The sequence below is a fragment of the Rhipicephalus sanguineus genome, chromosome 5 (assembly GCF_013339695.2).
Source record: "Rhipicephalus sanguineus isolate Rsan-2018 chromosome 5, BIME_Rsan_1.4, whole genome shotgun sequence".
NCBI classification, from domain to species: domain Eukaryota; kingdom Metazoa; phylum Arthropoda; class Arachnida; order Ixodida; family Ixodidae; genus Rhipicephalus; species Rhipicephalus sanguineus.
The window spans coordinates 142517406-142586769 of NC_051180.1; the positions used below are offsets into that span (position 1 = coordinate 142517406).

At 48.3% G+C, this 69364-nt stretch overlaps 1 protein-coding gene across 1 annotated transcript; it reads left to right on the forward strand.

Annotated features, from left to right (window-relative positions):
- Nucleotides 1–28963: 28963 nt before the first annotated feature.
- Nucleotides 28964–59516, forward strand: LOC119394290 (uncharacterized). The gene is made up of 3 exons (XM_049416054.1): nucleotides 28964–29663; nucleotides 49301–49673; nucleotides 59039–59516. Exons 1-3 carry the CDS (start codon nucleotides 28964–28966, stop codon nucleotides 59430–59432), a joined length of 1467 nt encoding a protein of 488 aa, XP_049272011.1. The 3' UTR covers nucleotides 59433–59516.
- Nucleotides 59517–69364: the final 9848 nt, after the last annotated feature.

Genomic DNA, 69364 nt, shown 5'->3' on the forward strand with positions numbered 1-69364 from the left:
GAATTCTTCTTAACGCTCTCGCATTTAAATGACCAATGTTGGTTCTCGACGTTCCTGGGTAGATAGAAACTGTCAATCATCTGTGGCGCATACCCGTACACCGCGGCCCGTTCCCATGCCAATTTTGGTCTACACCAAGTTAAGGAGGCGATCATGAGGGCACCCAGACGTAGGCGGATGGATAGATAGATAGATAGATAGATAGATAGATAGATAGATAGATAGATAGATAGATAGATAGATAGATAGATAGATAGATAGATAGATAGATAGATAGATAGATAGATAGATAGATAGATAGATAGATAGATAGATAGATAGATAGATAGATAGATAGATAGATAGATAGATAGATAGATAGATAGATAGATAGATAGATAGATAGATAGATAGATAGAAACGCTCAAATAAAACACTTCAATTCGGCCTCAGTATTAGGAGGTAGACAAACATAAGGATTTTACCATCATGCACTGTCAACTCACCTGTAGATAGAAACGCTCAAAGTGCCAAAGGTTCGCTGAGAAATGCTTCGCATTTAATACATCAGAAAGTGTGCCGCAGGCTTTCGCCTTCAAGTGTTTCGAAGATAACTTGCATGCATTTTTCCAGTCCGTTAACAAGTGGCTAGTTTTCTCCGGCTCCCCGAGGTGGCGGTAGTCGTCTACGCTGTAGCACGATGAAACGAAACCAGCAGCTGGCGCGTTCGCGCTCTACCAGGACAAGCGTGCCTAGGGGCAAGAGCAAAAACAGTAATTAAAATTAAAAAAAAAGTCCTCGGGCTTCATGTTTTGATATAAGACGACATTTCCCTCTGACAAAATGTCTTCCCAGCAACGCATTCGTGTCTAGAAGTCAGGCCCACTTTAAGGAGATCGATGTAAACTTGGTTTGTGTAAGCTGGCTTTCCCACACTGTGTGTTGCAATGAAGCTTACTCGTAAAGAAAAGTCGTCCACGCTAGAACACGATGAAATAAATGAAACCAGCGGCTGCCGAGCAGCACATTCTATTTATGCTGTGCAGTAGTTATGGTATGCCCATGTATAGTTAGGACTCGAGAAGAGCCACGTTACGAAAAAAAGACGAAGGGAACAGCAACGGGAAGCACCAATAAAGATCGGGCACGAAATGCCAAGCGTATGCAGCAAGCCAGATACTGAAATTAGCCCAGCAGAACTTAAAAACCAAGGGACAAAAGGGGACGCCCTTGTGTGTCCTTAGTCCCTTGTTTATAGAGTTCCGCTGGTCGGATTCCTATCACGTTTCTCAAGATGCATTCAATAAATGCTAAAGTAACGTGGTCAGAAAATAGTTGGACGCAATCGCAGATTTCTTCACATCAGCACTTTTCATGGGCGTCCGGAAGGGGGCGCAAGGGGGGGAGGGGCTGCTCCCCACCGCCGGAATTTCGGATAATATTTTTTATGCATTTGCAATAAGCTATACAGCTCGACTAGCGCACTCAGGTCCCACATATCCTTGTGAAACGGCCTTCAGGTGACTTTGCACGTTACGCACTATTGACTAATCTTGCCGGTCATCGCACAGCCGTGAAAGAAAGAGTGCCTGCGCTAGATACACCCCTCGCCCCCCCCCCCCCTCCCCCGGCTGAAACCCCTCTGCAAACACTTCTGCGCACGCCTTTGGCACTTTTCTCCCCTGACTTGTTCCGCACTGCCAAAGTGGGGAGAGATGTACTCTCGCAACGGCTGAATCATGAAAATGATTGTAGGCGCAGGAGCCAAATCCGAGCGTGAACATGTGCTGGCTTGGTTGGTTTATAGGTTTTAACGTTCCAGTACGACCCAGGCCATAAGACGTGGAAGGCTCCGTATGATTTCCGACACCTGGGTTTCTCTACCGTGCTCTGAGATTGTACAATACACGCACTTCTAGCATTTCGCCTCGATCGAAATGTGATCCGCTGCGGCCGGTATCGAACCCGCGTCCTTTCGGGTCCAGCACCCAATATAGACGCGGACGCGCTAAAAGCCCGCCGCGGCAACGACATCGCGACTGGCGCCGCAACAACCGAGCGCGTTGCGTTGGACCTCTCTTAAAGGCGTCGGTGCGTCTGCATTCCTTACGTGTCGTGTGTATAAGCACTCACTACCGTGCAGGGGCGTAGACAAGGGGGGAGGGGGTTCAACCCACCCCCCCCCCGAAATTTTTCAGTTTTGCTTGCGTATATTACACGCACACATACAAACGCACGCACGAACATACATAAAGTATGGTTGAAACCCCCCCGAAAAAAAATTTCTGGCTACGCCCCTGCTACCGTGCTGTCGCATGAGTTCAGGTGTCATTTATGACATGAGGGCTCGGTGACACCTGGAGAGGGGGAAAAATGAAGAGAAAGGCTCCCTCAGAGGTTGAGTCAAACCACCCCCATCCACCTAAAAAAATAAAAAAAGGAAAAAGAAAGAAAACAAAGAAAAAGAGAACGAAAAGAAAATACCACAAAAGGCATTGTGACCGAGCCCCACGAAGAGTCACGCACCTCACCCCACGAAGTTCCCGGTCTTGGAGGCGAGACCCCAACCAGCAGAAAGAGTCGAAAGTCGGTAATGCGCTTAAGCGGCATGCTCGTTACATGGCGCCAGTGTCCTGTCGCCGTCGCTGCGCGCAGCGTTGCTCCGTGTGTGGTGCTTATGATGGTGCCATGCTCGAGTTTGGTTCTTTTACTCATGGTGATATATTGTTTATGTAAGCATAGGACGGTGGCGCTACAGGCTCTCTGCTCCTAGAGTTACTGTATACGCTACTCTTAGGTAGCAGAGTTGCGCATAGGTCTGGCTAGCAACCACAGCAGGCCCGTAGCCGGGGGGAGGGGGGGGGTAGCCCCCCCCCGCCCCCAAATTTTGGTGAAGTAGGTGTTTTACAGCGAAACCTGCTATGAGATCATTTCACCGGCCGTTTTTGGCGCCGTAGTTGTCCGCCGCCGCCGCCGGTGTCCGTAACCAGTATCGCTCGAAATAAGAAAAAAAAACGAAATAAGAAAAAAATTCCAGGATGGAACGAGGTTCGAACCTGGGCCATCTGCGTGGGAGCCCAGTATTCAACCTCTAAGCGATGCCGGTGCTTGAAACTGCTTTGCAAAAAGGTCCTATACAGGCTTCATGTCGGGAAGGAACCATATTAGCAAATGCAATATAGCGTGGTAGAAGAGTAAAATAAGCACCAAGCGTCGCACAACGCGAATTCTGTAACCAGGCGTCACACAATGAGAATTGCCCAACGAGTAGGTTGTTGAATGCTTCCAACCCATTACAAAGGGATCTGCCATAATTCTTCATCGTCATCAGGCACAGCATCAATAAAGTGCGCATAATGCCTTACATGCGTTTAGCAGGTACCAACGCTCTCCGTAGAATGACGAAAAATGGCACAGTGCCTGCTGCCCTACTTCTCAAAAATTACAATGATTTATAGTGTAGTGGGTTCCTCGCAAGTGCACTTGTATTGGTTGCCAAGGAAGCCCATAAGCGCATGATCCATTTCCTCGGGGTCTCAGTAAAGTTCTTCACCCCCCCCCCCCCCCGTCTCTCTTCACGTCAACGTATGTTATACAGCATGACGAGAGAGGGAAATAGCGACTGGGCGTCACCCAATGCAAATTACATAACTGGTGGGCCGTTTAAAGCTTCCAACCCATTACAAAGAGCTGAGCCATAATTCTTCATCGTCATTAGTCGTCGCGTCAACAAAGTGCACATAATGCCTACAGACGTGTAGCTGGTGCCTCGCTTCTCCGCAGAATGACAAATAATGGCTTAGAAGGTGCTTCCCAACTTCACAAAAATTGTGATTTATGGCGTAGTGGGTACCTTTCTAGTGTACTTGTATTGTAGCCCCAAGAGAGCTTACAACGGGCTCTAGAAACGCCGCTCTTCCAGCTTTCGCTGTGACTGTGCAGCAGTTTCAGCGCAGGCCTGGCGTTTTTTACAAAAATAAATAATAAAAATAGGTATTTTTCTCAAATATAGTCGATGTTTCCAGCAAGTGGGCGCCACCCTCCCCCCCCCCCCCCAAAAAAAAAAAAAAATTCCCTGGCTACGGGTCTGAACCACAGCTGCGGTGAAGTCGCGCTCCATTTTTGCAGGCGACATGCCTACCGTGTCGACGATTAACATGGCTGGCGTGTCGAAGACCGGCGATAAACGTTGACTGTCGATGACTAATGTTAATTCAGTTCGCTGCAGCGGCGGTGTCGAGAAATACAAAAATTGGCCCGAGCGTCAGCTTCTCCGCAACGCATCGTTGCTAGCGGCCTTTGGAAGACAGACGCGCAACACTGCTACCTAAATATTAATGAGAACTAACGGACAATACTGCAGACATTATTGTCTGTTAATTCTCATTAATATTGTGTCCAACAAAGAAAAACGAGCCCTTAAAAGTCATCTTCTTTCCTTCTGTACCTAAAGCTCCAAGATCACCGTTGCATTCTCTTGGTTCGCTGCCTCTAGCGCTCAGATTGCGAGCTGCCTTCGCATCTGCCGACTCCGAGCCTTGGGATCGGAGCCACTAAAGCACGGATCGTGTAAAGACGTGGAGGAAATCGTGCAAAGAAAACGACCGCGAAAATACGTCCGTTCCATACCTTGCTCCACGATATAATTGGGAGGGGGGGGGGGTCATTTCTGTGTCACTAAAAGTGACACAGGAATTATTACAGATAATTTACACAGAATTATTATAGATAATTTAATTATTAATAATTTTAAAAAAAGTTGTTGATCACAAAAATTTTCCACGTTGCTGCAGAGCAGGGTTCGGCGATTTTTGGAGGCGGAGGGCCAAGTTGCATGAAGTCGACAGGGCGAGGACCGGACGGCAGGCAAATGGGAGGGGGGGGGGGGGGGGGGGTCTTTTCAGGCAATGAGAAAACATTCGGCGAATTGACAATAAACGTTAGCTATAATCAATAGATATATATAGTTATCAAAGCTACAGTTATCAAGAGATATATTATCAAGAGATTACAATAACAGTTATCTATAATCAGTAGAATAGGTGAATTATCAATAATCGTTCTAATTTACAATAATCGTAAGACTTTATCTGGCTAAGTGTGAAGATAGGGAACAATTTCAACTGGAAGCGATCTTTCTGTGTTCCTGTCTAACCATATTTTAGGTCAAACCTGCCATGTATAGGCCTTCAGATAGGAAGTAACAGGGGGAGGGCGGGGGGTGGTTCTGACGACTGGCCGGGGGCCGCATAATACTGCCCCGCGGGCCGCAGGTTGCCGACCCCTGCTGTAGAGCATTCCGACTTAGTTCGCTCCTGATTTGATAGTTATTAGCGACGGTGCAACAGGCGTACGAGGCACGGAGCCGATTGGCAGGGGTCTCGTCGACTGGTTTGACCTCTACCGGGAGCTGTTCAGCGTCCTTATTAAAATGAAAATTCCCGACTGTTTGAGGCCAGGTCAATGTGTCTGAGAACGCTAAGCTGTAGAAACTTTCTAACGAAGAGCATTCGTGCCTAATACGTGGGAAGATTCCAAAAACCATGGAAAATATTCTAGTCGAATGTCACAATATCCATCCAATAGCCAATAAGTTAATCTGCCCAATATATCAGGTTTAAAAGACAGTTTTGGGAACGTAAATGAACCTACGGTATACAGACCAGGACGAGCACGCTAGAAGATTGGTGGCCGAATCTTTATGAAAAACGCGGAATGAGAAGATTTTACAGTAACACTGAAAATTAGGAGGAAGAGGAAGAATATGTCTTTTCGAATACAGTGAAACCTCGGTGATACGAATCTCACAGGACTACCAAAAATATTCGTATCATCCGAAATTCGTATCACCAGAAAGTATGAAAAATTAGCATGCGACAAAAGAAAGCTGACGTCCATTTTCATTTATTGTTGTTCAGGACCGCAGCAACGTCAGGAAGAACCCTGAATGATTGTCGGTTAAGTTTTTAGGTGTCGGCAGCCGTACCAGCACTCGTAAGTATAGGGCCCGTATGCGCGTATTTCATTAGTGAACCAGGTGCGTTGTGACGCGCGAGAGCAGTAGCCCCTTGAAAATTTTAGTACGTTTTTTTGCATGACACCAGAGTACTGCAGCGAAAGGACCGAAAGAAGTTCTTTGACGCGATGGATAAAGGCCACAATATTACAGAACCACGATCCTGTGTTAGGATTTTGTTATCGCGGAGGTGTTCGGGATGTTTTTTTTTTCGGGGGGGGGGGGGGGGAGATTTACGGCCGTGCCCGCACAAGTGCGACCTCAACGGTCGCGTATGTTGACGTTGTGAGGCCTGACTACTTCGCCGAGACCGTCCTCGCCTTCTTTCGGTCCTCGTCCACCTTTCATAGGATGTCTGATGCACGAGGCAGGCACGTGTCAACACAGTACAACGACAGCAGCCAGCATCGACGCGTCAGAAAAAAAAAGCATGGCGCTAATGTCATCTGTAATCTAAACTCGAAGCACACCGAGGCACACAAAAGCCTCAAAGATTCGCGCACACAATATCGGAGGCCGTGACACGCCTCTGAAGGTTTATTCTGGCCGTAAGAAAGGTGTTTTTCTTACACCGTGATTCCGACGATTTGGCGGAATCACGGTGTAAGAACTTGTGTGCCCACGCTTGCGTTCCCGTGCTCGCACGTGCTTGGCGCGTCTTCCGCGACAGCGCGGACAGCACCTCTTCGTACCTGGGCGGGAGCGTACGTTCGTATCAAACGTCGCTGGGTGAAAATCGGTTCGCAACAACCGTACTCCATTGCACTGCAGGCCAATGGGCCTTGGTCGGGACCAACGAAAAATTCGTATCACCCCGAAATTCGTATGAGCTGTGATCGTATCACCGAGGTTTCACTGTAATAGTATTTTTATGCCTGTCTTTGAATCGAGTATTTCTTATTATGCTACATGCCCTGTAAAAAAGAATACCTTTAGTTACATTTTTGATACCCTATACATTATATAGGTTATTATATTTTATTTCTTACTGATCTTCATGTGAGGCACCCATAGAATGCTCATTTCGCTTCGGAAACGACCGCATACTTGAATTTTCGTATGACTCGGCCGTCGATCTTAGGTCAGAGAAGCCCCGTGAAAGAAGGAAAAACGAGAGGAGAAAGCGCACAGTTGCGGTATCTCCATTACGACTTCTGAATTTTTTTCTCAGAATACACAGTCGCGGAGGTGTGGAAGTGTCGTCTCGTACCACGAAACATGCCGAGGGTGTATAGTGTATAGCCAAGCTTCTTGCTGACCACACAGTGAGCACATGATTTCGTCGGCTGGTCCACTGAGCGAACTGCGCCCTGGCAATGGCAAACCGTGTTAACTGCGGTTAATACTGCAAACGACGGTTCAGCGTAACCGCAGCTAAAGCTGTCACCCCTGTCACAATGATTCTTAGCCGTTGTTTACACGATTAACCGCAATTAACGCGAACGCGGTTTCCCACAACTACACGGACTCAGTTAAACTTGAGCAAGCCGACGAATTCCCGTGCTGATCATGTAGTCAGCAACAAGTTTGGGCACGCCCTCGGCAATTTTCGTGGTATACGAAGCAGCACTTCCTCACTACAGTAGTACTCGGTTGGTGGCGCCATCGCTCTCCGAACGTGCAGTGCAAATGCGGTCAAGTGGAGCGTATTTTCTCTGTTCCCGACCGTCGGTGCGTTAACAATGGCAACGTGAAATGAGCCCCGCTTCCTGTTTTGCGGTTACGGATAAAAAACCCAGCGTGCAAGAATACTTCAGACAAAGTCGTTTGCTTCGCGGTGGTGAATTGTACGCCGCTAATCACGTTTATTGCGTGAAGAAAGAACTCCCCAGTGCCGTCAGTTCGTCGGAAATCTTCGGAATATGCGTTGCAGAAATGACGAGCGTGCAGTGCGACAAGCGTTTAGGGGCGAGTAGACTGTTTTCCTGGTTAGCATGCCGGTCATATAAGCTTACATTTAGAAAACTACATATACTTTGGCCAGCCTGGCATGTTCACTTGTCATATGATCGGCGCGCATTAGCAGAAAGGTGGGCTAGTTTGGGTTGATTTGACAATTACCAGCGTTAAAAAAAAAGGACGGCTGCACGAAGCACTCGTCCTGTATTATTAATGTTGCACATTTCGAACTATCCAAAAAGACATTCTCGCCCGTTGTGAACCGAAGCTCACTTATACTCGGGAACTGCTTGGCTGATTGAATTATTCGTGTGAAGCGTATATATATATATTGATGCAAGCCATGAAACATTCTTTAAACTACGCGCGCCCTCCGAGCACAGCCTCAAGCGTCGTTACCGGTGCAGCCAGCGATCTCGTATGCCGAGGTACTCAGAGGAACACTGGACGTACCTTCGTCACGGCAACTACACATCTACCCAGCACCTCCACCAGAATTGTAACGAACAATTCAGGTAGTCTTGTGAGAACTATTTATTGAGGGCTAACTTGTCAAAAACAAGAAGCGTTCTCCCTCTTGATCGAGCGGCTCCTCACTTCTTCTTTCTCTCTTTCCTGGTCACAATCTCACGCGATCCGATCACGTGCGGCGACTGGCGCCGTTGTACGCTCGGAGGACATGACAAGAACTTTATTGAAGTCCTGAGGAACTCGAATCTGGGGAGCCGGAGGCCCCCAGATCAAGTTGGTGGCTATATATATATAGGGCGTACTGATGGCATCTGTCAAGCGCTCTGCGGGTACATGATGCCTTACACGATGTGTGCCGGTGTCTCTTTGCGCCATGGCGTGTTTCCAGCAGGCGCTACAATCAGCCTTGCAGGTGCAATAAGCTTGGGATTTTTTTTTTTTCGTGCGCCAGTAAATATCAAGAAAAAACAAAGTCTGCTTATGCGCGCAGAGATGTAGGCGCTTTCAAACAGTCCGTATAGTTCAGAGCAAGCCGGCTCGAGTGCGTATACCTAGAATGGCGCAGAAGGCGAAAATTGTAAGAAAAGTTTGATACAGAATAATCGGCCACAGTATGGAGCGCTAGAAAACGGACGTGTCTATTCGTTCGTTATCGCAGCTTTTTTTTTTTTTATTCGCGTTAGTTTGCCCTGCGGCATCAATACACATTACACAAAATGGTGCAGCTGTGTTTCCTCTATGAAGTCCAGGAGGGACCTATGGTTCTTATCGCAGCTAACATGCCCTATATCAACATCCAAATGTGCAAATCCAACCTTTGGCAGCTTCCTGGCTGGGTTCTTGCAGCTATTGCATCGACACACTCAATATTTTGTAGGCGTAGACTTTTTTTCGCCGTGTACACACGTTCCTTTTACTGGCTAAACGCGGCGCGGATGTGAAGAGTAAATAGGGACTTTTCGCCGGCAGACCCCACCAGTCGCTGCAATGCATGGCGCCGCATGTCCGATTCGAAACAGTAGCCCACGAGGCCAGATAATTCCGAAGAACCGCTCCAGCTTCGACTGCATATTCAGTGTTTGCAGCTCCATGAGCTGGCTAGGCACGAACAATGCGAAAGGCAATCCCTTCAAGGAACGTGTAGCGAGAGGGTACCCCCTCGCTAACCCCGCCGAGGACAGAATAATCTTTGTTGTTGGCCGTTCCACGGCGAACCTCGTTGTCCACGAGTATTGCTCGACTATTGTTCGCCGAATGGAATCGCGTTCCGTGAAAATCCTCGACAACGCGAAGCTGCCGAGTTGTCCCTGGTTTACGGCTGGTGCACTCGCCACTTTCCCACTACCTTGTCAACTTATCGATTTTGTAGGGTAAACCGTGCTTGTGTACCGCGGTTTGCGAGGAGACTAACTGAGGTTACGTAATAATAATACCTGGGGTTTTCAGTGCCAAAACCACGATATATAAGGCATGCCGTATAGTGGAGGCCTCCGGCAATTTCGACCATCTGGTGTTCTTTGACGCGCACTGACATCGCACAGCACACGGGCTTTTAGCATTTTGCCTCCATGGAAATGCGACCGCCCCTGCCGGGATCGAACCCGCGACGTTCGGGTCAGCAGCCGAGCACCTTAGCCGCTTTGCCAGCGAGGCGGACTCTGCGGTTACGTCTGCCGTGTAGCTACCCGTAATCGGGTTGGGGGAGGGTTACTGGTAGCCGCCGAATTTTTTCTAGTTTTACATTTGTATATGTACACGTGCACATAAAACGTAAGCACGGACGTACATAAAGCATGGCTAAATCCTCCTACCCCGAAAAAAAATTCTGGCTACGCCACTGCCTGTGGTTATCCGTAACCTAGGTTTAGTACGCTGATCGATTTTGCTTTTATCTTTTATAAGGAAAACAGTACGACAAAGAAATATGACCGACACAAGCGGTTTCCCGGTTTCCACTTTGCACCATCGCGTTACTTAGGTTACCGGTACCTTCCATAATTTAACGTAAATCGAAGCAAGTGTACGGAAGTTAGAGAGTCACCAACAGCAGCAACTTCAATGTGAAGTATCGCTCTCTTCTCGATTGTTTATATATAGTGGTTTGGAAAAGATGGAAAAAGACAATATATTTCCTGCCTTCCGTTATGGGGGCGCGACTCGGCGCCTGATTGTTATCGAGGTTAATCACTGGCGTCTAGCGAAAGTCTAGACGAAAGCTATGGAGCCGCAGTATTGTCGTGGTCCCAGTCTATAGCTGCTGAGTCGAGGTTGCGGCTTGCCAGAGAGAGGTCACCCTCAACCCGATTTGGGAGAAAGTCTTGCCCCTATCCCAGAAGTGCGTTTGTGAGCAAGGGCGGCTTGTCCTTTGCCGACCGTGGGACCAGGTAACACAAAGGGTCAGAGTTTGTCACGGCTTGCTGAGGACAACGCGGCGGCGGTGATGCTTAATTTGTGACGGCTTACGAGTCTTCTTTTTACGTGTGCCGCCAGCGCGGCACCAACTGATGCTTCGGTGGTGGAGTGCCCGGTCTACGCGCGTCGGCCCTCCGTAGAACGGCGCCAGTGGGACTGGACGTTTCAGAGTATGCTCCCGAGGAAGCCAACGTGGGAAACGAAAAAGGCTGCGTCTCCCAGCGGTTATGGAGCTCTCTTCTAAGAAAGGAGGTACGCGTCGGTTGAGCATGCGAAAAAGTTGGCTTTCGAGGAAACCTCCTCACCCAGCCATACAGCAACGGTGTTAGAAAACTTGGTGGACAGGAAGAAAAGTGTTCAACGGGAGAGTTCGGCGCCTCTATGGCGGCACTGGGTGCCGCTTGTCGCTTAGCAAACATATACGAAAAAGAAAGGGAAAAAAAGGGGGGGGGGGAAGTACCAAAATACGACACACGGTAGTACACCAGATGTATAACAACAATATAAAGCGGCAGTAAGCGAAACAATTTTTTACGCGACTCCACATGAAATAAGCAAGCGTACGGTCGCACTTACAACAATAAAACTAGAACAACAAGGACACATTTGGATGTCTCATAGTGCATAAAAAACACAGAACACTGCCCGTTTCTGATATGAAAATCTTATTTTTTAGCGAGATCACTTGTCTTCTCACGTTAACACATTTTATTGTTGCCTTTCATTGTTTCGCGCATGAGCGTCGTTCTTGCCTGAAGCAACAGCCTTGCGCAATGCGGCAGAGAGAATGGGAAACAGTTGGCCAGGCGCGCACGCTTCAAGATTCTCTTGGCCCCATTGTCCCGATGGGGGAAGGGCCGGCTCCCAACTTTTCAATCCACAATTTTCCCCCTCCGCCGCTGTCCAATGATTCTTCATGGCCTCTCCGATATTCTAGCTAACGCTATTTGTTAAAATACATCTGCCGGCCGTACACTATCTGGTGATCTATAGTCTTTCACCGGACGCTGGTATCGACACCTCGCGACACGTCGTGCAACCAAGCTGATTTTTACGTTATTCTTGCGTCCGACCAGTGTACGGCATATCCACGAATACCCCGCTGCCGAAAAATTACGCAAGCGACGAAGTTGGATCCGCCTTCGTAACTTTCTTAGTGTTTGTTATATTAAATGAGAGATCAACTCCGGCTTCTCACTTGGTGTCAAGCAACAGCGCATATTCATAGCTGGGCCGTTTCTAAAAGCAAATTAGTCAAACAAATTGACAGATAATAATAACATAAACAAATTGTTTCCACACTGTCGACTTTGTAAGTTTGCTTTTTTTTCCTCTTGAAGAACATTTAGTGACAACACCGCCCATTAATCGTATACCTTTATCATTTTACTATTGCTACAGACTTTGCCGTATATATGCTGATCAATGACTTTATATATAGCTAAAAATGGGGCAGCTGGAGTGCGCGTCGTCCGCTTGCGTCCGTCCTTCAGCTCTTATTTATACGCATGCATATAAACAAGAACAGACACGCCCGAAATTTTGGTCCCATGGAATTAGCATTACCTTTGAGGCGCCCAGTGACACCAAGCTGCGTGGCTGTCACCAGCCATCCTACGGATGACGCACCTTTTAGGCGCACCCCCAACCGCTTCTTTAGCACCCCCATCCTCCCCCTTTTTTTATTTCATTTTGTGCCATATCGTTCCTTGCTTTTATCGGTTGCGGTGATCTTCGCTAATCGATCATTTAACCCAGCTGCGTGCCACTTCCCGCCCTTGATTGCCAGCCCGCACTGTTACCTTTTATTTTATTTTCCACCTCTCGTCATTTTTTTTTTTTTTTTGTGCCTTTCGTGCCGGGTGACGTCTTTGTCCAAGGACGACTGATGAAACGATCTTCTGTCCCTCCATCGAGCGCGCTCCGAGAGTCCACACCACTCAGACAATAACGTCGGCGACCTTTGCAAAAACAGGAAGCAACACGGACGAGGCTTGTGGGGTCGGCAAACGCGTTCCGTTGAAAGACAGCTCGGAAGATCGGACCGCAAGATACGTCGCCGCGACAACAGAGCTGCCCTGGTTGAGACGCGAACGAAAAAGTCGCAGCCACCGCTTTTAGTTACCGTATTTGCCCAAACCCCTACGTGTCCCGTGACTGCTGCGTGGTTATCAATGAAGCTGGACTGAACGCGTACGCCTCGTAGCCTGTAACGTGCGTACACACAGCAGGGTGACTTCTGCAGCCGTCGCCTCGTCGTTTTTCTATCGGTTTCTCGAAGTCGGTTTGTCTAGCTTGCGCGATTTTCCCGTGGGTCCACCTTTTTTGTGAGCGTCGCCGTTAGCTGATGGATCGCGCCGACACCGCGCGTTCCGCAAAACGTCTCTACCCCCACCCTCGCAGCATGGCGCCGCTCGACGGAGACACCGTCACCGTCGGCTTTCTTTTCTTCACCCTTGACACAGTGACTCGAAGCTCCCGTGCCCGTGATCAATCAATCGTCTCCACACGTATGCGCACTGCACAAAGTTGCGCGGAGACATTGGGTCGCCCCTTGAGCAGACCGGAAGAGCCGACCGAGTGTCTTTGGAAGGCAACCACGGTAGCTTTAGAAGGCGAGACCCTTTCAGAAAGCAACCACACCTCGGTTCTCTGAAACGTGGCTTCGGTTTTCCACCCGTATCTCGAGCCTGCCTTTAGCGAGTTTTGAGAAGCGAGAACACAACGGAAAGATCACCCCGCAAAGTAGAAACAAAAGCGGTGGCTTCCTCCGCACATCTATGTGGATTTGGACAGCGAAGAATACGCCTGCAAACAAAGTGTGGTTGCCTTGCCCTCGGCCACAAGCTCTCTGGAAAATGTGTGAAGACAGCTTACTGCACTGTAACTGCCGAACGTGAGCTACTCACACCTAGTGAGTGCACCTAATGAGTGCCCCTTAAAAAAAAAAAAAAAGACAGCAAAGCCAGTGGCACCTGTCAGTTCCTTGTCTATTTTATGTTCCCCTTCTGCATACTTTACACCTTTGTACTGTGGATTAGCACGCTGCTATTACCGATGCTGAGCAAAAAAGTAAGCCCTTATTTGCTCCGGCTTTTATGTATCTTGAGAGACACGCCGGACGTTCCCCAACTTTCTTTGCCTTTTTTCTCCTCTCGCCGATATCGAATCCCCACTTCTTTTGATAGCAAGCACTTTGCGTGCGCTGTTTGGGCGTTCGCGTTTCGTCCGTGAGGGGAGGAGAGCATACTGTCGACAGCGGCAGCCGCTTTCCCTTTCCACTCCCTCTCTCTCTCTCTCTCGGCTCCATGTCCTAGGCTATGGACACCGCTACCACCATCTGATTCCTTATTCACGTCTCATCCTTTTCGTTCCCTTCCCCCCTCCACCCACAGGCGCTGAATTGCGCTCCCAACAAGGGCTGCAGAAATAGCGTCGTTTCCCCTGCTTCATCTTCACCCTTCCCCGCACACTCCTCGATGCGACACGCCTGCGTTTACGTGCACCACGCGAGTCGACTTCCCGACCTCGATCTTCCCTCGCTCTGTCGAATTAATACGATTCGCCTTTCTAGCGCAATGCCAGCGTACACACGGATGCGACGCTCTAGAAAGACTTATGCGATCCACCACTTGTGACAGTCAAGTAAACCCAGCCGCAGAGATAGGTGTGAGTAGTCATGCATTTCTCTTTTTTTTCTTTTTTTTTCGGTGGTGCAAAGAACAAGTAATTATAACGTGAACTTTGTCACGCTCGATTCATAAGAGCAGTGCTGTTGTCGGGTGATGTACAACATACATGTATACATACCCGGAAAGCTCCTTGGTTGAAATGCGTTGCCTATTTAGACCGTTCGCACGCGTAACATTATAAGTGGCAGCCGCCACTCATTCTTTGTTAGACAAACGCACAATAATAAAAATTATGTCGCTACACAAATACAGTGACAGTACACCGTTTGGGCAAATAAAGGTCATAACCAAGCGAGTAAGATTATCGAGACCAAAGACACGATGCTTCAAGAAGCGAGAAAAAAAGGTAGCAAAACAAACAAACGAAAGCGATATATAGCAAATCGGGAACACTGAGCTAGTCTTGACACAGTGACGGAGTGTTTACACCAAATGCCATTTCTTTTTTCTTTTTGTTTGTGGTACGCGCTAAAGACAAAAAAAAAAAATCTACCTGATACACAAACCGGTGTCACACCGGTTTGTGTATCAGGTCCCCATAGACGGTGAGATATCGCGACGACTCGTGTATGAAAAAATAAAAATAAACAGGCCCTCTAGCATTTTTTTTCTTTACGAACTCGTCCCCGCACCGAACTCTAATTAACGGAGCAACACCGTCGCCAAAACGGCCATCATATCGCCGCAGGATTGGTCGTGCACGGTGCGCGCGGAGCCGCGACGGCAGGATTCGAAAAAAACTCGGCACATTCGAAATCACGATGAAAAATGCGAATGAGGAACGCTCTCTACAGACACGGCGGGCGGGAGGTTGAACGAAAAGCCGAGCGCAACGCGCAATAGTAATAACGATGACGAAACAAAAACGAAATAAAGGAAAACGAGGGGAAAACAGAGATGAAGATATACACAGCGAGCAAGAAAAAGGAGGGCGGGGGAGACTAGGGACTAAGGGCACCGACGGGAGGAAAGTGCAAGATAACGAAAGCGGGGAGAGCGGCGCACAGACGAACGCGTTTCGGGTTCCCCGGCGCAACGTCGGTGTTCCCGACTTCGCGCCTGCAGGGTTCCAGGATCTCAAGGCCCGCGACTATACACCAACCAACCAGCCTGCCACCCCACTCGCGCTTTTCCCGCTTCTCCTGGAGCGTAAATTCCGACATTGATTTCCTTTAAAATCAAAACGGCGCGTCACTGTCGGGACAAAAGGAAGTGGTGCTGAAGCGCGAAGAAAAAAAAAAGGGGGGAGGTTGAGAGAGTGTCAAGATGGGTGAGGGTTTACGGGATAAAGAAAGGGGAGAGCGCAGGCCCTCGCTCCCTTTTAGGGAGAAACAAAGAGGGCGAAAAAGAAAGGGGGAAAGAGTGCGGGAGAGAAATCCTCCCTAGTTTCTCGGGAAAAGGAAAGCAGCTCCGATAAGCGAAGAAAATAAATGCCGAGTGTGGAAGAAGACAAGACAAAACGTCGTAGGGAGAAGCGATCTGAGGAAAAATCGGGAGGAAAGGGGAAGGCTCGTGCCCAAAAGCGGAAACTTGACGAACTAGAGCAGGCGCGCGTGTGGTGGGGGTCCCCGCGCACGCGCGGATAGGCGGCTGGTTCAGTCCCGTCGAAAAATCTAAATAAGTAAACATTCGTCGCGTACCTCCGATGCTCTCCGTGTTCTTCTGTCTTCTTCGCAAACCCCCACCGCCAGCTTTCTACACACAGGAGCGCCGAGTCGCTTTTCTTCCCGAGTCTCTTGCTCTCTTTGGCAGCCTTCGTTTCTGAGCAACCTTCCTGTTTTGTTGTTGTTTGCTTGTATTATTCCGGCCCGCCCTATCTCGGTGCCATCCTTGCATCGAGCTGATAGGAGCGACGCTGTCACCGCGAGGAGCTTCTTCCACGCTGCATGCTGGGCCGAGATCTCGCGTCGGTGATGTTGGGAAAACTCATACTCTCCTTCCGTAACTTATCTCTTTTATTTATTTTTAGGGAGTTCCTGCTCTTGAGCTCACTGATCCGAGAGCCTTAGAACCAGTTTAAAGCTTTCCCTTCACTTGCGGTTGGAAGAGCTTTGAGCTCTTTCTCGCATGAATTGCGAGGCTGTTTATGCGAGTGAACTTGACGTTCGTTCATAAGCTTTTATTTCGTGTTAGAAGTCTCGCGAAAGGCCAATGTCTAGAAATGAGAGTTTAATATGGAACTAAACAGGAGCGTTAAAGGAGCACTGACGCGATTTCGAGGCATCGCAAAAAGGACTTTTTTTATTTTGCTTCCCTGGCAGGTAGTGTGGCAGTCTCCACACATCGTATAGTCAAGAAACGCTTATAAATGTTTTAGGTTAATTTGAAAGTTTTCCTCGCACAACATCTAAAAGCCAACCTTATCGCAATGGGCATGATCATAACAATTCACTCAGCGTTGCTCACGTGCAAACCCTCAGCAGGCGACCGAGCTACTGTTAGTACGTCCCGAGTTGCCGTCCACACGTGATCTAGGCCTACGCCAGACTGTGTTGAAACGTCACTGTGAAACCGCCCCCTCGATATCGAAACCGAAAGTGATGATGACGACGATGCAAACTTTATTTGGGTTCAGAGAAGACGCAGGGGAGACCCCGCGCCACCCGGCTAGTCCCACGTAGGTTCCGCCCAGTCGACCTTGGCGGCCCGTTCGCGGGCACTCTGGACGGCCATGGGGTTTGGTCATGCATGGAGTTCGGGGCTGCGCAAGAGTGCTAAAGTGTTGTTTTTTTTTAAGGCAGCGATACTAAAAATATATCCAGTGTCATAATATACGTGAAGAGTAAACTGTGACGAAGACAAAGGAGAAGAAAAAACAAATTTCAGCTAAACCGTAATGAGGAAATACAAGACAATTCACACTTCAAGAACTATGCGTGCGTCGACGAATTCAATGCGTTCAGAGACACCACAGTACTGTAGGGTTCTCCACACAACTGTTTCCATTTAGAGAAATAATACGAAAAATTTTTCCTTTAATTCGCGTTAGTACTCCTTTCAAACGGTTTCCACGGAAAGAATATTCTTTCTAATTTTCTCAATTTTCCCAGCATTCTAGCCGTATACAGACTTTCCGCTGTGGCTTAGCGGCTGCGGTATTGCGCTGCTATAAGGGCATAATGCAAAAACACACCTGCGCTTATATTTAGGTGCACGTTAAGAAACTCCAGGTGGTTAATATTATTCTGGAGTACCCTTCGACGAAGTGCCTCCCAATCACATCTTGGTTCACTGCTCGTAAAAACCGAGAAATGAATTTGAATTGCGTACGAAAACCACAGATATTGAGTGGGTTCAGAAACAAATGAGTCGTGTATACAGAAGAACGCAATAAAAGATTACGTAAGATCGAAAAGAGATTGAAAAAAAAAATCACACCATCTCCCGCTAAAGGGGGCCATGAGGCGATGCGAAGCAGTGTTTCGGCATGTAGAGCCCGCGTTTCAGAGGTGGAGTGGTGAGGGGGAAAGTGGAGAGGGGAGTGAAAGGCAAGGGGAGGGGAATGGGAGAGGGGGAGCGGAGAGGGGAAGTGGAGAGGGGGATGGGGAAGGGAAATGAGAGGATGAAAGGGAAGGGGAGAGGTGATGTGGAGAGGGAAAGGGGAGATAGGGAGTGGAGAGGGGAAGTGGAGAAGGTATGTGCATGCGCAGTAAGGGTGGTCACGCCGCACACCACCACCACCGGATTGAACTCCGCTATAACATGCTTCACATCTAAAACAACTTCAAAACACGGGCCAGAGGCAGCTCGTCTTCGTTGAGCAATGCGCCCACTTGGGGCTTTCGCTAATTCCAGGATAACCGGAGTCGCACACCAATGACGCGCTTCATCACAAGGAGAGGGGGAGGTTAGAAGGCACCCATTTATAATTATGTGCACAGAATGATACAATGTCCCATAGATAGCTTGTGAAGTGATCTTATCGATAAAGTATGTCACCATGGACCCATGCACACACCGTCACTGCTGTACACTGTTATGTCACGCAGAGAGGTCACTATCAAAACGCCGAAAATCAAGAGGCCGAATTATGAAAAGGCCGAACGTCAGAACGCCGAAAAATTGAAATGCCCAAGAAACCAAATGCCGAAATATAAAAGTGACGAAAAACATAACACCGAAAACCACGTGAAAAGAAATGACGCGCTCTGTGACTACTACAAATGTTCGTTTTCCGCCATACCACTACAGTGCACTAAAATAGTGGTAGTGGGCTCAGACACATGCGCCACCTGAGGCACCTCATGTTGCCTCCGAGTGATGGCGCCACAAGCATTTCCTCTTGAAAGGCTGTGCGGTTTTACGAGTTTCGCGGCTACGCTCGGCGGGCGTTGCGGGTTATTTTAGCGGACTGTGTAACTGTAAACAAGGTCTTGCTATCCATACGATTGGAATTGTGTCTATACGCACTCGCTTTTCTCATTAAATACAAAATGAGTACACTGCAATACCACTTTCCACTAACACGAGCCCGTTTAACTCGTTCTGCAAAGGCACCAGCATCAGTATATTAAACTGTAAAATTTTGCAGTTTTGTATATAAAGCAAGGCGTATCTGTCGGGCAGGACCGCTTTTATGGCTCAGCAGCAAAAAAAAAAAAAAAAAAAAAAAAAGCAGCATCGCTGCCCATTGTTCAGTACAAGAGCAGCACATTTACATGCTTCACAAGACAGTATACAGGTTCTAGACACTGTTGGAGATGCGAGAAGCGAGGCGAATGCAACGCTAGAGTTTTAACCGACCTTCCTGTCCTTGCCCTCGCTCAGAACGACTTTCCAAGGGGCAACAACACCGTTGAGGCATGGCGTGCAATCAGACCTTGCTATGCGATGAGATGTGCAAAAGTATAATTTTCCTTTTTTGAAGGCTTGAACCGTGCGAAGGGAACCTTTCATGGCTATTAGAAAAGTAATAATACTAAATGTTGGGGTTTAGCTTCTCAAAGCAACGTTATGATTATGAGTGACGCCGTAGAGGAGGGCTCCGGAAATTTTTATCACCTGGGGTTCTTTAACGTGCACCTATATTAAGTGCACGGGCCTCTAGCATTCTCGCCTCCGTGGAAAATGCGGCCGCCGCGTCCGGGATTCGATCCTGTGACCTGTGGGTCAGCAGTCGAGCACTTTAACCACTAGACCGCCGTGGCGGGTGACTACTAGAAAAGAGGGCGAACGCGCGTGCACATCGCAACAAGGCCGGCAGAACTTTTCATCTTTCCAAGATATAGCTAGGTGTTCCCGGCATTTTGATGTTTCAATGTTTTGATTATTTTAAATTTTCGTTTTTTTATATTTTCGGCCTTTTTAATTTTTGGTGTTTGAAATTTCGACATTTCGGTAATTGGACATTTTGATTTTCGGCGTTTTGAATGCCACCCCACGCAGGGAGAGGCACCGGCTGGCGAGGCAGGATGGCTCGAGGAAGCCTTTTGAAAGGCCATCCAGTCGATAGCCATCGAAACGCCACAGCTCTATCGACTCGATGGAGTTGTCGCGCTGCTACACGGCAGTTTTGAACGGCCGTTGAGTGGTTCAGGCATTTCTCGCAAAAATTGTGTGGCGCTGCGGATCTTTATTTCCATATTCATGTCACCTAAGGTTAAGTGATATAAGTTCGCTGAAAAACTGAAATATGTATGTTGATGTTGCTTAAACATTTCAATAAATTGTTTATTCGTAGTTATGAATGCATATTTAGCTTTTAAGTTGTTGCCAGCGAAACTGTGGCGAGGGAAATACGGCAGGGCGGCACGATGAAGTCAAGCACGCTGCTTTGTCGAGAGTAAGTACAGTTTGCACATTTCAAGTGGCAAAAAACTCTACTAAATAATTCACAACACTCACATATAGTGCTTTTAAAGCCTGTTGGTTAGATTCCTTTTTTTCTAATTGTGTGTATGGACACACTGTTGAACGAGAGGACACTTTGGCACTGTTTCCGCTTCCGTCGCTCAATAACCATCGAAGTTTCGATGGAGTTGGGGGTCCTCCGTTGACTCGACTACAGTGTACTCTCTTCTAGTACACTGTAACTCGGCGGCCCTCGAAACGTCCCGTGTAGCAGCCCACGGTTGACCAATGAGTCAATGGACCATCGGTTGAGTGGCCTTCCAAACGCCCGTGCGACACGGGTTGTAAGATATGCGTGTGAAAACAAACGCGCAACCACTCGCCCTGGAACCGCTCGCCTATATGGACACGTGGCACGGACTTTTTTCGACCCCGCCTTTCGTTTCGCCCCTTCTCTTTGTACACTACCGAGCTTTCAAGAGGCGTGGCATTTCCGCAGTAATTTTTGAAGAGCTTTTGTGGTGCTCGCGCACCTTCGCTGAAATGTGGTGGGGCGAACGCACTCAAAGCGAGAACAGCATTATGTGAACGGAGTTTTCGAGGATGGCTTGTTGGGCTAGTTGGCTTGGTGGGAGTTTTCGGTTGCAGAAATATCCCTGCAGGAAAGCCCACTTATATTTTTGCAAATTGTCAGCCCAAATCGCGATGTTTCTACCAATGACGTCACGGTTGACGTTCTTGCTGAGAACACACGACGACGCCACTCTAAACTTGCGCTTGTACTCGGTTGACGCCTCAGCATCGCCGGCATCGGCCGCCAGGGATACGCAGAAAAGGAGACGTTCACAGAGCACATCGACGCGCTCAGGTGTCTCCCTTTTGTGCCCCTTTTCAACGAAGGCTCCCTGGGTGCGCACATAATTCTTTGTGAGGTGTTTTAACTATGCGTCACCACCCAAAGTGCCGGGACCGACACACCACCATGCTGGGCTAGGGCCAACACCTTCTAGACTGAGGGCGCAGGGCTCTCCCCAGTCGGAGTGCTGACGTCACCAACCGGGGCCACGGCGGCGGTAAACCGATTTCCAGTCTAGAGGGTGTTGCTGGGGCACGGGAGTACAAAGGCTGACGTCACAACCTCGGCAGTGTATATTTGGGGGGGGGGGGGGGTCAGGAATGTTTAGCAGAGCCCAGAGAGGATTATGGCGGCCAGTTGCAGCCTTGAAAAATGCAAGTCCGCTTGTCGAACCGTCAGCTCCAGCAATACCCCGTCTTCACGAATTTTAGAGCGCAGCTCTTACCGTTCTTCCGTTGAGTGGCATCGCCGTCGTTGCGCTGAGTACGTGTCACGGAATTGGGCAAGCCCCACTACCATGTCCGACGAAAACGAAGTATGTGCCACAGGAATTGGGCGAGCACAGAAGACGTGCCTTGGCGAAGGCGCTCTTTGGCGCCCGTTCCTGCGTTGAGCAGCGTCGCCGTGCAGAAGAAACACATCGAGAGCCTTCGAAACAAGTACCAAGCCATGCACCAGGCCCTGGAAACGACCAACTATCATTCAATGGGGCAGTTATGGGAACATCATGGCGTTATGGACAAGGCAGAGTACATTTCGGTTCTCCGAGCGCCTCATGCTACCCCGCACCGTGCAGCAAAGGTGGGTGAATTACTTTAACCCATGGGTGGCGTCCATCCCAGATTCAAACATGGATCTTCAGATGGTGCTTGACACGTACGCATGTGCCACTTACGTCATGGAATATGTAAATAAGGCCAACCGAGTTATGTCCAATCTGAACCGGGCAGTGCAAGAAATTGTCAAAGAGAGGGGCGACATGGATTACACGCATGCAGGCACGGATACATCTGGGTGTGAAGATGCTCACTGTGATTAAGTATAGTGGTATGCGACTGTATGCATACATGCATGTCTCTGTCAACTCGTTTGTCACACGTTATCGCAAAATCAAAAGACCTAAATAGCGGTGCTCAGAATTCGCATTAGGCTGTATCGGAATTGTCGGTGAATTTTTTCATCTCTTCAATCTTCCATCTAACCCCGGAACTTCTGCCTTTTTTTTTTGATATTAGCTAGGCTGTTTGTTCCGTGAGTGTGTTGTGCCACTACAGTCGGATATCGAAAAATCCATTGCCGTGACCTGTGAGCCACCGACTGATTGATTTTTCGTGTTTTTTTTATTCTGCCTAATGCGTTGCGTGCCTTAAACAAACTGTGTTTTCTATCGAAGAAGTACTACTAAATGCGTAGCTTAACTTTCTTTGTTTTTCTTTGTATATAACACATGCAATTTATCACTTGTATTTCAATTCTAAATAAAGTTCAAAGTTTTGCGGTATAGAGTAACCTTGGTGTCCATGATATTTTTTCCTTGCCCTTGCTCCCTTCATTTCACTCGTGTACTCAGACGCAACTTTTGGGACAAGAAACAATCCCTCCGTGTTAGGATAGGCGCTATGACGCCGCGCGCTAGCCGCAAGAAAAAGCTAGCGTTCCACAATGCGGGAGGAGTTGCGTTGGATTCCCAGTACCACCACACCGCTTTTTCTAAAAGGGGACAGAAGGTCCCCGACCTGCCGCTTCCTTTAGTACCGCTACTGGCCTCGAGAAGCTGTCTTCTCCTTTCCACTGCCTTCTAACTTTATACTGTCCTTGCTCCTTCCCGACAAAACGATGCGTCATGCTGTCTTATGTGTTTTAGAATTTAGCCTCTTCAGAAACAACGTTCTCAGATGTAGTGGTAGTAGCAGTAGTAGTAGAAAACTTTATTAATATTATATGAAAGAGTGGTTGTCAGGTTCGTCGGGGCTCCTATTCCAGGTCTCCGCTGGCGTGGGCTACTCGGCCTCCCAACCCTCTCACGTTCTCAGAAAGCGAGTTGTCCCGCGTGGGAATACAAATGACCGATGTTCTCAGGGACGACGGCATAATTGGCGTGCGTTGACAAGCTATAGTAGCCTACAGTCACTTGAAAGAATGTTTCAGAGAACCGCAACGGCCTTGTACACGCCGCCTGCCTTTGCAGTGGCACACGCGTCGGCAACTTCCAAGCGCCGGCCGGCAGGACGTTTCGACTTCTTGAGAACCATTCGTCTTTGTACTGTTTCACGGGACCACATACGGTGGCGCCAATGCTTTTCTTTGGTTGTCCACAGGGCGTCATGGTGGTGCACGAGGAGCCTTCATTGGGAAAGGTCTTACGGGGAGCGCCGTGTTGGTTGTAGTTCTTGGACGATCGTGCGTAGGGTGCCTCGATGCGCGCGCCCTCTGAGGGGAGCGCGCGGTCATTGAGGCATCCTAATCGGGCGCAGCGCCCCACGCCGTCCTGCGGCAGAAACCAAGCAGAGCTTTATTGAAGCGACATTATGCGCGAGTGTTGCCCCGTGTGTTCTGTAGTGTTCTGTAAGTGCAAAGGAGAGCGAGTTTAGATGCACAGCAGATATCAACAGTATGAAAGTCACGATATCATAATGGTATAACACATTATTAACATGCCAGTAATGAATAAAGTAGTAATTATAGTTATATCGTAATTAAGAATGACTAGACAAAGACATTCACGCAAAAGATGACGAGCTTTAGTGAGTGATACTCGTTATACATAATTCGTCAGCTGGGTAAATAGATAATGAATGAATCAGTAGATTAGGGTTGTAATTCAGCGAATGAAACTGCAGGAAAAAAGGGTAAATCCCATGAGAGAAATAAGCTGCCAGTCAGCATACGGAACGTCATGAACATAATTAAGGTCCTTATTTATTTACACGAGAATGACTAAAAGAAATTCAGAACGACCAAAAATAACTCGAGCAATGTAAGAATGATGAAGCGGACGCAAAATTGAATAATAATGACTACACAAGCTCGCGATGACGAAGCAGAAATTGGAGTGACTCAGTAAATGTGGCCATGACGTTGACCTGACGTTGACTTGCACGGGTTCGGCTACGTTTGGTAGTGATTGGGCATAACCGTAATTGACCAAGACCACGCTCATCTCCTTTTCAGATGGCGATTACCAACAGTGACACTATGGAACATGACGTCAGTGATTAACCTGCTTAAACCAACATGCCAGGGATGACAAGTCACCTTTGACAGAAATAGATCCTCCTATCGAAGCGTCGGTCAGCCTGTCAAAGACGCTTTCTCCTGTTTATTCAACATACCCGCACCTTGACTTCGTCAAGTATGTGAGTTGATTGCGGTAGATGCTATCGGTGAAACTGGGCGCCGTCTTAATGACAGATTGCGAGAGCAACGTGCGGCAGTGGACGCGCAGGCAGCAGGGAGATACATGGCGGACAATTGCCGCATATGCATCCCTCATCCAGAGTTCAACGCTACACGTGTGCTACGAAAAGGCAAGGATCAGGCAACTCCAGCAATATTAGAAGCTTTCGCTATATCATAATTAATAAAAGCGAATGTGGCAGGGTTTCTTTCGTTGCTCTGTCCCGGAAAGAGCTTGATTATTTGGGTGTCTTTCATGCACACAAAGTGCTGTCGTGTGAAGTTGGCAAAAAGAGTCCCTCGCCTGTGTATATTGTTTGCGCGTGCACACTTCAAAGTGTTCGTGTGTTCCTTTGCAGTAAAATTCATTGGTGTCTAGCTCTCTTCTTGTCCTCGTGTCTTCTCTTGTGCATGTGTTTTTATAATTTGCGCTGCAAAATCGATTGCCACTGACGATCACACACGCCGCACGGGTATACCCTATACGGATTCCCGATCAACTCTCGTTTAAATCTTGCCTAGGCCCCCTGTAAACGCTTGTCTGCGTTTCAAAGAACTCCCTGACGGACATTTTCGGCTTCGTGATACTGAGGATCCTGCAAGCGGGCAATGTGTTTGCGTTTAGTGCCGTTGGCCCGATTTTCGTCAGTCATTTTGGCCTGGTGGGCGTCGACTAGACTCATCTTTCAGTTGCCGCTCGCGCTCCAGACAGGCGCGGCCTGTCCACGCTGCGCGCATGGTGCTTCACCTGTCCTTAGCCAATCGTCCTATCCAGCGCTCACAGGAATTTACTCTGGTCGCAAAAAGTTGAGCGGTCACTGCCAAGCGTAGGCTCGGCACGTGCCTTTCACAACGTAGCAACTCGTGGCGATGGTGATGGGTCATTCCACGCCAACTGTCCCGGACTTCACGCTCGACCACCTTGGATGTACTTTTTAAACATTATGCTTCATTGTGTTACCGTGACAAACATTACGCTCGCTTGTGTTTGGAGAAAACATTCTTTCTTTTTTTGTGTCCTGGCTGCCTTTTAAAAATTTTCAACGGTAGTAATACCTGGTGTACCAGGCATCTGCAACAAAATATATTTCACGCATACCTACGAATTTGTTTTCGTGCGATCCAAAGGCGTTAGGTTTTCATAACAACAATCGAAATGAATTTGTTTTCTACAATTACAAAACACGGAGAAGCGTGCAAATCTCTTGGATCTTTACATTTTCTTTGAAATGTAATGTTCTTAAGGCAGCCGTTCCAACTATGTGCCCAGCTTGTCCATATGGCAGAGGAGCAGTGTTTCAGCGATAAAAAAAAACAAAGAAAAAAACGTAAGCTGTGCCCGAATAAAATATGCTAATTTTGATAAATGCGGTTTGCGGCACAATTAATTCTGAATTGCTTGATGGTTCCGTGTAAGAACATTAAGTCTAGTACGTTGCACAATAACATTTAATGGTATTTATTTCAGGAAGTCTAAACAGATCACTTTTGATTTTAAGCTAGAAATGGATTTTGCAAACGAAGCACCGACGCCCTACTCCGGCGTTGCTGTGCCCGCTCTTCGTTGCGGTGTACGCTGGGGCTTTCGGGTGAGCCCGAGTTCGTGCAGTGTTCTGTCTCCAAGTGAAAGACCGAAGCGAGAAAGATGCAGCAAACGGCTGAGGGAGACAGGTGATTTCCCATTGTTCGAACAAGGGACCCAACGGTACGGGGTCGACAAAGCGTTCACTGTGTTTGGAGATGTTCCCGGGAAAGTTTTAAGCAGCGCTATACTTCTGTACTCGGAAAGGCCGGATCGCGTGTTGACGCGCGTCCAAGCAACACCCTCTCGAAGAAGGTGTCGGTCGAAGGTGAGAGCTATAGTGCTGCCAGCTTTCTTGCTTCCCTACTGATTAGAACAATGGTGTTACGGGGAAGTCCAATTTAAATTGCATGCCACGTGGGCGCGTTCACCCGCACAGACAAGTACTTAATTGGCTCATATATTTTAAAACTTATATGACGTTGAAAACAAAAATAATATATATTCGTGCAACGTTATGTATATGCGCGCAATACGCCGTATAGTGCAGGCTTGGCGACAACGATATACCTGCTCCGTCTGTCAAGCATGCAGGATACGCGCAGTAAATAATTTCCATGTCAGCGCGTAGCAACGAAATAAGAGTGAGCACCGTCAGCGTGACGTGAAACCGAATGCATTCTGCTCGACTCCCATCACTCATGCATACACCTCACAAATATTGCACTCAGGGAAACCTAGTTGCATCAGAGGCCTTGTCGTGTAGCAAGCATCCCTCGGTACACATATAATACGGCAACAGGAGTCGCAGGAGTTGACTTAGTTCATCTCGGCATCGCGTGACATGTCCACCTGGTGTCATCCTGTACCGCGGGCAACCACGCCGGGCTATATATTAAAGACAATGCTTGCGCGGACCGGAACATTTTTTTTTTTTTTGCGGTCGCCAAGCTTTGCCGAAACCGCCGCGTTGACGACCCAGCTGTTGCGTCAGTGCGTGCTGCTGGACGCAATGAATATTCATATCGTACGCAATGTCATCAACTGCCCTTAGGCGCTGAACTGAGGGTGGGTATATAGTATGCACCGGATGGGGCGGATTCTGCTCGCCCCGTATACTGGCGTCCGGACTGCGTGAAAGATTTATCACGACAGTGGCCCAGAGCCACGGGCTTCCGTATAGCCGCTCTTGCAATGTGTGCTCAGTTCTGTGTTAAGGTCGCTTCTACAAGCATGTTGTTGCGCATTTTCACCTCTATCCCGGCTGCTCTTACAGAAATGCACAGTGCGGAGCGACGTGTAGTGGAACGAAAATTTATTGGCTTGTTTCGTTCGTTCATGCTTTTCGTTAAAGGAATAATGTAGCCGACGTAAGAACGTCTGAAGATCAGCCGGAATCTCGACCGTAAAAAAAAAAAAAAAAAAAAAAACGCTAAGAAAGATACCATCACGGATCACCTTATTTATGATAATGGTGTCTATACTCGGCGACAGCTTTTCTTGACAGCACTGTGGAAGCTACGGAACCGAAACGCATGCCTGCTACCGCGCCAAAAATTAGTACTTCAGCTTACTGATAATTTTCTCATTTCCCTTGCTGAAAAAACGCTACTTTATTATGAGACTCAAACAGTTGCGGGAAGTCGTAGGTAAAATACAGTTATTGTTCATTTTGCAATAACGCCATCCTGCTCTTTTCATTTCTTAGACAGCACCACCTTTTCAGCACGCCCGTTTTCCAAAGTGAACATGGCGTCCGTGACGCAGTGGGTCAGTGTGCGGCCGCAAACGCGCTGTTTAGTTTTGCAAGAAAAATATACGACGCCTAAAATGTACACTGAACAATCGAAATGTTTCTCCCATTCACATTTTTCGTGTATATAAATTCCTAAACGCGTTGACGATGCGAGCGAGCAAAACCGAAATCAGCCGCAAGCTGCCGTACTACTTGCGGAGCAACACGGATGGCGGAAGCCCCGCCTCCGTAGCCTTCGCTGCACTGTCAAGATGAGTTGTCGCCGAGTTTAGCAAAGCGGTGTGTCTACGGAGAGTGCGCTATGGTGACAATTATCATTGTCCTCGACAAAACTAGTGATAAAGAATTGAAAGGAAAAAAAAAAGTTCTTTTGCTTGAGACGACTTACAAGCATATGAAAAGATGACGCAACAATGTGACATTTGTTACGCACGCTTTCTTTCATCACACTATACGAGCCAAGGTGGAACGAACGTCGCCATTAGAGTGGCCTTTGAAAAGCATCTAAAGTGATGATACCTCGATGTAGCACAGCTGCCGGAACGGCGACGAAGCTGAACGCTTCCTTTTTGTGTCGTTTGTTCCGCTCGCAGAATGTCAGTACTTCACATTTACACCGACACCAAGATGCGGAACGGTGGCTTCGCGCTTATAAAGGACGTTATCTTACAGGCCACTGCAAAGTCCTGTCCTCGGCATGGAAAACAGTACTGAATCCTTAGACTTATTTAATATTTTCCTTTTTTTTTTCTTTTCGGGAACGAAAACGTGGAATCAAGGCGCCATGGAGTCGTGAGAAGGCGCGTCGTCTGCGGTTACCACGGCTCTTGCTTTTAAGCAGAACCGTTTCAACGTGCCGCCTCCGCCGCCTCTTACCCTGGACACACTGCTTCCCCCAAACCCCCCCGCAAAATTTTCGACTCACCCTTTTTGTGTGCCTCGCTGCAACAAACCGGTCAACCCGAAGGGCCTGTTCTCCTCCCCCGCCGGCCGCTTAGTGTAAAAGCCGCTACGGTCATTCATGCTCCGCAGTGGCTACTCTATTGGCCGCTGGGCAGTAGTCACGTGACGCTCCCCTCTCGACTCGCGAAAGGGGAAGCTCTGTCCTAGCTCTGTGTCGTATCCCCACGAGACACAGTTGAGTGACCACGTTGCGCGCACGCAGGCGGCAGGGATGAAAAATTACTCCTTCCCGGAGGAAGGGGTTGGCCGCGTTGACACTTCGGTGACCGGAGTCAATTTCATGTCGAACGATTTTTCGATGGCGTACCGCGGCTCCTGGGAGGCGATGGAAACTGCCATGCAAGGATACGACAACTGTTTGGCTGCTATGCGCCACGATGGATATTCCTACGACCCATGCGCCTTCGCGTATCGAGGCTGCAGCCCAACCACAAACGAGTTTATCAGTGACGCTGAGACGAACTTCGTGCAGCCGACTTCGACTACGTACCACTCATCCGACGCGGCGGTCGCGCCATCCTCGCCCATTGTTGCGAGCGAGCAGCACCAGCAGCAGGCGATGACGCAGCAACAGTCGACGAACAGTTCCGCATGCGTTTCTAGCAAGTCCGGGCCGGTGCACCAAGGACCCGTGCTGGCGCGGGACTGGCATCCGGCGAGCGTCACGGCGAGCGAGCAGCAGCAGCTGCAAAGGCACGTCAATACCCACCTCAGCAGCGGCGGTCAGTACCAGGTTGCCGGCTACGCAGGGACGAAAGAGGGCAGTGCACCGTACTCGCTGAACTGTGGCGTCAGCAGCCCTCCCGCACATTCGACCAACCACTGCGGGCCGACACCAGTATACCAATGGATGCTGGAACATCGGTCCAAGCCCGTTACAGGAACGGAGGTATGCACCCTCAGTCCTACAGGTAAGAACCATTTCTGGAGTATACAAACTGCGACCTCCCGCTGCCGCCTGTTTGTGCGCCTCTGTGTGCGGGCGCGGTACATAAATTTCGTCGGCGCCGCCTTCTCTTGTCAGCTTTCTCGCTCACAACCGTGTAACAGGATACGCGCACCCTCCGGCTTACTGCCCCGTTCTTAAGCCTCCCCTCACCCGTGCGCGCACACAACGGGGGTGCTGATATATATACGAGGCCACTTAACGGTACTCCCGACATCCATTAGCAAGGCGAAAGGAAGGACGATGAAGAGGCCAAAACCCGATCTTGGCCCCCATTTGTTAAACGCTTGTGAACGTTAGTGAGCGGTGGTTTAAAGGTCGCCGCCGGGGTCCGTGCCTGCCCTATCGACCCCTTCTGTCAGCCTGCCTTCTGCTCTCGTTTTTTTTTTTTTTCTTTTGCTCTATGTCTACGGCGTCTGCGAAAGCAGTAGCCACGTGGAGATATCGCTTTACCGCTAGAGGGAGACACCGGCTTGCAAGCGAGGGGCACTTATTAGTGGTTCGTTGCCAGTTATTGCTTGCTTCGTCCGCTAGGTTTTGCAGTGTTATGGGTTGCATAAATTAGTCCTTCATAACCTCAAACCACTACCTCTCTGCGATATGGCTGGCGATATAGCGTTTGTTCAGCTGGCGTGAGCCCTCGTGGACTGTGTTGATAAATGCGTGCGGAATGTTGCTAGCGCGAAGCTTTTTTTTTTACTCTTTCGCATCACATGTCATTTCATTTGCATACAGAAAAACGGTCAGTGGGCAACGAGCGAACATTTCCAGGCAAATGCATTCCAATGTTCAATTGTTATGGGAAAATTACTACATTAGTTCTAGCTTTCAGTGGTAAAAGATTGAGGTTGATTGACGCTTACACCTTAACTTGATGACGTAATTTGAGCGAACGCGTTTTTTTTTTTTTAGCTTACGGAAATACGATACGGGATTACTGTACCGCTCCTGTACCCAGATTACTGTACCCAGACAAACAAGTGTATGCAATGTGCATTATTTCTTTCAGTATGTGTATGCTACTTGTGCAGACGGCCCTCTAGCACATTTTGCCAACGACGCCATAGGCGCTCTCGGGCGTCCATACTTCCCATTGGGCCCGCCAAGCAAGCTCACATTGTAACGCGAGTTCATTACTCGTCGCCCTGACGTCAACGCGACAAGACTTTCGACCACTCACGAGCCACTGACATACATCTCGCATCTTGTCGCTGCCTGTGACGAGCGTTAGCTGTAAGGGCGACCAAATGCTTTGCGGCGAAGTGGCAACAAAATGAAATGCGGGGCACTGTTCGGAGGGCAAAATTCAAAAATTATTTTCTTCCTTAAAACAAAAAATGATTTGATTAGACTTTCTGCATTACTTAACGATGAAGTCTTCTATCAAACGCCGCATGACGAGGATTTTTACTTGGACCGCATCAGTATGAAAAATACGGTCAAACATGCGACAAATCGCATATTTTCTCTAATTTCACAATTTTTTTCTGGATTATTTGAAGTTTATTTTACCCCTAAACATTTTTGTATTGAAGTACACTTTTCTGAAAATTATACTATTAAGATTGGTTAGGGAGATTTTCAGATAGCTCAGAAAAAAATCAAGAACATTGAAGATTTTTGTAGTTTTTGAAGATACGTAACTGATAGTGAAACATAAAAATTCGGAATTAATGAATAGGACAACTAAACAGAACCTCTGCGATAGCGCAAGCGCGGTTCAGAAGCTTCAACACACAAAAATAGATTTTATACACATTTTTCTACTAGGCACAGTTTAACAAATACAAGCGAATTTCGATGGGGCGCCATGATCGTCAAAATTTTTTTCGAGCAAAAATGTTTTGCGACAGTACTCCATGAGGCACAGGAAAAAGGCGCAAATTTTGTCAGCAAAATCTGTGATGTGCGAGCGCCACGTCTGGGACACGTCGCATGGAATGACCCTATTACATTATGCCTGAAATTGTAGATACTAGTTGCCCAATTGGGTGTCGTCTTGCCAGCACGAAATTGTTGGTGAGAGTTTGTCACAAAGACACGCGCCTCGCACAGTAAAGTCTTCGACAAAGTCTCGGAGACGCAGTTGACAACGTTTTCTTTTTTTTTCATAGCACTGCACTTACTGTGTAGCGTAGACTGCAGTTTCGCTCCAAAAAACGAAGTGGACACACGCCCGGTCTGAAGAGGTGTGCGGGCGTGGTGGAGAACACATAGGCAAATAATTTGTTCCGCACTTTGACAACTCAACTTTTACAGCCTTAAGAATGTTAAATCGCGTTTCAATCCGTGCGTACAGTGAAAAGGCATCGTTAAGAACTTTGCACCGATCATGATCACCCGGTGTGCATTGAAACATGTTATGAGTAAATTAAGCAGCGGAAGCCAGGAAAATTTCTCATTTTCTCGTCATCTCTTGCACTTATAGTTTTTTAGTTGCAATGAAAAGTCGGCGAACAAGAAACATTAATTTGTTTTTCCTAGGCTTCCATCTTACAAATTCAACGTGAGGGTGTAATACATGGGACAACCTAACACCCTTTTCACACCTACAAAGTCGTAAATTTTGTTTAGTGTCAAGGACTCGTGGCATGCCCGATTACCGACGATACTTTTATTTCGCTCCTATGGTCGAAACACGCCGGAAGATTAAGACAAGAAGTCGGCCAGCAGCAAATATAAATATTTAGTTTTAAGATTTATGGATGCAATTTTCATGTTGCATTTTCGTTGCTCTAGAAATGCAAGGAATAAATCACAAGGTCCCGTATGCATTGGCCTAACAACTCGAAGGCCTATGCAAACTTTTTATTCTCAGTCGATTGCAGGGGCGTAGCCAGGGAGGGGGGGGGGGTTGAACCCCCCCGAAAATTTTCAATTTTGCTTGCGTATATATACACGCACACATACAAACGCACACACGAACACACATAAAATATGGTTGAACCCCCCCCACCCCTCCGAAGAAAATTTCTGGCTACGCCCCTGGTCGATTGTATAGACGATTTTCCGCGGCGGCGCACGGGCGTTGCCATGTTTGATTACGTGGTCGTAACTGGCCTTCCCCCAGTCAGTTGCCACAGCCAACGCATTGCGCCAGCGAAGCGGCCGTGGCCGTACCACACAGGCTGGTTTCAGCAGGGCGTAAGCAAGTCACATGCTTGCGCAGCAAAATATAGTTCTACATGTAATCACCTAAAAGTTGATAGCGTTGGGACATTTGATTAGCAGGCACTACACTACAGCGATAAGTGATATCTTTAATCTATACTTCGTGTTTATGGCGTATGCCTTTGATTGTTGTATTAGCAACCGCCAGTAGCTGGTGTTACAAGCCAACATGGAAGCACCTATGCAGACGCGACCGCCCGCTTCGATCCGAACTCACGCTTTCACAGCAATAAATAAATGTTGAAGCCGGCGATCGCTTTGTGTGAGCTCACGCTGGGGAAAAAGCGACATGTATGCTTTGTCTTTATTATTGAGATCAGCTGTGTTTATTTAGCCAAGCCTGCTAAGTCTTATCTCCGAGAATATGAGAATAAATATTGGAAACACTGCAAAATACCGACGAATACGTTGCTCTCGAAGCTTCGGGATGCAAATATAAAGCAAATAAACGCGTAGGTTTCGAACTTACGGGCCACACAGCGCAGGACGACGACGTGATAAATTCAAGGCGGAAGGAAACTGCATGCACACGTGCCGCCATGTTGACTTTTCCGGCGCTGCCGTCAGCTTGCTTTTACTCGCGTGCTCGCAGACGCTATGGGGACGCCGGGCAGGCGACGCGACGCGGATGAAGACGTATTGAGCAGCGCTGCCAAAGGCCACGAAGAGGGCCGGACGGCCACGATGCGGTGGCGCCATCTAGTTTTAACTGAACAAACCTGCCGCGGAAAATCTTATTGGCAACAGCATCATTCTAGGATAGTTCGAAACGGCCTATTTTACACGCTCAGACGTTCCATTATATATTCCTTGCGATATGGCTGAGGTGCCCATCGAGAAGCGAAGCAAGGCTAGCGATAGGGAAGGCGATACAAACACGGTCCGATTACGCTATCGCGTTCTACTCTTGAAGGCGAAGCTCAAGCGTCCTCCAAGTTTTTTTTTTTTTAAATATAACGTGACGATTAATTTTCAGAGCCACGAAACTAACATTTGTTCTCTTATGACAAAACAGTTCGTTTTATGACACACGACTGTCCACTTATCTCCTCGTCTACCCCCCCCCCCCTCTCTTCCACACACAAAAAAAGTTTCAACGCTGCACATGTGACGTGCCTGAACCAATGAGAGAGATGCAGAGAGAAAATCGGGTTATTTTATCATTGAGGATTTTTTTTTTTTTTGTAGACCAAATGACAGCCGCCTGTGAATAAGAATGTACTTGTACAACGGAAGCGCAGCGCATCCAGTCATTACAGCAGCGCACTTTTTACTTCGTGGCACCACGTGTTGCGTGTGTTCACACGCACGAACGATCAACGCTCTGGCGTTTCGTCAGTGTATCGGCGTCGACGACAGCGTCAACTTCTCCGCACTGAGTGGCGGCGGCGGCGGCAGAAGCTCTCAGTCAGAAGACAGAGCGAGCGCCTCAGACGAGAAGGCGTCGTCAAATTGATATACACCTATACCGTAGGAGTCCCGGCGAAGGAAAAGGAGGGCAATGTCATATACGCGGAAAGGGCACGCCGGCCGCGCTTTGACGTAAAGTCGACATCATAAGCGAGGAGGCCCACATAAATACACGAAGGCAAAACGGAGGAAACCGAAGATACCGATGGGGCGAGGAAAAAGTATATCCAAGCTGGCCCTGGCGCTCCCTGAGGCCATCCGTCACCGGCGGGGCTTCATCCATCTCGCGAGCCGCAGGATCGGGCGGCGAATCGCTCAACGGGCCACTTAGTCTTCCATCGCGAGCCATTGGCTTCGTTGGTGTTCCTTGGCCGCCCCGCGGAGGAATCCGCGTATGCTGTGTCGCCAAAGGAGCTGCCGCTGTGTAGCTTTTACACAGGTCGCGAAAGCCCGTTGACACGGCACGGAGACACTGGGCGTAGGGCTCTTACATCACGTCACGCTCACCTGCACAGCGCGAAAACACTGCGGGAAAGCGCACTATGTGCACCGAATACCCGTTTAGTTGGTCAAGGTGTTGGAAAAACGTTCTTGTTTTGTTTTTTCTATGCGTACGTATACTAGGGCTACTTCCCTCGGGGAAATTGTGCGTCGTGACGTAACTTTACGTTTACAATATCGTTTCTTGCTTTGGAGTCTGGACCGAGCAATTCACCATTCGGCCTATTTATTATCTTCAACATCGAGACAGAACCAAATGAACTCAACATTCAAACCAGCCGAGGAAAGCATAGGGAACATAAATTGTTGCCTTTTTTGACAGTAGTATAGTAATCATGACCTAAACTGAAACGGAATTAAGTGGATTAAAAGGCGCCCTTTCCGTCTGTGGGATCCGAACCCACAACCTTCGCCGTGAAGCCGTCAGCAGGCGCAGCGATAAAAATTTGCTCGCTACTGTACAGCTTCGCCGTAAAAAGTAGTTGAAGCCGTAATTACTATAATTGTAAGCCATGTAGTGCAATGTGGTATAGAAAGATGTCTAACCTTAAAGGGGCCCTGCAACACTTTTCGAGCATGCTCAAAAAGCGCTGCCGATCGGTAGTCGAGGCTCCCGAGAACACGCGAGCCAAATATTATAGCGATGCGCACGGCCTGGAATTTACAATAAATTCTCAAAGTCAGCTGAAAATCGCTCCCTCTTCTCTCGACAAATGATGTATTAGTCCGCAAAATATGACGCGATTGTCGGCAGTTCCACCATTGGCTGATGTTATAATCACGATAACACCCTCATTATTACTTTCGTTGTTAATTTTGAGTTCAATAAGTAGATAATATGTATGTTTATATTATGTTATCGCGTTAAAAAACACCGAACAAACATTAATATTAGCGCTTCCGGTCTCACCGACAGCTCGTCTGCTCGTAGTTGCGTGGTTCCGTTTTCTTCGCCATGCGCAGTGCCGAAAACGTGAATATTTCTGTGCTTTTGACCATCGCCGGTTGCCGTTGAGAGTGGCAGCCGTTCGAGTGTTGCCTCGTCAGCTGAGAACTGCATCGTCGGCACGTTCTCACGACCGACCGAGGCACGGGCGCAGCGTGTCTCCGATAACAATGCTGGCGTCCGGTAATGGCGGCGCTTCGGGGTCGTCTGCCAGTGCCGTCTTACGAGGCGGTGTATCGGAGTATGGGCCGAAACCGATCTCAGCTGTCATTCGTTCCAAACGAGCGCGCACGTTTGCTTCCATGGTTGGCAGAGCGATGAAAACACTACGGCGTTCGAGGTGCACATCCAACATTACCAAACCGACGCGCAGTTTTCAAGCACGCGCGATACACAGCGCGATCGACTCCGCTCGACGAGAACGACGCAAGCCGACCGGAAGTGGCGGCACAGACCACGTGGTTGCGCCGAGACGCCAGAGAGAAAAAAATGAAAAAAAAAAAAAATGCCGCCGGCGCTGACGTCGCCTCCTCGCACCTCCGCCCTCTCTCCCTCCCCTCACGCCGCGCGCAGCTTTCCGCGCGCTCGCTGCGTTGAGTTGAGAGAGAAAGCTGCGTAACGTGATCTCTATAATTTGGTAACACCACTTAGACTTGACGGATTCGAAAAATTTTTGCGGCATATGGCTCGTGAAGAGTCATACGTCAATAATGGGACTATTCCAATATAACAAAGAAAGGTGTTGCAGGGCCCCTTTAAATACAGTCCTCGTGCAATACAGAGAGAGACACGACGAATAAAAATATTAGGCTAGCGAAAGTAGAGATAGATGATGCTGTGCCAGGGAGCAAAAGTAAGTCTAACATGATATGTTTAAAAACTTAAACAACGGACTTTGGTGGACCGACCACTGGGGACGTCAGAATGTGATACATGTTTTAAAACGGCTGTTAGTAAACGCGTGACGTGGCAGATTTTACTTTATTATGCGTATTATACGGTTACGCAAGGTGTGAGAGTTCACCTGTGACAGTATAACTTTATAGGCACTGCATGCCACTTCGTTCGACCTTCAGTTATGGTACGGACACCAGTTGCTGTAGCAAAGAAGGGGTATTCACTGATACGGTAAAATGACCCTCTCTCTGCAATCCTCCAATCTCGCTACTCATTCTACGACCATGGCATTCCCTGCTAAACACACACACACACACACACACACACACACACACACACACACACACACACACACACACACACACACACACACACACACACACACACACACACACACACACACACACACACACACACACACACACACTCGTCGGCATAAGAGCCACGATATAAATAGAAAATAGGAAAAAACCAAGAACAAAGAACAGCGGAACAATGACAGCAAAGCAGCAAGAGATGAAAGATAAGGCTCCTGAAAAAGAAATTATTTTAACGAGGTAAACAAGCCGGAACGACCAGTCCCTGTGGAATGCAGCATGGAGAAGGCTTCCCAAGTCCCTGACCGGGAGCTTCGCTATCCTGGCGTTGGCTTCAGCTGTAATATACAGTGCAGCCGAGAGTTTTACCTTTCTTTTGCCCTGACTTCGCACATCCAGCGTTACATATTCCGTATGACCGCTGCTCGCACGTTCCTCCTTTCGGCGAGTGCCAGTGCAGCCGAGACGAGGCTTCCTTCTGCAGATGACGCATTAATCTTTCGCCCCGTGCTTAATTACCGGTGAAGTGCTGCCCGGAATCCCAAAAGCGCCAACGATGCCCGGTATGTGCGGATACAGCAGAGACGAAACATTTTTTCGTTTCGTATACGTGAAAGAGCACATCGTTGTAAGAACCTCGACGGGGGCGCCCGGTTCAGTGCCGGAACACTTCCGGGCAGGATGGATTTCCAGACTTTTTTTCTGCTCTTTTTTTATTTCGGCAGAACTGTTTCAGTTGCTCGTTGCGCACTTGTCTGAATAATCTCGGCTTCTCAATTCGTTAGCGCTTTTTGAACGAGAACATAAATTTAAATTGTCGAACCTAGTGTTCCCAAACCGTATGGCGGCTTACTCACTCACGAGTACAAAGGCTTATTGTAGCTCCCCACTCAAGTTAAAGGCGTGAGGTGGGAGTTAGTGAGTGTAAGGGGAGCAGGAGCTCGAAAGAGATTCATTTACATGCAGCCAGAGTCACTGGAGTGGGAGGACCCAGCGGTTTTCAAGCTCATTCCAGAAGACCAGTGCAACCTGATCAACAGGGCGAGGGAAATGAACGGGGTCCACAGTTTTCTGGCCTAAGGAGACTCTTACGTACTCTTAATGTTTTGTTCATCTCTCTCTCTCTCTCTTTCCGCCGAGACTGACTGGACTTCAGTGTCAACGTTAATCTCGCTCTGAATGTCAGCTGTCGAACAAAAGTACAAGGTGGCAACGACAAGTTTTGAAATTAGCTGCAAATCCGTCTCAAGCGGTGGCTGTTGCTGCGGTTCGACAACGGCACCCCTTCCGTAACTCCTCTTTCAATAAAGCACTTTCCTTATGCTTGCATGAAAAAACTACGCTTGGGACCAACCAAAAGATTTCAATTTAAAGGCGCGACGTATCAATACCAGGCTGGCTGCTTTCTCAACAGTTTCAGCCTCCTCCTTTCCTGTCCACTACAGATGGGCCGTGGCATAGTAGGAGGCGGTTTATGTGAGGAAATGCAGTGGACTCTCAGTAAATGAAAATCTCTGAAATGGTACTGCTGCTCAAATGGAACAACTGCCTCTAATATGATTGGTTCGTACTTGTATCGTTCACCCTTGTTCACATCTCAGTAAGTGGAACTCCTGTTAAACGGAACATATTTTCCTGGCGCCTTCAGGTTTGTTTTAATGAGTCTACGATATATACAAAAAGGAGCGAAAGAAAAAGAAAATGTTCACTGATGGCCGCACTGTAACCGTCTACCTCGAGCGTCTAACACCTGAACGGCGGTCTTCAGTAGATGACGGAGGAGTAAACAAGGGGGAGAGAGGGTAGTGGAGGACTATTTGAATAAACACACAGAAGGAAATAAAGTATCAAAGTTCGCTTGTGAAGTGACCTCCTCGAGAGTTTGTCACCCGGCCCCGCGCAATGGCCCTGTTACGTCACGGAAAGACGCCCACAGGCGAGGCCGAACTGCGCGACAAAGACACAGGGTAGTTCCTGTCGCGGTGCATAAAAATATACTGCACCAGGGGAACAAGCGCCCGAGCGTCTCAACTTCACCTCTTTCTTTGTGCGTTTGCCTCCACACGCACCCTTCGATGAAGGCGATATGCTAGAGGCCCGTATACTGTGCGATGTCAGTGCACGTTAAAGAACACCAGATGGTCGAAATTTCTGGAGCCCTCCACTACTGCGTCTCTCATAATCACATCGTGGTTTCGAGAACCCCCGATATTATTATCCACACGCAACCGACGCACAACCGCAGTTCACGAACGTATTTTCTCTTGACTGCTGATTGCTTTCATTGCCGAGAAAAGCAGCTTTCTTGGATACACTTGCTGCAGTGTGTGCATGAAAGTTATCCCTATAGGCACGGCCGCTCGATGGAAACACATTGTGTGTTTTCTTTTCATTGTGTCCTAGGAGTCAGCAGTGTAGGGGAAGAGAGAGCTCCCCCTCCCCCTTTAAAACCCTGCGCACCATTATGGCTAGAGGCCCGTGTGCTCAGATTTTATCATAATTGTAGTGGATGGCTCCGGGAATTTCGACCACCTGGAGCTTTTTTAACGTGCGCCTAGATCGACTGGCTCCGTGTGCGTGCACTCTCCTTTTTGTCCGTTGTCGTCTTCGCCCCTTACACTTCAAGTATACCTAAATCTAAGTACACGGGCCTCAAGCATTTTCGCCGCCATCGAAAATGCGGCCGCCGCGGCCGGGATTCGATCTCGCGACCTTCGGCTCAGCTGTCGAGCACCCTAACCATTAGACCACCTGTGTGCTTAGAATTAGGCGCACGTTAAAGAACCCCATGGGTGGTCAAAATTTGCGGAGCCCTTCACTACGGCGTCTGTCATCATACCGTGGTTTTGGGACGTAAAACCCAGCAAGTAATTCACCCAGTGACTTCCCCATAGCTGACGCTGCCGCTGTGCAGTGGTCTTCGCTTTTGCGATGATGACGTTTGCTCATTTCTTAATGTCATTTCTCATGTCAACTCCAGCGATAAGTTGCCAAAATTTTCGATATCAAATAAAGAAGTTCTCACAATTCGACTACATCGATATGTCCTTGAGGCGCTAGAGACTTCACAAATGCAAACAAAGTAAACGACTAAATGTTCCCGATAGATATCTACAATAAAACTCAACCATTCGCGCATCCTCTTGCCGCTTCAGAGGTTGTTTATGACCATTTAAGGAAAATAAGAGGTTGAGTAATAAAACAGCAGCTGTCTGGCTAAGTGACTTCAGTTCGTAATGCAACGAAAAGTGACTGACAACGTGTGACTCCCTGAAATCACATGACATCAATTCAGAGGCCGCCGAACCTTGTGGTGAAAGCGCAGAAGTAATTATTCATACTGACCGCTAAAACCACTCGGTTTTCTTCTCACCTTCAATGACTCCTGGAGAAACCCACTCAATCAGAGATGAGAGCTCGCGATTCCTACTTTAGCATCAGCAATGTATATTCGTATGTGTGGGCGCCGGGCGAGACTACAGCGCCACTACTACGCCATACCACGAATGCAGACAGCGAACGAGAGCTAGGATTTATTTGCGAACGCCTAATGAAAACAAAGCGAACCCTCTTCAAGAAGATTAGGAGCGCCGCTGCGGAAGGAAACCGCTGGGCGCCGCCGCCGCTGCTGCTGCCGCACGCACGCCAGAAGATAAATTTGCGCTGGGAAATGGAATTAAAGGGACACACGGGCCACCCCCTTCCCATCCCCAATACTCCGGCCTAGCTTTCTGCGACCGCTGGCGTTTGTACGCCAGTCACACGCCGCGTCTGTGCGCGCGCCTGAGCTTCTGTTGGCGAGTACATGCTGTCGGTTGGCGTGCTCTGCGGGTATTACACGCTTCTCTTGAGCCGGCTTTCATCGCGGGGACCCGAGACAGAGGCTCCGAGACAACCAGTCTCTGTCGAGTTGGGCGTTGATGCCTGTTCCGCGTCCTTCGGGAACTGCTGCTCGCTTGCTGTTGTCTGCGTAGCTGGCACAACCCGTTGGCCTGGCTTCTCGACGGTTTCGCGTGTTGTTCTCACGAAGGGGACAGTATATAAGCGTGGCTGCCAACGGCGGGGCTTTTTTTTTTTTTTTTTTTTGCTAGGAAAAAAAGGGTGCAGGCTCGGTGGCGCCCGAGAGTGCATGCCGCGACGGTCTGGGCGGTGAGCTTTAGGTAATCGAATTAACCGAAAATATGCTCGCGGAGCAAGTCCTCGCAACGTCCGCGCGCCAAGTAATGCGGTTGTCTGGAAGAGGAACTTCGCTACGGGGGTGGACGGAGTAAATGGGTGCGCCGCACTGCTTGACGTTGGGCTGAGCAGTGCTTGCAGCACTCTCGACTATTAACTCGACGCTGGGATCCGGAGCTGATATATTCCTTTGTTTGCCGGTTCGTGTTGTTTATACGTACTTTGCCGTTGTGACAGCGCGATAAAACTTCATCCTGGCAGTCGTCCTACTTCGCTCGAAAAAAAGAGAAAAATACGGAGGAACCGTCCGGCGGCAACTTCGGTCAACTTGAACGCAGGCCTCGCCTATTCGGTAAAGCTCAATGTACCCCAGCTGACTGGCTCCGCTGGATTGCATGCAGCCGTTGGCTCACGCTAATATCATTACTTATGAACTTGCACGTGTCAAAATATTTCTACGTGACTTAGTCGTCATTTATCTTACCATACTCTCGCCTTAGGTGTGAGGATACGAATCAGTGAATAGATACTGAGCACGCACTTTGACACAAGCACAAGCATGCAGCAATACAGTTCGCGACACGCGAACCATAGTTATTTGTAATGTCGACAGCATTTTCTTTTACGAGCCATTGCACCATATTAAGTTACCTGTTTTGACGAAACAACATTTAACAGATACGGAATATGTGCTTCAGTTTTTCGCATGCCACAGAGAACGTGTTCTCTCGTGTTTCTTTAGGGCGTACTGGTATAGAAAATTGAAAGGGTGTTGTAATTAGTTGATGGGGCATAAAGTAGGAATACAATAATAACTAAAAGATCATTCAATAATTTACGTGCGCGCATCGTTCCGAAACGAATGAAATGATAAAGAAGCAAGGTCATTTCTCAGTAGCAACGCTGTCTCTTTATATAAGCACACCGCCCTGAACTACCTAATTTTTTTTCTTCTAAGAGGTTGCTACTTGTGAATATGCGCTCTGAAGAAACAATGTATCAGAACAACGCTTTCCACTTGCGGTAATACGCCACGGAGGTTTCTAGGCGGGCGTATGGCTATAGAGACGCCCGCAGCCGTTTCAATGTTCCCCAATTCCCGGGACACCGGGGAGGCGTTTAATCGCGTAGTCGCGAACGATATAGCGAAAGTGTTTTCTAATTAAACTTTCTTGTACGAAATGAGTTGATCCCCGCGCAATACGTCTCGGGAGATGCCGGCCACGGTTAGCGCAAAGCTCGCTGAAACGCACACGGCATAATGGCATTTCCCTGTTACACACGGCACCAAGCGTCCGTACAAGGCGCCCGGGGGTTTCAGAGAACAAAAATGAGAAAGAGAGAGAGCAAAAGAGAGAATTTCGAAAAGGGAAGGGCGGCTGTTGAGAAATAGGAAACAAAAGGCCGCATCAGAGAAAGAGGGAGAGAAGGAAAGAGAACTGTGACAGTATTTAAGAACCAAGAGCGAGACTATATCCTGCGAACGGGCTCAAAGCGAACTGCAGAAACGAAATCGGATGGCAAAACCGAAACTGTCATTTCAAAGGAACGAGCTGAGGCCCACTTGTGAAGCCGACGCAAGTTTTTATAGTATCACTGAGAAGAACAGAAATGTTAAGGCAAAACTTTAGGGAAAAAGAAAAGATGAGCACAGATCTCGAGAGGCGAGTTTAGCGAAAGGTGTGGCCAAACGGGAACAGAAAAAAAAAGTCGACGATAAAACGAAAAAAAAAAGTAAATAGAGAAAGATTTATGGAGCCGTTAGCGCGAGGACGGCCTGCCAATTAGCGAGGAGCTTCGACACACGTATCCACTAAGAGTTCTTCCTCTTCGGGGCTCAACAGCTTCTCAGCGACCGTCTTAATCAGACGGCAAACGATTAGAGCCTCGCGTGGCGGAGTTTCGAATTCGGAGGAGTACACCAGTGAGGACGGACGCTGACACGTGCGTCAGTGTCTTAAAGGGAACACGAGAAGCCAGAACAGGGCCACCGCCGAGGCCGTTCTCGCTTTTGGGCTCTTGAATGAAGCTGCATAATTAAGCAATTCAGCCTGAATAAGCAATAGGTACCAAAAGCCCTTTTGCTCCGTAATGATTTTGGTCCTCCGTTCTGCTCGTTCATGACGCATGCAGGCTTGAGAGGAAGGAGGAAGGTGCTGCGATTTTTTTTTCATTCTCTCTACTCATGCGTACGTACCGCTCACTGCTGAGGTAGAGCGGTTAATCACCGTTGAATGTTAAGTGACCCAGATGGAGAGAAATGAAGGAAAATGGAATGCGGAGACAGCAAAAGCATTTTTTCCCTGCTTCTTTCCTTCGGAGAAGCAAGGGCGCAAGCAAAGCCGATGCTCACAACGTAGTTCAATGTATGGAGGCCCTGCGAATCAGCGATAACTGGCAGTGGTTACACATACGTGAAGTTGGTGTGCAGTTCAGTGTTTTGTGTATGAGTGTCGTTGATGGAAAGAATGCAGGGAAATGCGCTTCTTTTCAGGCCTCGTTGCCTGGCGCTCTAATCACATAAGATCGCTGAAAGATTTGACGCAACTCAGACGCTGAAGATATGTGGAGAGTGATGAAGAATAACGTGCGGTTCCTTCGCTTTTTCAGTGACTGTTATGTGTACACCTATACGCTCGCTTACGAAGGCACTGGCGGCTGTCAGCTTCGAGGCACGAACATGGACAGTTTGCGAAAGCAGACAAACGAATATATAACTGTAAGGTCCGGCGTGTCGAGAACGGGGGGGATGGTTGTGTCTTTCCCCAAAAGGCGGCTTCCAAGAAGCCAGCCTCGGAGTCGAGGCTCGCAGCGCAGCGACGCTCGGTTCGAGTGTAGGAAGCGCGGGGACAAAAGAGCACTTGCCAGCTGCCCATACCGTTCGAACAAAAAGATGCGCCCTTTGACCATCGGTTTAACGACCAACGCAGCGGCCCGCAGCCCGCGGGGGGTCCGGGAAGCAGTGCGAAGGGAGCCAAGACTGGGACGTAAATAAAGCTCGCAGTTATACCGCTGACTATGTCGCGCGAGTGCGGAGTTTTTTCCGACGTTAGGGAGCCGGTTCCAGTGCTGTGCGCATTAACTGATCGTCTGACGGCACGAACGGATTGCCTGCTTTCCGAAGAAGCATGGAAGTTGCTGAGCGAGGAGGGCGCCTTTGAAGGGGTAGTGGTAGGTAATTCAGAAGTAGGAGGCGCGCAGCTAGAGCTCGAACACGAACCTCTGAACGCCGTGGTTGTGCAGCAGCAGGACGAGGTGAACACTCGTGCGCAGTCAGTAGAGCGACACGCGACAGAGGAGACGTTGATCAGCGAGGTAGCTGTAACGGGCCTCGATGAGGGGGATCAGCAGGGTAGCACCGCGTCGCCTGACGGAGCCCTAACTGACAGCATGAAGGAGAAGTCCGCGTCCGAAGAATTCCGCGAGAAACAGCGGGGGGACCCAACCTTGCAGGAAGCGTGGGGAAGAGCGGCGACGGGAAAGGGCGGCATGCTTGTAATCGACGGGTTACTTTATCACCGGGATAAGATGTTAGGACAGACGGTAACCCAGCTGGTACTCCCCGAATGCCGCAGAGCGGAGGTTTTGCAGCTAGCGCACGAGTCGTGCTGGGCAGGGCATTTGGGTTGCCGTAAAACAAGCTGTAGGATAAAGTACAGTTTTTATTGGCCAGGCGTAGAAAACGACGTACGGCAGCACTGCAACAGCTCTCACGGTTGCCAGACAAGATCAGACTTGCGTCGCGCGGATGGCATCCCGATAGAGCCTCTGACGAGACCCAGATATCCTTTTCAGCAGGTTAACGTGGACGTTATCGGGCCGCTAGAGCCAGTGTCGGGCCGAGGACACAAGTACTGCTTGTGCGTCATCGACTTGTGCACGCGCTGGCCCGAAGTAGTGTGTTTGCGTTCGTTGAGCGCTAGAGCGACCTGCGATGCCTTACTAGCAATATTCAGCAGGACGGGCATACCAGAGGTTATAGCGTCGGACTGCGGCACAAATTTCACGGCGGCACTGACGAGAGAGTTTTTGGCGAAGCTAGGTTGCTCCCCCCGATTTTCCACGCCGGGACACCCAGAAAGCAACGGGGCGGTCGAACGCTGGAACAAGACCTTTAAGAACATGTTATACCACGTAATAGAGAGAGAGGGTAGGAATTGGGATCAGTTTGTGCCCTTCTTGCTTTGGGGGTATAGGGAAGTTCCGCACGACACGACCGGAGTAGCACCCTTGGAGATGCTCTATGGAAGGCAACCGACCGGCCCATTAGGTATACTTAGGAAGGCTTGGACGGGGGAAACTGCAGTGCCGGGGGAGTTAGGAGCGTCGCCAGCAGCGTACATGGAGGAGTTGCGGGGGCGGCTGAGGCGCGCGGCAGAAGTCGCGGAGTTGATCGGCGCGAAATCGCAAAACGCCTACGCCGCGCAATTCAACAAAAGAGCGAAGGCAAAGAAGTTCGAGGTAGGCGAGTTGGTGCTGGTCTTCGACGACCAACGACCAGGAAAAATGTTTCCGAAATGGGAAGGGCCGGGCAGCATAGCCGAGAGACACCGCGAGCATTCATATTTCGTGCAGATGCCGGCAGGTAACCGAAAACTAGTGCACGCGAGTAAGCTGCGCCCGTATCACTCGAGGGTGATGTCGGTAGGAGTGATGTTCGAGGAGGACGGTGCTTTCGGTGAGGTGGAGTGCGCCCCGCGGCCGGCGGCAGCGCATGTCGCAGAAGTTTTTCCGTCGCAAGATATGGTCACCCATTTAGGAGAACGGGAGCGCAAGTTAATCTGCGGAGTTTTCAAGAGGCACGGAGGGAGGTTTGGCGGGCGACCGACTGTAGCGTCAGTAAGACCACACGAGATTGTGTTGCAAGACGGGTTCGTCCGCAGGAGTCCGCATCCGTACAGGGTACCCAAGAGCTTACAACCGGAAGTGGGGAGGCAGGTAGACGAGCTTCTCGACTTGGGGTTGATCTTTCCGTGCGAAAGCCCTTACGCCCATCCGCTAGTGTGCGTCCCGAAGAAAGACGGCAGCGTACGACTCTGTGTCGATTTTCGGGCGTTGAACGCGGGGACAGTAGCGGACGCATACCCCATGGCCCTTCAGCAAGAGCTCATTATGAGCGTAGGGAAGGCGAAATACATAACGCTGCTCGATCTGAGGAGGGGTTACTGGCAGGTACCACTTGAGCCTTCTTCGCGTTTACTGACAGCATTTGCATGCCATCGCGGACAGTTCGCCTGGACGGTAATGCCCTTCGGGCTCAAAAACGCTGCCCAAACGTTCCAGAGAGCAATGAACGAGCTGCTAAGGCCGCACAGCGAGTACTGCTGTGCGTACCTGGACGATATAGCCGTTTTTAGCGAGACGCTCGAGGAGCACGTGGAACACCTTGGGCGGTATTTGAAACCCTAGAGCGGGTTAACCTGAGTGTCAAGATGGACAAGTGCCAGGTAGCTCGTCCGTCGATACGATATTTAGGGCATGTGGTAGGCTCCGGACGTCACGCACCTGACCCCGAGAAGCTGGAGGCGATAGAGGGATTAAAGGCACCGAAGACTAAAACAGAACTTCGTAGTGTACTGGGCCTGTGTGGCTACTACCGAAGCTATGTGAAAGATTACGCGGAGGTAGCGAGGCCCCTCACCGAGCTAACGGGGAAGCGAATTCCGAACCGGATTCCGTGGTCCGCGGAAGCTGATGGGGCGTTTCGGCGGCTTAAGACCGCACTGTGTGAAGCAGCAGCACTGTCGACCCCGGATCCTGGAAAGCCGTATTGGCTGTTTACCGACGCGTCTGCGGTCGCTGCTGGAGCCTGCCTGTCGCAACGCGCGGAGGATGGCACCGAGACACCGATCGCATTTGCGAGCCACAAGTTCTCTCCAACGCAAACCCCTTGGTCGACTATTGAGCGAGAAGCTTTTGCAGTCATCTGGGGTCTGGGAAAGTTTGATTTCTGGCTCTTCGGCGCACAAATTACCGTGGTATCAGACCACAACCCGCTAGCGTTTCTCACGCAAAGCACTCTGCCGGGGGCTAAGCTCACCCGTTGGGCCTTGGCGCTGCAACGGTATCATGTAGTAGTGCAGCACCGGAAGGGAGTCGAGCACGGCAACGCCGACGCACTTTCGAGAGTGCCTAACGAGTGCTGGGAAGTAGGCAGCGGTGCTCCGGGGGTTGAGACACCGGAGGACTAGGCACGTGGTGGACACTTGTGTAATGAGTAGTGACGTGCGGGAACACTTGAGACATTTGATGAGCACTATGTGTTGAAGTGTGTGTGTTTCGGTGGAAGTGTATTTTATTTTTATGTTTTTGGTGATTTCCCAAGCGTTCGCAAGTTCTTTTTGTTTTGATTTGCTTGTGTTTCTTTTGTTTTACTTGTGTATTCAGTGACCGGGTTATTTTGGTTTGTTTCGTGATGATGGCGTCCGTTCAGAACTGCTTAGGGGGAGCAGCCGAGGAAATGCTGTGTGTCTCGCGGAAACGCCTCCGGCGTTCAGAGAACCGCGAAGTGCGGCCGCGGGCTCGGGTGACGTGTTAGCGCCGTCCCTTTTTTTTGTGTTATTCACGTAGCTACATTGGAGCGCGTACGTGAATCTTAGGAAGGGCGTGTAAGGTCCGGCGTGTCGAGAACGGGGGGGATGGTTGTGTCTTTCCCCAAAAGGCGGCTTCCAAGAAGCCAGCCTCGGAGTCGAGGCTCGCAGCGCAGCGACGCTCGGTTCGAGTGTAGGAAGCGCGGGGACAAAAGAGCACTTGCCAGCTGCCCATACCGTTCGAACAAAAAGATGCGCCCTTTGACCATCGGTTTAACGACCAACGCAGCGGCCCGCAGCCCGCGGGGGGTCCGGGAAGCAGTGCGAAGGGAGCCAAGACTGGGACGTAAATAAATCTCGCATAGGATCCGTGAACGCCTGTCGACAGAGACGAGATGTCGCCGAGTACGGTGCACGTGGCCCAGTAAATCTCGCAAAGTGTCTGTTAAAAGCCTGTCAACGGATGCGAGAGGTTTCCGAGGAGGGATGGCATGGCTCCGCTAGTTAACCGGCCGCACAGTGTATGAACACGGTCAGGGTAGTTGAACGACGCCACCATCGTGTATGTTTTTTTGAGTGCACTTCTGGGAATGTTGTTTGCCGGACGTCTTCCACGTCTCTCTCTCAGGCAGGGGGCTGAAAAAGGCTTCAGAGAGAGAGGGTGGAGGCCTCCGGCAGACCAATTTACAGTTGACCCAATAAGCGGTCTGAGGGATTTTGATTTGCCGTGGGGAAAACTGGGAGGAGCAATGTTGGGGTTAAAACCTGGCTCCCGGCTCCTCACGAGGGTTCTTGTCGCAGGAGCAGTGCTATGCACTTGTCGGCTCTGCCGAGTTATATTGCGAAAGTTCCAATGTATATAGCTGCCATGTAACCTTGTATATATACCCTGTATATAAATATCGAGTTGTTTTGCAAAGAAAGGAGTCGTCTCCATCCTTGAGAAGTGTGAACAACTACGATATGAGGCAAGGCAGCTACGGCCAACCTTCCACTCCCATCTGCAACTGACAGCGGCTACGCAGCTGAGAGAGCTCTGCTCTGGAATCAAGAGGGAGTGGGGAGAAGGTGTGGGAATTTACTATAACCTTTATACATCACTACTGTTTTACTTTCTTAAAAACTTGGAGCTGTTCTTTCTTTCTTATATGTTCCCGACATGGCGCACTCTAATTTCTAGAACCGGTTAAATACACCTTATCGTGTAACTACGTCATTCCCTGTTAGCTGAGCTTGTGTGCACGCTTCCGATGTGCCGAGCTGCCGAAAAACTGTACACCATTCATATACACCGCGAACACTCTGTAATCTCCATTGATACCAAGTCAATCTGCACCAAGTAGCCATGCATAGGGGGCAGGCGACTCGGTGAGTTTCGAGGCACGAAATTGATCAGTTTAGGAAAGCAACTGGGAGAATGATGCGAAGCGCTTTCTATTGATGCAGTTCATGTTTCTTGATATAATTTTTCTTTTCTTTTTGTCTCGTTTACCTGATAACTTAAGCCTTTGGTGTTCCCTATGTCGCCTGAAAGCTTTTTTGTGCAAAGAGAGAGCTTAGGAAATGACTCAATGTAATCTATGTTGCATGCGTGCTTCTTCCGGCTGGCCCTGTCTCTTTAACAGTGTATTTCTTGTTGCTGCATGTCACACAGAGCAAGGCGGCGGCGAAGACCAGGGTTTTAAGCGACCGAGAACGGTCTACACGCGGGAGCAGCTGCTACTACTGGAGGCCGAGTTCCACTACAACAAATACTTGTGCCAGACACGTCGTGCGGAGATGGCCGCCGCGTTGAATCTCAGCGAACAGCAGATCAAGGTCTGGTTCCAGAACCGGCGCATGAAGTTAAAAAAACAGAGCCGGCGCGGCTTTCCAGCGTCACCTCCAGGAGACAGCACGGATGACGATTCGCAGAGCTGTGGAGCCTCGGAGTCGTCCCAGGGTACCCCAGGGTCGCCCAAGAGCACACCGGAGTCACTCTGGAGTACCCCAGAGCCACTGATCAACAGTCTACTGCAAATTGACAAGTAAGCCACGAAACTGTTCGATCCGCATGGCGTTCGGGAACCCATGTAATAGCAGCGACGGCAGTGGTTACTTTGTTTGTGCTTGCAAGAACTATTCGATTCAGTATATTCGGTGAGCATCGGTTGAAAAAACATGCGCGAAGTCGTTAAACGACTTAGTGTTTTAATTGATATGGTCCTGTGTGACGAGTTTACAATATAAACAGTCGGATATCTCATCTGGTAAGGTCTGAAGCGAGGCTTTAGTAATAACACAAATATTAGCTGGCGCTCACTTCTTCTCAGAGTGCTCTCGCGCACACACACACACACACACACACACACACACACACACACACACACACACACACACACACGTATATATATATATATATATATATATATATATATATATATATATATATATATATATATATATATATAACAAGGTTGATCCTTCAGTCATATGAATCGGTATAACACGAAAGCAAACCACGTCTTCACAAGAGTATAGTTGATGGTTTATTGTACATTGATGTATGAGAGCTTGCACAATGTCTATTGGTGTTTCGCAGCTATAGCACCGTTTGACGTGGATTCACCCACGTTGACCCACGATAGGTGACAGTTTGAACAAAATGTCATCTAACGATGCTATCGGAAAAAAGTCTTTCCCTATCCCATATATGGGTCATTTATGAAGAGGATTTGACGCAAGGTTGCGAAAAACATATCGATACGGATTTCCACAATGACTAAAATCTGGATGCCGATTCCTAAATATAGAGCTTGAGATCGATGGTGATATTTCAACTAATAGTGACCACATCGGGTGCCTCACAAAAATTTAAAAAAAAAATTACAGCATAGCCACGGGTGAATGATGAAAAGCTTGGGCGAAGCTCCTGAAGCAATCATGGTCTCGGGATTCGCTTCTCGTTGAGCACGTTTCGCAGCGGCGTCCTTGGCGGGCACCGTCACGGGATCCGCCTGGCTGCCGCCAAGCGAGCGCCCGCCGCTGCGCATCGTCCATGCTTCGCCAACGATCCGACACGTACGGCGACGATCCAGGAGAATGAGAGAGGCGTTCGCTCCCCGCGCATCCCCGCGCAGCCCGCGCAGCAGCCAATCGGAGAGCAGCGGCACTTCCAGTGCCATCTAGTGTCGATTCACACAAGCGCCATATCGCACACAATTCTATTGGACCAACGCCATCTAGGAAATGAGACGAGAAATGGTGATGACGACACAGATTGTGTACAGCGCGATCTAGAATATCGTCCCTGAACTGCAATTTGTATGTACTTCTATGAGACAGCGCCATCTATTGCATCATACGGGAGATCCGTTTACGCCGGACAACGGAGACGTGACAAGGTTAGACTAAGAGGAGCTACGCCCCTAAAACGCTTGATACCAGTCCCGTCTATGTAGCTTACCCGAGAAAGCGCAATTAATTACAACAGGCGAGGAAATATAGAGTACTATTTAGCGAAGTCATAAAACTTTATTCCGTGTGAAGCGGCGGGCCGCTAGCGAAAGGTCCGCGACCCGCTTGTTTGAGACCCCTGGTCTACTTTGTGGGCTCCATAATTCATAGCTCTAACGTGTCGTCCGCCGCAGTGGAGCAGCGGTTACGGTGCTCGGCAGCTGACCCAAAGGTCGCGGGTTCGATCTTGGCCGCGGCGGTCGCATTTCGATGGAGGCGAAATTCGAGGAGCCCGTGTACTGTGTGATATCAGTGCACGTTAAAGAACACCGGATGGTCGAAATTTCCAGAACCCTCCACTACAGCGTGCCCCATAATCATATCGTGGTTTTGGCACTTTAAAACCCAGATATAAGCTCCAACGTGTTCGCAGGGCACGCTGACTGAAGAAAGCAAAATAAAACTAATAAAATGGGAGCGATAAGGGAGTGTAAAGCCAAGCGCAGACACGGAATGTGGACTATGCACTTTGGCGCACTGCCTTGCGAAGCTTGCGTAGAGACAGATTCTCTTTGGGCCCTTTGCGCCGATCGAGTCTCGTGTGGCGGCACTGATTTTCCGCGGATGTGTGCGTCAGTGGCACTGCTAACACTCGTTTATAATACGTAGGCCTGAGTCATCGCTCTTGTCGATCTGCAACACCGACAAGCTAATGTTGATCAATCGTGCTCTCTCGCGCGTGTACGACGTCGGCCGTCTGTTTTCAAATGCGTATATCGTAAGCTTGTTCCGCAAGTGTAGCTTATCTTTAAGCGAGCAACTATATTGCACGGAGATATAAGAACTGAGGTTGAAGAGCGCTTGTGCGCGCACCGGTCGTTTCCGAACAAAAGCTCAGTGGCACCCTCGTTGTCGAAACAAGTTCGCGTCGGTACTTTCTTTTTCATCGTTTAGTAGATAACTGATACTTTTGATTAAGATTAGTGTTACCTTGCATGTTCCTCGTAATATCACTGCTACCTCGTTGTCTGAGCAGCGCACGAAGCATTGCATGGGAAGTCATCCCAGAACGAAGGCAAAAAACCAGCGTCTAGCCCCTGAAAAGCAGCGATATGTGACGGGTTTTGTTTTCGCGCCCAGCAAAACATGGCGGATCGAGCTTACGGGCTTGTCGACAGATGGCACTGTACATTTTGAATATCCCCTATTGGACCGCTTATTCTTTCGTCTGGTGTACAGTTCTTATCCGTTTCTTTGTTAAACTCGAAAGAAGTGCAAAGAACTCACTCGCTTGTCTGTAAGAAGTAGCACCGCAGTGGTTGCTGCCTAGTTTTAGGCTGTATACAGTGAACGAAAAGGTGGAAACTTCGGTTTTCTTCGGTACAGCTCGAAAGAAACAGATAAGCACTACATACCAAACGCAAAGAACAAGTGGTTCATTTGGGTATTTGGGACGACTTACTGTTTTGCCTGACCAGATTCTGCTGCACGCGCCTTTTTTCAAAGTTCGTCACGTGAGCTTTGCGTGTGACGTAACACAGCTGCTGCACTTCCTGCGCGCCCGCAGCGCTCCGTTTCGGTGACGCCTAGGACGGGGCCGTGAATTTCGATTATTATTATCTCAAATTACGTGCGCTTCTTGTGATTTAAAAGGAATGGGCACGCCAATAATTGTCACGTCCTACAACTCTTTCATACATTCAACAATCTTCAAGTTACTGATTAAAAACGTAATTAACGAACTTTTGTTAATTACTCATTTCAATGTAAATTTAGGAGCAGCAAAGTTTTTCCGCCTCGGTGTAGTCTGTTGGCGAAGTCGGAAGGGGCCTGACTGTCATAGCATTTTGATAAGAAATCTGTGTTGCCTATAAAAAGTCAGTTTCGCACAACAGCGAAGCAATGAATGCGATAGCAACAAATTAGAATGCCACACGAAGAACGGCAAGCAGCTCGATACTTGCAGCGCGCCGCTCAAGCGCGAAGGAAGCACGAAAAGACTGCACACAGGACGAGCGCGCACTAACAACGGTTACAGCTCGACAATGGCTGCGCGCTGCTCAAACACAAGTAAGGACGCTCGAAAAGAACGCACAGGTATACACTGGCCGAGTGCCAACAAACAACTGTCACAGTTGTTACTTCTTTGTGTTTGAGCAGCGCGATACAGCCCAACGCTCTTGGTATATTTTTTTTTCTTGAAAAGTGCGGCGCGTGGAGTGACCCCTCCGCGTCTCCTGCCGCGCGGTGGCGTTCGGGGCATCGTTTACCCGGCGTTCCACATCGCGAATATATACAGAACTAGGCCACTTTTAGTGCGGGTCTCAAGGGTAAATTTCAAACTGAAGCAAAATCTAGGAGCGTTGCATTAAGGCGCGCCCTTCGGGCAATCTCGCGGATGATACTGCACACGCTGAAGCACCTCCGAGCTCTGCGTACCGTCAGCGGCAAATGGTGTATATAAATAGCTCGCCGCTAGTATTGCAATGAACGGATGGCGCGTGGCCCAACTGTCTAACGCAGTGCGCTGCGGAGCGAGTGGTCGCAGGTTCGAATTCCGGTGGCGCGCTTCGGAATTTTTTCTTCGATTTATTTTTCTTTGTGGCTTTTCTTTATATAAACATACATATGCGGGACGCGACGGCGATGGCGAAAACCCGTCGAGAGTATTCACATAATTGCTATCGCAATAAAAACACCCTGTGTACCTTATAGCACTTCAGAAACGCATCGATGCAGAAAAAAATTCTGCATTGCGAACAAACAAGGACGAGGAGAGACTCATGAAAACAGGGCGAGTGCTGACTTTCTACTGAATGTTTAATCACAAAAGTGATATATATGTGTGTGCGCACATGAATAAAAATCAGACGAAACCTGCCTGGAAATCGATTTCTTTTTTCGTAGTGATGGCGTACCCACTGCATGTGTGTGTTTTCATGTCTCTTCTCGTCCTTGTTGGTTCTCACTCAGAATTTCTTTGCTTTGTGCCTACTTCGTCGATTCCAAGATTCGAAAGGTGTAGTGTTTCCTCTCGTTCAGAGTCGTTAGACCAGTAGGTTTACCCGTATTCCTCTCGTTCCTTCTACTTTGCGAGTTCCCCAGAACTGAATTGCGATATTCTGTCTCTGTGTGCTTCGAGTTGTAGATAACTTTGCCATCCCATTGCAATCTATTCCCGATTAGCTCAACTGGTAGAGCGACCACCCAGGAAAGCCATTGGTCACGGGTTTGAATCACTCAGGTGCACTTTCTCGCCAACATGGACTATAGTGCAAGAAATCCGAATGGATTTCCTTCTAGCTTTGCTGAACATGAAAGGATTATAATTTTAACTTTCATGAGCCTTTCATCACCTTGCGAGCATAGTGCAGAACTGATTTGCCGCAAAATCTCATAATTTTATAATAACGGTGTAAAGAGAAATGCATAAGACGCCGAATTCAACGCAGCGCAGCATTCAATGACGTCACACTGAGGGAACTGTGAGGTGGAGCAATGGCGTTGTTCCAGTTCTGGACAGCCCAGCAGACAGTATATATACGCTGACAGCTTAGAAGGCAGCATCGCGTCCCAGTCTTCCGATTAACAGAATGCGTCTGCATGACGTCTGTGCGACGTGACGCCACCTCCCGTCGACAAGAGAAGCAGCATTGCTATTTAACTTCTTTCGGGCAATGTTCTCCGAAGGCGGGGTCACGAGCCGCCCAGCTCATGACGTCAGTCGGGAGTGCGCGCCCATTGGTGCAGGCTTGCGTGCATCCGCCTTTCAGAATGAAATGCTGCGGACTACTAAAGTTTTATCATACTATAGTTATGGGCACACGACCATACCGGCGAGATTCGAGCATTCCGCTCAGCCGCCATCTTGTTTGGAAAGTAAGGTAGGCTGCATCGCCTTTTTAGGAGCTTGCTCGCCAAGCTTCTTATGCTCGTGCCTTGTCCATCGTGCCGTATCCGCTAGTTCTCATTGCCCCCGCTAGAGTCGCAGCTGTGCTCTCTCCGGTGATTCAAGCGCGCTCACTAGATGGCGCGCCGCCGCTCAGGCGGCGCCGCACACTCCGCTGCACACTCGGCGCGTGCTCTCGTTAGATATGTGACCGCTAGAGGGCCGCGCGCATATACAGCGCTTGCCCTCGGCGCGCTTCCTTTCTCTTCGCCGGGAGCTCACAGTGCACTTCGCTAGTGCTACTCCAGCGGCGGCGGCAGCGACGACGGCTCGCGCAGCCTAAGCAGCGCGGTCGCTTGTCGCCGCTTGTAAATTAATAAACATTGTGTATATAATGTGTATATATATAACAACGTGGTCACGTCTTTATATGACGATAGAGGAATTTGTACGGAGGATTGACGGGTTAGCCGATGATCTCCAAGCAAGCTCCTCTAACATCATTCACTCCGTGGATATGGCGTGACTTTTTCTCAGATGTTATCTTCGCGAAGCTCTCTATTTTGCAGGCTACGTGAGAATTCGGATGAGAATCATGAGACCTAAATTCCGTCAGATCCCACGCGTTGTGGGAATCGATGTGATGCGAATCAATTAGTGAGAAGGTGCCTATGGCGCATATATGACTATGAGTCAAGTGCTACGAGACGAGTTTATGGACCGACGCGCTGACGTGCGTGTAATGAGGAGCTTTCGTTGGCGCATTTTTGCGGGGTCGACTAATACTTGACATTAAGTGGCAGTCACAGCGCACATGTAATATCTGTTACATTGTTGTAAGAGCGGATGACGAACACTACACTACTGCAGACAACGTTAACCTGCCCAAGTCAACATTAAGGCAACACCAGCCGACAGTTAACCAACTAAGCCAGCGTGGCATAACGCTGAAAGGTAACGCTAACTATTACAAGGCAACATGTTAGTTACCGCTAGCCAAAATTATCAAGCGCTGGTCAACATTAGCAAGCTCTATCTAGTCAGCATAAGCCAACGCTAGCCGCTTTGCAAGTAACAGCAACCCGTGGTAGTGAACACTAGCCAAAATCTGAGAGCTCTAGGCAAGCCGTAATCATAGTAAGCCAAGAGCAAGCGAACATTAGCAGCTACAACTAGTCAATAAACATGATCCAGTGCAACCAAACATTAGCACCCGTTCGCCACCATCAGTCATAATTTGCACACGAGCCAACAGTTATATACGACCAGTTAACATTAGCAAGCAGTGGAACACGCTGGCCAACAGTAAAGTCAGCCAACAGCAGGCACTAAAGTCTACGGTTAGCTGACATTACGCACCAATATACAACGCTAGCAGCAGCGTGTTGTTCAGAAAATGGTCGAAACTGACATTTCATATATGTCAGTCATGTCGTGACAGTCAAGTCAAGCCATTCACTAGCCATGAGATGTCCTATCATTCATGCCATCACATGTCTTTCAGTGCCGCATATTGTCATGCATGCACATTATCATTCCGGTGTACTTACCCAACACTAGCCGAAATTTGGCGAAGTAGTGTCGCTTGTGTGCGACTAAATACGGTGCATGTCATCGCGTATTTGACATGTCTTGTCATTCGTATGATGTCATGCGTATTTACACGTGGTATTTTGAGCCAGCGAACCGTGGCCAGCAAAAATAACGAAGACGAGGATCCCGTGCCAGTTGGGGACCGTTCTTTTGTATGTGGCATTCCGTGTATGGCCGTTGCCACTTTGTTCTTGCCCTCAACGAGTGAAAATATCGAAGTATCACAGCTAAAGAAATGACCGAAACGTTTGCTCATTTATGACATTTACGTGATGCATTGCATGACAAGCAAGTGATGCCATTCATGTCACGTCGTTCATTATCGTGTCTGTCATGCATGCATGCCCATTCCGATATACTTAGGGAACATTTGCTGACATTTTGCTAACTAGATTTCCTTTTATGCAATCAAATACGGTACATGTCCAATCAAATACGGTACATTGAGATTTCCCAGCTAAAGAAGTGACTGCAATGGCATCTTGTCGCATATGCGATTCATGTCTTGCCATGCATGAGATGCATATCGTATAATTAATGAATTTCACGCTATTTATGATATGCCATGCCATTCAGTTAATGATACGGTATTCACTGCCGCATGTTTGTCGCGCAAGCATGCACATCCTCATATCATCATCAGCAACAGCCTGACCTTCAGGCCGCCCCGCCACGGTGGTCTAGTGGTTATGACGCTCGGCTGCTGCGGCTGCATTTTCGATGGAGGCGAAAATGTCTCAGGCCCGTGTACTTAGATTTAGGTGCACGTTAAAGAATCCCAGGTGGTCGAAATTTCCGGAGCCCTCCACTACGGCGTCTGTCATAATCATATCGTGGTTTTGGGACGTTAAACCCCAGATATTATTATCTGACCTTCTGGCGTATATACCCTGTTAATGAAACGACCACGAGAGCTTCACGATGCTATTTGAGCATGCTATTTGTGTCATTCATGTCAAGACACATATAGAATGCATGTAATAGCATCCATGCCTCACTTTTTTCACATTGTTGTATATGGCAAGATACTGCAACGGCCATCATGGTATCAGGATGGCAAGTTTACAGGCGTCAAGGTATCACGATGGCAAGAATTATAGGCAACGAAATGCTATTCATCTCGTTGAATGCAATTCACATTCGTCATATACTGATTTAATAAAGCGACGATGGGAGCACCAAGACAAGGCAGATGGATGGAGGGAATGGATGGATGGATGGATGGATGGATGGATGGATGGATGGATGGATGGATGGATGGAGGAATGGGATGGAGGAATGGGATGGAGGAATGGGATGAGATGAGATGGGATGAGATAGATAGATAGATAGATAGATAGATAGATAGATAGATAGATAGATAGATAGATAGATAGATAGATAGATAGATAGATAGATAGATAGATAGATAGATAGATAGATAGCAGGGGCGTAGCCAGAAATTTTTTTCGGGGGGTGTTCAACCATACTTTATGTATGTTCGTGCGTGCGTTTTTATGTGTGCGTGCCTATATACGCAAGCAAAACTGAAAAATTTCGGGGGGGGTTTGAACCCCCCCAACCCCCCCCCCTTGGCTACGCCCCTGATAGATAGATAGATAGATAGATAGATAGATAGATAGATAGATAGATAGATAGATAGATAGATAGATAGATAGATAGATAGATAGATAGATAGATATAGCACACCAGCTGCGCAGACACGGCGCACGCTGTTTGCCGTACGTGGGCCAACAGTGGTTCCGCCCAAGAATAGTAATGTTTCCCAACGATACAGGGGATGTGGCAGCCCCATAACGACGAGGTGGAGAGGTGGTCGCCAGCGTATATTTACGCCAGGTGGCATGCTAAAGCAGTCAGCTGTCAGCCTCACTTCGTATAACTTTCCCATTTGTTGTTATGGCATTCATTGCTTACAGCAACTTCTTGTATTTAACATCCCGGCCTTTCCTCTTCGTTTCTCTCTCTCTTTCTAGTATCACACGAATAATCGTCTTTATCTCGCGTGCATACCTTTCGCGTGCCCGGTACTTTCATGTCACGAACGGCATGCGTACTCTCAACGTGTCATAGCGTTCTTAATCGAAAAGTAGCTAACGCTGACGGTTCAAGGAACCCGAAGGTCGCGTGATCGAAACCCGGCGTCGGCGGCTGCATTTCGATGGAGGCGAAATGCCAGAGAGCTGTGTACTTAATTTAGATGCACGTTAAATAACACGAGATAGTAAAATTTCCGGAGCCCTCCACTACGGCGTCCCTCATAATCATATGGTGGTTTTGGGACGTAAAACCCAAATAATTAGACATAAAATTACAAGGAAAGCACGGATGACGATAATTGTGGCGCGACGGACACCTCAGAATGTGCTGGTTGTAAAGTGCAATGTTGAGGATGTTAACAATAGAACAAACACACAGTACTTTCAGGGTGCAAAATTGATATACTGAGTAACCAGCGATTCCTAACACACGCAGAACATGTCACGAGAACTTCGCCACTGGCCTCATGCCTGGAACGCAGCTGACATCCCATGAGCAGGTGTCCAGATACCTCGAGCAAACCAGGCACCGACACCTCGTTGATCAGCCGATACACAGGTGCTCGGGGGCAGCGACAACGAACGGATCATGGAGCCACCAGTCGTCATGGTCAAACCACAACGGCACGTGCTGCGGATGCTACAGTGGGCCTTGGAAGCAGTCTACCGACAGCAAGGCTTACGCGTCGACGTTCCAGCCGGCTGCGATGGCAGCTGCCGCAGGGCAGCCAAGTGAAGCAGGAGGCCTGGGCCGAGATGTAGAACAACGCGAGTGGTTTGGGCACTCGTACCGCAGTCCAATGAAAAATTCAGAGTGGGCAAGGAAGTAACGGCTGGCACGTTAGTCTTCGTATATAATGCTATGATCCTACGCATATAAGGCAGGAATGAATGTTTAGCGTGTTGGTATCCAACATGTTGTCTTTCATCATAGTGTATTCCGCGTCGTACGGACAGCACGAACTGGTCGGACATCCAGAACACGCGTGTGGATGTTTCTTAATGCTGGCCAGCACCTGTATTTCGTGTTGTTATGGCGATAGAAATGTGAATGAATGTTGGAATGTGGTTTTATTTATTGTTGTTCTTTCTTTGGGTGGCGTTGTTCACATACCACTTGACTTGCGTTATCAGGATAGCGTTGACGTAAATTATCCAGACTTGTTTTTGATTAGAATGTTCGCTCCAGTTCAAACTTGACGGCCTAGCGTCCACAAATACCAAAATTTTAACGCCTCTTGTGTGTACAAACTACGCACCACTTTGGGTGGAATTCTCTGTGTATCACTCTTAAATTGTCTCGTTGGCAGCCATCGTGTAAGGCACCTGACGTAGAAGTCTGGAAACGTAGGTACTTCTAGTGCGCGCTGAGCCTATTTTCCGAAATTTAGTAGACCGAAATAATTTATCTCAGTGATCTGATACAGCTTAACCTTGATTTAACCGTCTATAGACCAATTCTTTTTGACTAAAGGCTTGGACCAGCTGGGGTATAACAGACGTTTACAATTTTAGCGATTTATTTTACTTCTTTCCTCTCTCTGGAGTGCAGAACGCTTTGTATACACCTGGCACAGTGTAATATCGCATTGTTTTTTAACAAAACGAACTTATTTACTTAGCCAAAGAGATTAAGATTGCTCCACTAAAGTCATAGTAGAGCAATAACAAATCTTGTCACTGAGCAACAAAAGACGAAAGTTATGTTTCGGTTCCTGTGTGCGAACCTTCTTCGCAATTACCGAAGGAAGAAAACCGTCTGTGTACCCTTTTATGTACTCTTAAATATGCTACGAAGTCACTTAGCATAGATTGGGTGAAGAATGCCTTCGTGAACTTCAATCAAGGCGAAGTTCTGGATCCGAGAAAAACGGTATGGTCAGCAGAAGGCACCAGGCCTATTTTGATTGGGAAGTCATTTGATCAGTGACACTTTGAACAGTGTCTCATGGCGTATTCTTAGAAAGATTTAGTTTGATCGTAAGCTTCTAACCGTTTGCTGATTACCGGGTAACCGGAGCAGTGAACGGAAGTACTAAACCTTGTAGCGACATCTTGCTTTGTCTTCTTCAACTCAATGTTCGAAATATGTGTACATCTTGTCAGTGCCTTAGTCGTATGCAAACCATAAGTACTGCAGGTTATCGAAGATCGCGCTGCCAGTGCTTAATATAATAATTTAAGTAGAACATGCAACTTATTTCAGGTATTGCAGATGTTGCTACCAGCGCCAGTTGTAGCCGTTTACTTCTTCGATAAAGTCGGCAACACGCACGCGGTGCAAGTGGCAGTCCATTCGCGCCTCAACAACTTGGGGTCACCGACCTAAGCAGAAAATTCACGTATGAAACACCACGTCATCAGTAGAGCAACACGTTGCTACGTACCCTGGCTCTGGCAGTAGCGATGCTGGCAAAACAATAGAGAACCGCAAAGCGATACGGCGTAGTTTACTGGCCCTCCAGTGACATGGGCCAACCACTTACAATGGCATAATAGCGAGAGTTACGCAGCGTCAGGTAAAACATTCCAGTTCATTCAAATTGTAAGGTATTATGACGTCACACATGACGTTTATGCTCAGGTGACGTGACCTCGACTTGTTGAGATGCAAATAGCCTCGCGTAACAAGTTCGCGGACAAAATAGCTATCTTAGATTTTTGTTACTTTAGCGCATTTACTACTGTGTTTCCATGACTCTTAGCGAAAATATGAGTGATGTCAAAGTGTCACTGCCGTGCGGACGTACTGCGAGCGACAAATGAAATGCGGACAGCGGAGCAGGTAACAATGCAGAACGTGCAGCTTGCGTTATCGTATCGGCCAGTCATCGCCACAGACAGGCGCGTACATTAACCCACCGGGGTATCTTAGCTGATAAGGTGTGGCGCTGCTGTGCCAGATGACGTGGGTTCGATTCCCCGTCTCGACGGCCGCATATCGATGTAGGCGAAATGCGAAAGCACCCGTGTGCGTGGATTCAGGTGCACGTTAAAGAGCTCCAGGTGGTCGAAGTTAAACCGCAATCCTCCACTCTGCGCGGTTTTGGCACGCCAAATTGCCGAATTTCTAAGCATATTCGCCTTGCCCGCATTGTGCGAGGATGCAGGCCCTGCTGCGATTGCCACGCTACGTGGACCGATAGTAGCATGATAAACCATGTTCACTGCAATGAACCTTCCGATGACAGCTTCGGAAGCGGTTGTGTTTGTCAACAGAGCGAACAGATCGTTGAGGATGCCTCAGCGTTTTGCGATGGGGCTCGCCACCAGCACCATCGCAAGCGTACACACACGCGAACGCACGCCTCTACAGGTCAATTGCTATGCATTTTGAGGCGCTGGTGCGAAATCACGTAAAGGACATCGTTGACAACTACAAATCATCAATCTACAGATGACGTATATCTGGACGCTACCTCGGATTCGTGCAAGTCATCAGAACACACTCTTGACAGCAGTTTAAATTCGCAGAAAAGGCGTGTCTTGTAGCTACAAAACGCGCAACTATCGCAGTAGGGTCGATATCCTCGTGCCCTGCGAGCATAGCGGACGTGCGTGGTGCCCTCTGTTGACGACTAGCTAATGATGCATCGCCGACGTTGCACGCTGCACCTTCAGTTACGCTTCGGTTACGTGCTCCGCTATTCTAGTTTCGATCGAGGCCCATAGTACGTCACTTTATTGCTGGTATAACGTAGCGATTTATTTTGGTTTGGTTTGCTCTTGGGCTTGTCAACGCGGTCCGAATGTCGCTCCGCTCACGTTCCGTTCAGAATTGCCCACCCATAAACGACTGTGAATGAGGAATAGGACCAAGCGAAATCATTCGTTATGTTATACTGCCTTATTTATGACTCGCTTCTAACAAGTGCTCTGACCACTGTCCCAAACATGTTGGGTAGGTTACGGCATTTGCTTTAAGCTGCCCTATGATTAATGTGCTGTGAGAAATGGCCCCTTTTAATATTTATTGCTCTGAGCAGGAAGCTCATACGAGCACCGTAATCTCCAAGTCCAAACTGCAGGCGACAATGTTACGACTTTAGTTCAGTAACTTACGTTAATTTGTTCCATGTTCCGTTAACTTGTTTAGTCATACAGCGTCACGTCATAATTTACTGTGACTTCGAATCGTACTTCACTATGCTGAGGTTAACGTGTGCGAAGTCCGCCGCGGTTGTACGGTGGTTACGGTGCTCGGATTCTGTCCCGATAGTCCCTAGTATGGGGTACGTGCAACAAGACGGATGCTGAACGTGTTTCCTCTCTACAAAAAAGGAGCCTAAAAATGATTTCTTCCCATCCTCCCCCATCAACTGACTCACTGTATAAAACTCTGAACGTACCACCATTCTCAGAGTTATATCAGCTTTCTTTGGCAACAATGATTTTCCGCGAATTCAAACGCGATCGTACCATGTTCTCAAACAAATATCTAAACAGACAAGTGGCATATGACCTTCGCACTATTTCATTGACGGGATCAAGACCAAGAACTAATTATGGTACTAAAACTATAGATTATCAGATTATTTCATTGTTGAATGCATACCCATCCCTAATCGAATTGGCCAATCAGAACTCAAGTATGTCTCGTTTTAAAAAACAAGTAAAGCTACTTTTCCTGCCTCCTTGAAATACACAATTATTTTGCTATGAACGTGAAAATTATGTAATTTTGTATATTTGTATAACTTTATAAAATTGTTAAACCTGAACAATGTAAACTTTGTATAATCTTTGTCCCATGTGTTTTTTTACTGTTCATGTTGTATATATAAGCTGTGCAATGAGCATTGTATTTATTTTCTCTGAACTAGGCTCCTGCTGTCCGACGTGTAAGTCCGGGGTGAAGGCCTCGTCAGGAGACATACGAGTCTCCTTTTGCCTTGCCTCGTGGACATATTTCATGTTATGTAACTATGTACGAAATAAATTGAAATTGAAATTCAATTGAATTGAAATTGAAATAGTCGCGGGAATCGATCCCGGCCGCGTAATTTTGTTTCCTCGAGGGATCGCTCACGCGAGGAAGAAAACGAAGGAGTGCGAGGAGGAAACCGGGACCAGCGGACGGCTGTTATTTCGTTGGAGGTCAATCCAGTGCACTTTGCACGATCTCAAGGAGCATGTTAACATCGGTTTAAAAATCAGTAACATAGCACTTGCTTTTTTATACATCTTAACGTTAGCCAACCAGAATTTATTCTGACGCTGAGGCAAAAACCTAGTCAAAAAGACTGGTTTTTTTTAGAAGTGATACACACAACACAGTTGCTAGTCCAGTCGTTGTGTGTCACTTCTTCCCCTTGTCCGGCGTCTTTTTGACTGCTTTTTGGCTCAGCGTCACGTACCAACTGACCCAGACTTCGACCTTATTGCAGAATTTATTGTTCGTTGCCGCAACGGTCACTTACCTACTGTATTATGTATATTATGTACTTACCACCCGAAATGTGCCATTGACTGTTGACATCATACCCTGACTGCTCATTAAGAGGACACCACGATTTTTTTTTCACTGTGGCGCCTCCTATTGCATGTTTGTCTTGTGAAAATGAATTCAAAAGTTATGAATTTATGAAATGATGACGATGAGAAGCAATAAACTTATATTACCCAAAAGCACAATGACTGTGTCGTCGCTGGTTTCTTTTTTTTTTTCCGCCAGAATGTATGACCTCAAAAAACACAGAGCGTTTCGAATTAGTCTAGAGCATTCTACTATGGCATGCCATATACTGGTCGTGGAGCGTAAAAGCCCAGCTATTTGGGTTTTGACTGACTTCTTTACTTTGCCCATCAACAAATCGAAAATCGCTCGACAAGTCCCACAAACCTTGACGACGCTTCTGCTGGAAAGGGATTGGTTAATAAAGAAAGACGAAAAAAGCATATGTGATTCCCACTTAAATCAGAAGTGGCAAATTTAAACTGCCCGGCTTCTACAGCCGAAAGCAGCGTACAGCTTACGTACGCTGCTCGCAACCTTTGGGCAAAACGTGATGAATTCAAACGGCATTTACATATCCTATAGAGCTGTGGCAAAAGCCGCCATTAATAAGACACTGACACAGCTTAGGCAAGCCATGGCGGTGCCCACGGCAGAGCCGTGACAATCGTCAATGTCTGAAACCTGAGTCCCTTTTCCTAATACTTGCCTTAAATCACTGCTTCGCCTATAAAGCTACGGCAAAGGAGGAGGAACGTCGCAAATTCGCTGCAATATGTCAAGGTAGACGACATATGAATGCGTAAGAAAGGCAGCGCGACCACTTACGAGCGCAGGCTGCAGATTTGCTCAGAACCTAAACACTCGCATGCATGACTCGGCGCTTCAGCTTGGTAGTTTCCCGCTTACGTCACTCATATGGCAGCGTTTCACGACAAAAAAAAGTGTTTCGCATACTGTTCTCGTTACCTGAATGCCACCAATATTTTCGCGACTGCCATTGTTCTAACTTACAGCCCCCAGTTCTCATGACGGAATGGTAACCAAGAAGGAAACAAGATACAAATTTCACCCTCGCAGGCCAGCGGCTCGTAGCGAGGGTGAACTCTCTATCAGCCGCTGCGCAGCAGATGTGCACGCTACTGAGCCCTCACTGAGTTCCTGACCAAAATGGCGGCATGTTTGTATACACTTTCTCATCAGAGTTTTAGCTAAGCGTTAGCGTGACACGTGACAGCGGGTGTTAGGAAGTAACGGTACCGTAGAGAAAACGTTTCCTGCGGAAAACGAATTTTTAGAGATAAAGCGTTCATGCGCCGAACGTTTGATTGCGGCGTCCCGTAGCCAGGATGAATGGGTTCAAATGAAGTGAAAAGGAAAAAATTACACCATCTCCCACTAAAGGGAACCATGTGGGGATACGAGGCAGCTCCGTTCATCACGGGCACCTTGCCCGATGTTAACACGTCCTTGCAAGTGGAGTCTGCAGAATATCGTTCCCCGACGCCATCATGTGATTGCTGAGAGAGTGTAAAAGGGAGAGGCCGCATCGTCTTACCCAGCCCCTTACAGAGGCCCGAACGCGCTACCGCGTGCCAGCGCGTTCTGACTAGGATGCAACGCGTTGGTTCATCGCGCGTCTGCAGAATCTCGTTCCCCGACGCCATCACATGATTCCGGAGAGAGCGTAAGGAGGAGAGGCCACAGCGGTCTTACCCAGCCCCTTACACAGGCCCGAACGCGCTAGCGCGTGCCAGCCCACGTGTTTCCCGAGCGGACGGTCACCAATGGAAGGACGGATACAGCCCCGAGCAAAAGCTGCTTCGCATCTAAAAAACGCAAAATGCTCAGCTTTCTTCCTTAATGCAGCAAGAGGAAGTTTCCATTTTTCAGTTTACTTTTAGGGGCGAAGCTCCTTATGCCGTGGGTCTGTCCACCCTCCGTTTGTTTGTTTGTAGTAGCCACCTCTCGTTCGTGAAGTGCTCACTAGATGGCGTTGGTATATATATATATATATATATATATATATATATATATATATATATATATATATATATATATATATATATATATACATATGTACTAGATGGTGCTAGCTTTACTGTAGTTCTAAAGGAACCAAAGGAATTGGTTGGAGAAGGCGGAAAAGAAGAGGTAGAAGAAGCCAGGAGGAATGTAAATAAAATGGCTGAAAGCAAACTCCTTTCGTTGGAACTTTGCATGCCCACGAAGACGATGTGGAACGGGACTCCATACTTACTGCGGTGGACGTTCTCTGTCTTACCGAGACGTGGAACGCCAAAAGACCGTATATCAAAGGATACGTTCCAGTCGTGTGCATCGATGATGCAGAGCGTCCTGCAGGTGGTGTGACCGTATACGTCAAACAAACAGAAAAGGCACAAGATCTGAAACTACTACCAACGACACAGAGCCACAACGGTGAATATGCTGCCATCAATTTTGCTGGATGCATCATCATGACCATGTATGTACCTTGCAACAAATTTGTCGAGTGGGAATATCAAGACATTCATTGACACGGCATTGTGTAATTATGACAAGTACAGGAATAGACCATTTGCGCTAGTTGGTGACCTGAATGTCGATATTACCGAAAAGAACAATGAGTGGTTAATACAACATATGGCAGCCAAATATGCTCTCACGTGCACGTCGTTTGATCATATGAAACCAACGACCATCCGAGGGACGTGTATAGACATGGCATTTTCAAATTTGCAATTGCAACCCGTACAGGAACCGCTATCCCTTCATTTCACGGACCATAAAGCCGTCATAATGAAGGGACAACGCAAGCCAACAATCATCTAATTAAGAAAAATAAAAGTTTGATGTTTGTAATATACACACAGTGTTTCTCACTCTTTATATAGTAGCGGTGCTGAAGCACAGAGACTAGTCAAGCAAACGTATTTATTAAGGGCGAACCTGTGCCCACAACCCTAAGTGACTGCGGTCGTAAAAATCACAGCATATCCACGGAGTGAATGATGGTGAGTGGGCAAACCTGCGGAGGTTCATCGGTAAACCGTGAATCTTCCGTGAATTCTGCCCAGTACATCATCACCGACGTGAGATCGGGCGCGTTTATGCTAAAGGTTCGATGAGTTATGACGACTTGCAGCTCACTTTAATTTTACATGTACACTGTGAATTTTCTTTGTTTAGAAAACCATTGCTTTCGAAAAATCTGGCGTCTTTCGTTAAGCAGCTGGCGTCTTTTCGTTTTGCTTTAGAAACATCTGGCGTCTTTCGTTGGTTTATTTCATCAATCAACGGCGTTTTGAACAAAATTTTTATTGTTTAATCACGCACAGGAGAAATCTCACCAGGCACTACCTTGGAGGTAAACAATGGCTGCTAATGGGAATGAGAGACAGAAGAAGTCGGCTTTTAGCTAACACTTACACTTCTACTTCTACTAACGTCTCCTACTGGAACATGCCAATGGCTGCTAATGGGGAATGAGAGACAGAAGAATTCGGCTTTTAGTTAACGCGCACGCTGCGAATTTTTTATCGTTCAACAACGCACAGGAAAAATCTCCCACCGGCACCACCTTGGAGGTCAAAGCGTAAGACTTGTTACGGACTACGACGACTACTACTACCAGGCTAGTGAAAGAAGCCCACGTGACTGGTATGGCAAATTGACCCGCCATCTATGGAGTGGGATCAGAGTTAAAATCTGCGTTCCGTCTCTTTTCTCCCAACTCTCTTCAACCCCCTCTCTGGCGGGATCAACTCCCTCTCCTCCGGGAGGCGCGCTTTCCGCCGCCTTGCTGGCGCCGCCGCGCCGACTTTGAAATCCGTTGGAAAGTTTCGTGTCTGGCGTTGGTAAGGCGTGCGTTAGCCGTCGTCGCTCGTCCGTTTGACGGTGCGCGCTCGCTGTGTGCTTGTGCGACGCGATGTTTTACGACTCGGGATGTTCGTGCATAGTGCTTTGTTGCTCGAATACTTCCAGAACAAGTCCCGGAATATATGTGCCGGCCCCCAAAAGAACAACAGGTGAGCGTGCCCTTCGAGTTGCGGCTTTCATTGTGTCAGTTTGAATTCACGTCCATACCGAGTAGCTGTTCTCTGCAGTGGGGCTACAGTTATTGTTTTCAAAAATGACTGATTCGAAAAGGGCACGATGCTGCGTTTAAATCGTTATACGAACAAGCAGCGGTACATGAAGCCCATTCGACGTAACTATATAGTTACAGGCTTAAAGCTCTCACAGAACCGCGTGCTTGAATATGTGCTTTGCATTTATCTCCGGTTATTTACTCGCCATCGCCTATAACCGCGTTTCTAAGGCTGTAGGTAAATGTATAAAAACTTGTGCTGCTCTGGGACGAACAAACGAATTCACTTTTGCACGAGTCGACGGCGCTCTTTATCTGATTGGAACTTGTTCCTTTTTATTCAGGGCGGAAGCGTTTTTAAAGTACTCCGGAACGCCACACAGCTGATTGGTGCGCCCAGAGAAAATCTGAAGAATTGCAGAATCGGCGCATTTCAAGAAGAGATGCCATGAATCCTCCGATATCATCTGTTCATTTTCTTCGCGTTTATCATCACTAGTTTTATGAAAATCAACGTTTTTGGAAATGTAGTCAATAAAGTGCGGCCAATATTAGTTGTGGTATATGTGGAGCTCGTTTTCACATCTTTAAAATGATTTTTACATGATTATTCTATTTTTAGGTATTCAACTGCTTTCATTGTTTTTGCATTGCAGTGAATGTTCAATTTTGTTAGTTATGATAATTTTGTGCAATATCGTGCGCATATATCAGAAGCTCTTCTGCACTTTTGTCAGTATAAAAATTGTTTTTTTGTTATGTGCCCTAATGTTATGCTGTTTTTTTATTCCACTGTTCTTTAAGTTCTTAACTTTGCCGATACCTTTTGTGCTGTTTAGTGGTCATGAACACGTCTATGTGAATCTCCTGTTCATCACTTCTGTTAATCTCCTGAACCTCTGTCGCACCACATTTGATGAAAATGTTGATTTTCGGAAACGAGGACAATAAAACGAGACCAAAGATATTTTGTGTTGTGAGTGCAATTCATTCTTTTGCGTTCTGGCACACGCTGCACGACTGCAGTGTGTTCAGAATGCTTGATTGCAAATTGCGTACATTCAAACGCGCAACGAACGCGCGGCGCAGCACGCGCAAGCGGATGCAAAAAAAAAAAAAAAACGCCGGCGCAGCACGCGCGAGCGGGCGGGCGAGCGGGTTCATGAAAAAAAGTGGGGGAGGAGGCTGCGCAGCACGCGCACGCAAACCCAAAA

Coding starts and splice junctions, on each gene's coding strand:
- LOC119394290 (XM_049416054.1), top strand. CDS start 28,964: ATGAAAAATTACTCCTTCCCGGAGGAAGGGGTTGGCCGCGTTGACACT. Junction 29,664..49,300: donor ATGCACCCTCAGTCCTACAG/GTAAGAACCATT, acceptor CATGTCACACAG/AGCAAGGCGGCGGCGAAGAC. Junction 49,674..59,038: donor AGTCTACTGCAAATTGACAA/GTAAGCCACGAA, acceptor TAACACACGCAG/AACATGTCACGAGAACTTCG.